Source organism: Bufo bufo, chromosome 4 (genome assembly GCF_905171765.1).
Source record: "Bufo bufo chromosome 4, aBufBuf1.1, whole genome shotgun sequence".
Lineage (NCBI taxonomy): Eukaryota > Metazoa > Chordata > Amphibia > Anura > Bufonidae > Bufo > Bufo bufo.
Window position 1 is genome coordinate 125,478,090 of NC_053392.1, and position 72,089 is coordinate 125,550,178.

The 72,089-nt window shown below is 45.3% G+C and overlaps 1 protein-coding gene across 2 annotated transcripts; it reads left to right on the forward strand.

Annotated features, from left to right (window-relative positions):
• The first annotated feature begins 6,240 nt into the window (after window positions 1-6,240).
• Window positions 6,241-48,005, forward strand: LOC120997651 (calcium-binding protein 39). 2 transcript variants are annotated; one of them, XM_040427842.1, is made up of 10 exons: window positions 6,241-6,586; window positions 17,683-17,760; window positions 26,001-26,152; window positions 37,320-37,484; window positions 37,640-37,758; window positions 37,990-38,158; window positions 39,447-39,506; window positions 39,664-39,729; window positions 40,733-40,876; window positions 47,304-48,005. In XM_040427842.1, the coding sequence occupies exons 3-10, from the start codon at window positions 26,039-26,041 to the stop codon at window positions 47,490-47,492; spliced, it is 1,026 nt and encodes a 341-aa protein (XP_040283776.1). In that variant the 5' UTR covers window positions 6,241-6,586; window positions 17,683-17,760; window positions 26,001-26,038; the 3' UTR covers window positions 47,493-48,005. The 2 variants fall into 2 exon arrangements, with proteins under 2 accessions (XP_040283776.1, XP_040283777.1); XM_040427843.1 differs by lacking the exon at window positions 17,683-17,760.
• Window positions 48,006-72,089: the final 24,084 nt, after the last annotated feature.

Below are 72,089 nucleotides of genomic sequence, written 5' to 3' on the forward strand. Positions count from 1 at the left end.
TACGCCCCTGGACACGCCCCCTTAGCTGCAGCAGAAAAGACACTCCCCTGAGCTGTGATAGGGAGAGCTGAGACACGCCTCCTGAGCTGTGATAGGGAGAGCTGAGACACGCCCCCTTATCTGCAGCAGAAAAGACACTCCCCCTGAGCTGTCAGCTTGATATAAATCTAGCAGAGCAATGAATGTGGAGATCTCTGGAACCATGTGAGGTACAGGACTGGTTCTAGCTTTGTTAGAAAGAGATTGTCAGGTACTATATGATGTCTGATTTTTATTTTTTAGAATAATCATGGGATAACCCCTTTATTTAGCTGTTGGAGCATACGGCACCCTGGCTTTGTGTGTCGATCTTCTAGTTTACTTTTGACTGGGGTACGGATCGGGTGATGTGCGCCGTTGCATCTATTGACTGGCCTTAGCAGTGAAGTGTCCACAAGCGGCAGGTCACTGGTGGCTCAAGTGCCGCTTGGGGACATGTCACCGCTGAGGCCGGTCATTGCCTGCAGCAGAGCGTGTCACCCCCTCTTGTGCTGGACATTTACATGTGGGGACCAAAGTGCAGTGAAGAAAAGAACCAGGAATGAGTGTCTGGGAGCAGGCAAGAATGCTTCCACTGACAGGTCCCACTCAGTATATGTGTGTGGGGGATTATTTAAAATACTTGTAAATTGGATTACCCCTATAAGTCATATGTAAGTTGAACACATTGGGTACTATAACAGGTATAGTAAGTTTCCATGTCACAAGGATAGTGCTATACTAGTCATAGCTATAGTAAGAACTGTAAGCTCACACTCCAAATGTGAAGTGCCCCTCTTCCTGTTCCCAGTGCACTTATTGTTTCAGTTGGGGTGAGGAGATTAGTGCCTACCATACACTGCTGGTGCTGCTTAACCCATAGGGTAACATAGTACGTAAGTACAATTGAAAAGACATGTCAATCATGATCTGGACATTATTTTAATACCTTTGGATCTCCTTATGGGTGACATCAGGCCGCTCCCATACCCATTAGATTGCTGGTGGACCCTGTGGATATAGTGAGACTGATGACATACAGTCAGGTCCATAAATATTGGGACATCGACACAATTCTAACATTTTTGGCTCTATACACCACCACAATGGATTTGAAATGAAAGACTGTCAGCTTTAATTTGAGGGTATTTACATCCAAATCAGTTGAACGGTGTAGGAATTACAACAAGTGCCACCCACTTGTTAAGGGGCCAAAAGTAATGGGACAGAATAATAATCATAAATCAAACTTTCACTTTTTAATACTTGGTTGCAAATCCTTTGCAGTCAATTACAGCCTGAAGTCTGGAACGCGTAGACATCACCAGACGCTGGGTTTCATCCCTGGAGATGCTCTGCCAGGCCTCTACTGCAACTGTCTACAGTTCCTGCTTGTTCTTGGGGCATTTTCCCTTCAGTTTTGTCGTCAGCAAGTGAAATGCATGCTCAATCGGATTCAGGTCAGGTGATTGACTTGCCCATTGCATAACATTCCACTTCTTTCCCTTAAAAAAACTCTTTGGTTGCTTTTGCAGTATGCTTTGGGTCATTGTCCATCTGCACTGTGAAGCGCCGTCCAATGAGTTCTGAAGCATCTGGCTGAATATGAGCAGATAATATTGCCTGAAACACTTCAGAATTCATCCTGCTGCTTTTGTCAGCAGTCACGTCATCAATAAATACAAGAGAACCAGTTCCATTGGCAGCTATACATGCCCACGCCATGATGTCGTTTGGCAAACTCTAATCTGGCCTTCCTGTTTTTGAGGCTCACCAATGGTTTACATCTTGTGGTGAACCCTCTGTATTCACTCTGGTGAAGTCTTCTCTTGATTGTTGACTTTGACACACATACATCTACCTCCTGGAGAGTGTTCTTGTTCTGGCCAACTGTTGTGAAGGGTGTTTTCTTCACCAGGGAAAGAATTCTTCGGTCATCCACCACAGTTGTTTTCCGTGGTCTTTGGGTCTTTTGGTGTTGCTGAGCTTACCGGTGCGTTCCTTCTTTTTAAGAATGTTCCAAACAGTTGTTTTGGCCACGCCTAATGTTTTTGCTGTCTCTCTGATGGGTTTGTTTTGTTTTCTCAGCCTAATGAAGGCTTGCTTCACTGATAGTGACAGCTCTTTGGATCTCATCTTGAGAGTTGACAGCAACAGATTCCAAATGCAAATAGCACACTTGAAATGAACTCTGGACCTTTTATCTGCTAATTGTAATTGGGATAATGAGGGAATAACACACACCTGGACATGGAAAAGCTGAGAAGCCAATTGTCCCATTACTTTTGGTCCCGTAACAAGTGGGAGGCACATATGCAAACTGTTGTAATTCCTACACCGTTCACCTGATTTGGATGTAAATACCCTCAAATTAAAGCTGACAGTCTGCAGTTAAAGCACATCTTGTTCATTTCATTTCAAATCCATTGTGGTGGTGAATAAAGCCAAAATGTTAGAATTGTGTCGATGTCCCAATATTTATGGACCTGACTGTATATGTAATGCTGATGTAGATGTAAAATCTGAAAAATAACCATCTCTGACTGACATAGGCAGACTGGCCATAGACCCTGCAGGCAAATTTCCCGGTGGGCTGATTCTCAGAGGGCCACCCAAGTCCTCCTCTTGACCGCCAGCAAGGTATATAAAGATCTGATGCTCTCAGCATTAATTAAATGGGGTTATCTAAGAGTATAAAGTGTCCCCCCATGTGCCAGGCCCCCCCACATGGAATATACTTACCCCACTCCCCTCACCGCCGCTTGTCCCCGTGCATGAATGAGAACATCCGATGTCGGGGGGGGGGGGGACACAAGCCTCCCTAGTGTCACCTGCGATGCTAGGGAGGTTCGTCCCCGTCTGCCATTGGCTGCTTCCCCCCGACACCGGATGTTTTCATCCATGTACCGGGAGAAGCAGCAGCGGCGGTGCGAGGACCAGGAGCGCCGCAGGGAGCGGGGTAAGTATATTCCATGCGGGGGGCCCGGCACATGGGGGGACACTTTATACTCCTGGATAATGCCTTTAAGGTAGGAGCTTCAGACACTTATGCTCCTGGCCAGCAGCCGCCCTCGTGAATTCTACTGAAGATATAGTTTCATACTGTGGCGCGGACATCAGTATTTTGCTCTGCACTATGGTATTTGGTTCTGCTGAGGCAGTATATTGCTCTGCAGTTTGGTATCTGGTTCTGCTGGGGATTTTTTTTATGCTGCACTGTGGAATTTTGTCCTGCACTATGGTTTTCCTGGCCCCACCTTTTGTCAATTTGGATCCACCCTACAACATGGGGCCACTTTTAGTTTTTTTTTCCAGGGCCACATTAAATTCCCAATCTGCCCCTGCTGACTGATGAAAGTCTGCTCTGTAGTCCGGAACACTAGAGCCTTTATCACACGAGCCACACGGATTGTATCAGGATCAGAGCAGGAGAAAGTGATGGTTTTGCACACAAGTTCAATCAGTTTTGTCAGCGATTCTGTCCAGTGTCCACTGGCTTCACCCCAGAAAGCTGGACCTCACCGGCCAAACCCCCAAACTGATAAACCACGTCCGCCTAAGTGAAGCCATGCCCCCATCGCTAGCCAGGAAAAAAAGGGGGAAGGAGAGGGAAGAACTTTCTGAATGGAAGGTGAGCTGGGGACTCTCCCCCTCAGTCATAGGGAGCCATATCTGCGGGCTCTAGTGGCCAACTGGGGGTGGGAGAAGCCTCAGTCAGTTGCTGCAGCTCACACTCTGACAGCGCAGTGCTGCTGTCTGAGCGTGAGCTACTGAAAGGGTGGACATCCCTGGGTCCGTCCAGACCCTGCGCCGGACGGAGGACAGGGAGCCAGAAAACCGGACTGGCCGGCCTAAAACCGGACGTCTGGCCACCCTAGTGTCCACCCAGATTGTATGCGTTTTTCACACACATGAAGAAAAACTGAAGAATAACTATCTACAGCAGGAATCAGCAACCTCTGGCACTCCAGCTGTTCTCAAACTCCAACTCCCAGAATACTCCTTTCACTTCTATGGGAGTTACAAGAATAGCCGAGTAAGTGTGCATGCTGGGAGTTGTAGTTTCACAGCAGCTGGAGCGCAGAAGGTTGCTGATCTCTGATCTACACTTCCCAGCAGCCATCAGTGATAAACACAATGGGCCAGATTTATCATTAGCTCAAAAACAAACAAGTGGAAGTAATGTATCAAAATATCATTTATTATAAAATATAAAGTATGGGGAAACAACAGGATGGTATACAGTATACGGAAAAAGCAAAGGGCCAATGACACCATGGATAACCTATCAGCCTGTGCAATATAAAACACAGGGTAGCACAACCAGTAAACCAGGGCATTAGCTCTAGGACAACCAAAATAGCATGACACAAAATAGTCGCCGCAATAAAGCTATGTACAAAAAGTACAGGTGACCATACCTGGTTGACCATGAGCTAACCCATACATACCAAAATACATAGGCACCGAGACTGACCAGTATGGTATAGAATCCTCAATCAAAGTCGGTATCTAAATCTCAAGAATGACAACATGCACCTGGATGTAAGGGACCCACTATGGATATATATAGAAGTGCCCTATGGGAATACCAGGCTGTGCTGAACGCAGAACTTAGGGCTCTTTCACACCTGCGTTATTGTCTTCCGGCATAGAGTTCCGTTGTCGGGGCTCTATGCCGGAAGAATCCTGATCAGGATTATCCTAATGCATTCTGAATGGAGAGTAATCCGTTCAGGATGCATCAGGATGTCTTCAGTTCCGGTACGGAACGTTTGTTGGCCGGAGAAAATACCGCAGCATGCTGCGCTTTTTGCTCCGGCCAAAAATCCGGAACACTTGCCGCAAGGCCGGATCCGGAATTAATGCCCATTGGAAGGCATTGATCCGGATCCGGCCTTAAGCTAAACGTCGTTTCGGCGCATTGCCGGAGCCGACATTTAGCTTTTTCAGAGTGGTTACCATGGCTGCCGGGACGCTAAAGTCCTGACAGCCATGGTAAGTGTAGTGGGGAGCGGGGGAGCAGTGTACTTACCGTCCGTGCGGCTCCCCGGGCGCTCCAGAGTGACGTCAGGGCGCCCCAAGCGCATGGATCACGTGATCCATGTGATCACGTCATCCATGCGCATGGGGCGCTCTGACGTCATTCTGGAGCGCCCCGGGAGCCGCACGGACTGTAAGTATACCTCTCCCCCGCTCCCCGCTCCTACTATGGCAACCAGGACTTTAATAGCGTCCTGGGTGCCATAGTAACACTGAAAGCATTTGGAAGACGGTTCCGTCTTCAAATGCTTTCAGTACACTTGCGTTTTTCCGGATCCGGCAGGCACCTCCGGCAACGGAAGTGCATGCCGGATCCCAACAACGCAAGTGTGAAAGAGGCCTTACCTGAAGACATGGTAATGAATGGATGTCAGACCCTGAGCGCGAGACCTCAACCTGTTGTTTCCCCATACTTTCTATTTTATAATAAATGATATTTTGATACATTACTTCCACTTGTTTGTTTTTGTCTATTTTGGATGTTGTGCAAGTGGTAATTGTAGCTGTCTGGTTTGACAGAGTAGCCTTTGTGTAGGTTAATAGTTATCATTAGCTCAAGTCAGAATAATGGAGTGAAAAAGTCGCCAAAAAATGCGCATATGCTAAAACTGTGCACAAATTTGCGACTTTTTTCTGCTCTGCACTATGCTCGCCAGTTTTCTGAAAGTGGGCGTGTTTTCTTATGTAAATGAATCTCTAGACAGATTTACTATTGGAACTATTTAAAAAGTCGCAAAAAAAATCACAAAAAAATGCGCAATTTCACTCCAGTGAGGACCTTGCTTATCTTATGAGACTGTCTCCAAAGCTCGCGATGTAACATCATTACTTCTATTTGTGTTAGCCATTAAAAGGTATCAAACCTGCAATACTCTTTGTTTCTCTTAATGAGAGCAGTAAACTGAACTACGTCCACCTCACACCAGGCCATTTGTCTCCTCTCTATGTGCCACAATACACGTCCTCCTCACTAGTCTCCTGCCCCCAACCACAGTGTATGTGTCACATTCTACAGGACACCACCCACTGAATGTACACTCTCGGCTGTTACCCCCGACGCCAGCACACGGGGGAGCCTCTGAGCTAGCTGCGCACCACACTGACCTTTCTAGCCCTGTTTACCATAGAGTTTACTCTTCGGCTAGCTCTCCAGTTCCCTGGCTGGCGCCGTGTGAGTGACGTTATCTCGTGCGCCGGAAGTGATCCCTCTGGGACCGAGAACACCATAGAGACGGGAGGAGCCGCCCGGAGTGACCCGTGAGAGAGAACAGAGACCCCCGGAGTGACCCTTTACTAGAGACGCCCGGGTGTGACAGGAAAGGAGGGGCACTGCAACAGTGTCGCGGAATTTCCGACACCCCGGAAGTGACTGGAGAGGACAAAAGCCCTGGGAAGGAGCGGAGAAGAAAGGAACCCCGTGTAGTGGACCGTCAGCAGAGAGACAGCAGCCAGAGAGAAGCCCTCGCTGACGGCAGGGAGCCCGGCAGAGGGTGTGTCCCTGCGTCTGGTGCTCGCTAGGTCATCTGTGAGTATCCCGGGTGCTGCTCTGGATGTGGCATTGTCTCCTAGGGCCGGGCAGTCCTGGCTCCACTTGTGCTCTGTGACCCTTTAGGTGGTCAGCCACAAGGCAGTGTGCCCAGGGCCAGCCATGGGATTGATGTGGGATGTCTGGTCTGATGTCCACTGATCAGCATGCTGAAGCTTGTAGTTCCAAACAGTTGGGAAGTCACGGGGTGCGGGCCACTGGTATAATCAGCAGTCATCTGTAATAAGAAGGGAGAGGGGCGCTTCCTGGCGTGCCATTGTCAGATGGTGGTTTGGATATCACTGGTAACAATAGGCACCAACCTGTGGCGATCAGTAGGTAAGGCTACTTTCAGACGCGCGTTTGGTGCGGATCCGCAAACGTATCCGTTCAGATCACTACGAGCACCTTGGTCCACCGGGACCTCTGAGCCCGCTGCTGCTGCACCTCCCATTCCTTCTGAGGAGGTGGGGATAGCTCTGGAGAAAGGTAAACATCTCGCAGGAATCCTTTGTCCTCCTAGGTAATGGGCGCCGCGGGCTCTGTCCACAGTTTACATGTCTCACGGTGTGAGATTGTAGCACATTGCCTCTGTTTATGTGAAGAGATAAAACTGGTTTATTTATGTTCTGCCCGCTATCAGTTTTCTATGGTTGGGTTTCCAGTATAGAGTCAGCAGGGTCTCTGTGACATGTAGTAGTTTTGTATATCTTAGAGATAAGGTATTGATCAAAGGGGCAGAGTTTTTCCCCCCATTTTTTTTTGTTCCTCACGCCGTAGTCTAGTGTCCTGACACCCGATGCTGTTTCACTGGTGTGGAACTAAAAAAAAAAGATGCGCCGTCAGGTAAGACTGGCAAATGTAGGTTCAGAACAGTGGTAGGTTGCTAACTGCTCCCAGTAAGAGCATTGCAGTCAGCCTGAGATAGTTGTATAGATTTTAGGTCTAATGTGCTATATAGTTTGTATAGTGCACCTGCGGTATATATAGTCTGTAGTGCACCTGTGGTGTGTGTGTGTGTGTATATAGTCTGTGTCCTGTACCTGCAGTGTGTGTGTATATAGTTTATGTACTGTACCTGCAGTGTGTGTGTGTATATAGTCTATGTACTGTACCTGCGGCGTGTGTGTATAGTCTATGTACTGTACCTGCGGCGTGTGTGTATATAGTCTATGTACTGTACCTGCGGCGTGTGTGTATATAGTCTATGTACTGTACCTTCGGCGTGTGTGTATATAGTCTATGTACTGTACCTTCGGCGTGTGTGTATATAGTCTATGTACTGCACCTGCGGCGTGTGTGTGTAGCCTGTGTAGTGCACCTGCGGTGTGTGTGTGTAGCCTGTGTAGTGCACCTGCGGCGTGTGTGTGTGTGTAGCCTGTGTAGTGCACCTGTGGCGTGTGTGTGTGTGGCCTGTGTACTGTACCTGCGGCGTGTGTGTGTGTGTGTGGCCTGTGTACTGTACCTGCGGTGTGTGTGGCCTGTGTACTGTACCTGCGGGGGTGTGTGTGTGTGTGTAGCCTGTGTAGTGCACCTGCGGCGTGTGTGTGTGTGTGTACTGTACCTGCGGTGTGTGTGGCCTGTGTACTGTACCTGCGGGGGTGTGTGTGTGTAGCCTGTGTACTGTACCTGTTGTGTTGTAATGTAACATCTCTTATAGTTGTGACTTTACATTGGAGCATATGACAGGCCTCTTCATTACACTATGGTCAGCAGTCTGGATGTAGCACTCCTATTTGGGCGCCTTCACACGCAGCAGATTTTGTGGCAGAAAATCCTGTGACTGAAAATCAATTCCATTCACCTTAGGCCGAATGAGCGGTCCATGGTATCCCGGCCTGGCATCCAGCTGAGAGCAGGACTGCACGACGTCATTGGTTGCTATGACGCCGTGCGCTTCATGCCGCCGCTGCACTACAGTAATACACTCGTATAGCGGCATGAAGCGCACTCCTGCTGTCAGCAGGACTCCAGGCCTGGATACCACGGACTGTGCATTCGGCCTTAGGCTACTTTCTCACTGGCGTTTTGGCTTTCCGTTTGTGAGATCCGTTCAGGGCTCTCACAAGCGGTCCAAAACGGATCAGTTTTGCCCTAATGCATTCTGAATGGAAAAGGATCCGCTCAGAATGCATCCGTTTGGCTCCGTTCCGTCTCCATTCCGCTTTTGAGGCGGACACCAAAACTCTTCCGTTTGACGAAACTGAGCCAAACGGATCCGTCCTGGCACACAATGTAAGTCAATGGGGACGGATCCGTTTTCTATGACACAATCTGGCACAATAGAAAACGTTTCCGTCCTCCATTGACTTTCAATGGTGTTCAAGACGGATCCGTCTAGGCTATGTTATAGATAATACAAACGGATCCGTTCTGCACAGATGCAGACAGTTGTATTATCGGAACGGATGTGCGTGTGCAGATCCATGACGGATCCGCACCAAATGCGAGTGTGAAAGTAGCCTTAAAAGGTTTCTGTCATCATAAAAATCGTTATGTATCTGGCTGATGTTAGCGATGTGCTAATGTCAGCAGAACATAACTGTAGGACTTATATCTCCCTGCCTGCCGCCGTTTGTGCTAAATAATGACTTTTATAATATGCTAATGAGCCTCTCGGTGCCAGGGGGGCGTTGCTGCAGCACCTAGAGGCTCCGTCCTCTCATCATTTGGCACGCCCTTGTAAAAGTGATTGACATCCTCGGTGCCCCGCAAATCCCGCGCCTGCACTGTTCATTTTAGTATTAGGTGCAGACGCAGTGAGTGAATGACGCTCACCTGCTGCCGTCCTTCATTCACTGCGCCTAATACTAACATGGACGACGCAGCCGCAGGATTTGCGGGGCACGGAGGAGACCGAGGATGTCAATGACTTTTACAAGGGCGTGCCAAACGGTGAGAGGACGGAGCCTCTAGGTGCTGCAGCAATGCCCCCCTGGCACCTAGAGGCTCATTAGCATATTATAAAAGTTCTGCTGACATTAGCACATCGCATTTCTGATGACAGAAACCATTTTAATGCAGAAATCCATATGCTTGCTGCCCCATTCAGGTGAATGGAACAGATTTTCTGCCACAAGATCTGCTGTGTGTGAAGGCGCCCTTACACCCTCAGTCTTGAGACTGCGATCTTCTACAATGTATTTCTTTAATGCACTGTGTGATGCAACCCTTCGTATATCAGCGACTCCTTGTTATGTAACGCAGGGCACTTCCTATTTTATATGTTTGCCGTGATTATGCCTTATTAGGCCATTACTGCGCCTCCTGGTATCCGGTATATGTGGATGATTTATAGTCTTAGTGAAATGAGTGCAGCAGTAGGGTTTGTCTTCCGCTCATGGCGCGTTCAATAACTCTAAAAATGTTAGTCAAGAGGAGCCCCTACATCATGCACAGTATGTGCGATACTTTGTTAGATCCACAGGTCGTGCTACATTTTTTCTGGAAGAGTAAAAATACTCCTCTTACCATTTTTGAGGAGTATTTTCAGCCGATGAGGAGTACGAAAGTTACAGTAATTCAAATAGTCAATACGAAGGCCTACATAACATTAGGGGGTTGCTATTTATGCAGGGAAACCATTACTAGTACTCTAGAACTGTCTTCCATGCATAAATAGCAAATTTAGACCATTTTAAATCTAGCTGAGGTCCCTGTTGCGCTGAGGGGGCCGGCACCACTGAGGTCCCTGTTGCGCCGAGGGGGCCGGCACCACTGAGGTCCCTGTTGCGCCGAGGGGGCCGGCACCACTGAGGTCCCTGTTGCGCTGAGGGGGCCGGCACCACTGAGGTCCCTGTTGCGCCGAGGGGGCCGGCACCACTGAGGTCCCTGTTGCGCCGAGGGGGCCGGCACCACTGAGGTCCCTGTTGCGCCGAGGGGGCCGGCACCACTGAGGTCCCTGTTGCGCTGAGGGGGCCGGCACCACTGAGGTCCCTGTTGCGCTGAGGGGGCCGGCACCACTGAGGTCCCTGTTGCGCTGAGGGGGCCGGCACCACTGAGGTCCCTGTTGCGCTGAGGGGGCCGGCACCACTGAGGTCCCTGTTGCGCTGAGGGGGCCGGCACCACTGAGGTCCCTGTTGCGCTGAGGGGGCCGGCACCACTGAGGTCCCTGTTGCGCTGAGGGGGCCGGCACCACTGAGGTCCCTGTTGCGCTGAGGGGGCCGGCACCACTGAGGTCCCTGTTGCGCTGAGGGGGCCGGCACCACTGAGGTCCCTGTTGCGCTGAGGGGGCCGGCACCACTGAGGTCCCTGTTGCGCTGAGGGGGCCGGCACCACTGAGGTCCCTGTTGCGCTGAGGGGGCCGGCACCACTGAGGTCCCTGTTGCGCTGAGGGGGCCGGCACCACTGAGGTCCCTGTTGCGCTGAGGGGGCCGGCACCACTGAGGTCCCTGTTGCGCTGAGGGGGCCGGCACCACTGAGGTCCCTGTTGCGCTGAGGGGGCCGGCACCACTGAGGTCCCTGTTGCGCTGAGGGGGCCGGCACCACTGAGGTCCCTGTTGCGCTGAGGGGGCCGGCACCACTGAGGTCCCTGTTGCGCTGAGGGGGCCGGCACCACTGAGGTCCCTGTTGCGCTGAGGGGGCCGGCACCACTGAGGTCCCTGTTGCGCTGAGGGGGCCGGCACCACTGAGGTCCCTGTTGCAGTGATTTTATGAGGTTTAAAGGGTTTGTCCTAAGATTGATATTTATCACCTGTCGTTAAAGAGGACCCCTCACCTCTCCGGATTTGTCTGTGTTGGAAACTACTTGCACCCCCCATGTAATAACAATCCTGGAGCATCTATTCTTATGACTTTATGTTGCACCATTCCTCTTATCTCTGCTATTAGTTATGAATGACTTGCTGCCAGTTTGCAGCGAAAGTCCAGATGGGGGTGTCGCTGCACAGACTGATATTATTCAATCAGTGATGTTAACTGGTAACCCCCCCCCCCCCCCCCCCGCTGGACCTTTATTGCAGACTACTAGCAATTTGCTCGTAAGTTCTAGTAGGAATAATAGAGGAATGGTACAATATAGAGTCACAAGAATTTATTCCCCAGAATTGTTATTGCATGGGAAATGCAAGTCGTTACTAAAACAGACATGTCCCCTTCAAGTACATGATCGCTGGGGGTCCCACCTTGGTTACCATGTTCTAGTGCTCTCTGGGTCGAGTATGGATAGGTAAATAGTGTTGATCTTGAGACAATCCCTTACATTTTTGCTGCTGTTCCTGTGCCGCTGGTCACTGGGGTTTGCCATCCATCACGTGGCCATTGCTGCCCACCAAAGTTGCGTCCTTTGTAGATGAGCTCTCAGGTGGGTATGTCGTGCCACCGGGGCTGTTTGTAGACTCTGAAGAGACCTGAGGCACTGGCAGAGCAGGACACAGGCACAATGGATGGTGGTGCATGCTGGTGCCAAGGGCACAAGGCGAAAGACCCGGGCACATACCTCAGGTGCCAGGAGCTCACTTGTTGTGGATCTGGATGATGACATCACGCAGTGATAACCACCAGGCTCGCCTGTAGATCTAGGGTGCAGCAAACTTCGGCACTCCAGCTGCTGTGAAACTACAACACCCAGCATGTTCTTGTAACTCCTAAAGAAGTGAAAGGAGGATACTGGGAGTTGTAGTTTCAGCACAGCTGGAGTGCCGGAGGTTGCTGATCCCTGATCTAGAGGCTGTCATTTTGTGTTATGCTTGATCTTGCTATAAAGGGGAGTTCGTCTTCCATGACCCATTGCCCTATCTCATGCCATCAGATAATGCCACAAAATTGCCACCACCGCTGTGGTTATTGGATTATACAGTCTTACAGCGAAGAATTCATGCACTTGGCAGAGGGACTGTATGTCCTCGAGGCTGTAAATGGCCACATGCAGTCCTGGTAGCACCATGTGCCGCCACATTACAGAAGAAATCCTTATAGCACACAATATGTCTAGTTCAGCATCTGATGGAACATGCTGCAATGAATCATCCTTGATGGATTCATAGGAAAGGTGACAGAGGTCCGTTATGGAGGTTGTCTCCTGTTGGCGTGTCTAGCCCTAGACCTTCTATTGAGGCCATCTTCAGTACCGCGCTCGGCTAAGCGCTTCAGACTCATCTTTATAGAGAAAAACAAGGCGCTCAGATCGCCGCTAAATTTCACCGCAAGCCCACTTACCCCGCCAGTGAGGATCGCGCGCCTCCTTCCTCACTTCAGAGTGGTGTGCCATAAGCTCCGGCAGCCCGCTCAAACTGACCAATAACAAAGCTCCTCACTGTAAGGAGCCTTGTTATTGGTTGTTTCAGGCAGCAGCAGCATCGCTGCGCTGCCTGTGCCGTTCACGGCACTCACAGCACTGATGAATGGCAGGGAAAAGTCTAAGGCGTATTGATACGCCTTAGACTTTTTCCAGGGAGTAAAATGGCCTGAACAGGCGTCATTGCGACCTCTGGTTAGATCACGGTTTGTTGTCAGCAAATAGAAACATTCATGGTTCTGTCCAGAGGCAGAAAACGTGTCCTGATCATATCCTGGTGACGCAGCCGCATGGCTCCTTGCAGTAGAGCGCTCTTGAACATGTCAGTTTCAGCGCGGTGGATTGCGCCGTAAGAGCATTTATTTCTAAATGAAAACATTGCTAGAAATAAAAGTCCACAAATTGTCCTCGTGTCTGACGTCTGTGAAGCCGAGGTAACAGATTCTGAGCGGCACTTCACGCGGCAGCTCCCGGCTGGTATATGATTATGCATTTACCTGTGCACATTGTGGATTACACACTGCTTTTCTGAGCGGATCCTTGTGCAGAAGCACCGCAGCGTAATACCGTACCAGCATAGACAAATCTCATGTACACTTCGTTCTGTGCAGAAATTGACCTGCTGTGCGAATTAAAAAATACGCAGCAAGTCAATTATATTTGCGATTTTTGGTGCGGATTTCACCCTTTTCAATGGAAGCGTAAGATCTGCGGCAAAGCACTTAAAATCCGCATGAAAACTACAAGTACCGTGTGCAGTTTTTAATGCAGAAAAAAAATTCAGTGCGGAATGTTTTATTGTGTGCAAGTAATCAACAGTATAGCTCATTTAAAGGGAATGTGCAGGATCCTAAAAAATTTCCTTTAAAGGGCATCTGTCAGCAGATATGACTAGAGATGAGCGAACTTCTGTTTTAAGTTCGGCGTCTAAAGTTCGGCTTCTGGTTAGCGGAGGATCCCGATAAGGATTCCGAATTCCGTTGTGGTCCGTGGTAGCGGAATCAATAATGGCCATTATTGATTCCGCTACCACGGACCACAACGGAATTCGGAATCCATATCGGGATCCTCCGCTAACCGGAAGCCGAACTTTAGACGCCGAACTTAAAACAGAAGTTCGCTCATCTCTAGATATGACCTATGAAACTGGCTGACCTGTTACATGTTAGGCTACTTTCACTCTCGCGTTTAGTGCGGATCCGTCATGGATCTGCACAGACGATCCGTTCAGATAATACAACTGTCTGCATCCGTTCAGAACGGATCCGTTTGTATTATCTATAACATAGCCAAAACTGATCCGTCTTGAACACCATTGAAAGTCAATGGGGGACGGATCCGTTTTCTCTTGCGCCATATTGTGTCAGTGAAAACGGATCCGTCCCATTGACTTGCATTGTGTGCCAGGACGGATCCGTTTGGCTCTGCATCATCAGGCGGACACCAAAACACTGCAAGCAGCCTCCATAGCGGAATGGAGACTGATCGGAGCCAAACTGATGCATTCTCAGCGGACCCTTTTCCATTCAGAATGCATTAGGGCAAAACTGATCACTTTTAGACCGCTTGTGAGAGCCCTGAACGGATCTCACAAACAGAATCCAAAACGCCAGTGTGAAGGTAGCCTAAAATATCTGTGTTGGTCCCATGTTCATATGTGCTCGCATTGCTGGGGAAAATGATATGCAAATGAATCTCTAGGAGCAATGGGGGCGTTGCCATTACTCCTAGAGACTCCGCTTTCTCTGCAACTGCCACGCGTTCTGCACTTCAATCAGAGTGCAGGGGGCGTGGCAGTTGCAGAGAGAGCAGGGTCTCTAGGTGTAACAGCAACGCCCCTGTTGCTCCTGGAGAATCATTTGCACATATTAAAACATCATGTTTCTTAAGCAACGTAATTTAACTACCTGGTTCCTAGGATTTGTTCTTAATCTTTTTATGTGGTAAAGTAGCACCTTGCATCATGTAGCTTCAGGGTTACTGGTCACCCTATTAGCTGTATATTATGGGGTGAGTAGTAGTTGAGTTCATGCTGATGAATCTCTGTGAGGCATGTGAAAGGCATAGATTACTCCTATGTAATGGGCCAAACCTTTCTTTGCGGCATAGTCACCGCTGTCCACTGAATTAACATGCGGAGTTGTATTCATCCTCTGTGTTGGTGTCAGGTACTGGCCCGTTCTGTCTTGCTGACATGAATGCTTTTATTCCTAGTCTCAGTTTTCCTCCTTTAGGCTTTGGGACTGCAGTACATGCGGTGCAGATAACCGGACTTAGAGCTCATTCACACGACTGCATGCTATCCTTTTTTTTTTTCTAATGAATTGGCAAGTCTTTTTTTTTTTCTCAGTGCCAGTAAGGTTCTGTTCACATTTGTGAAAGGAAAAAAAAAAGCCACGCAGCAACTCAGTTTATTTCAGTGCATCATTGTAAGTCACTAGGGTTGGTCTGGTCCGTGGGTGTCCATCACATGTCTGATCTGTCTTGGACTTTCTATGACAGAACAAAAAAAAAAAGGAATTCCTAACGCAGAGGTAAACCCAATCTGTGTGCCCGGGAACGGTGGTGGTTAGTGATAACCCGTTACTCCCGTCGCCAGAATACTTCCTAGATTATATGCATACATATGCCCATAACTCGCCCATTAATTCTCCCACCGCTCCTGCAGTGATGTCATCACATAAATCATTCACATTGGCTGCAGCCAATTGTGCATGGCTGCTGAGGCCATTGATTGACTGCAGGCCATGTGAATGACGTCCTTGACTCTGTATCATTAGAACAGCAGGGACTTTACTAGGTGAGTAATGTTATCGATTTTTATTTGTGTTATACCATTTTGAGATTTTTGGAAACTTTTTTTTAACCTTCCCTTTTTAACTATAGCAAGTTGGTGCATTTTGTGGGGATGGAGGAGTGTTTGTATCATAAACCTTGATGTTCTGCCCTTTGTTCAGTACTTTACATATCTGTTGATTGCCTACTTACATATAGATATGTGTTTTACATTTCTCAAATGTCTCATGTTTAGTGCTGAGCGAACTTCTGTTTTAAGTTCGGCGTCTAAAGTTCGCGGAGGATCCTGATATGGATTCCGAATTCCGTTGTGGTCCGTGGTAGTGGAATCAATAATCGGCCATTATTGATTCCGCTACCACGGACCACAACGGAATTCGGAATCCATATCGGGATTCTCCGCTAACCGGAAGCCGAACTTTAGACGCCGAACTTAAAACAGAAGTTCGCTCAACACTACTCATGTTGTTTGATAAATTTGTCTCTTGTCTAGAAAAGCTCAGTTTTCCTACTCCACCCTCCTCCTGAAGTGAGATTAAAAAAAAAAAAAAGTTACAAAGTCTGTGATAAATCTGGATCCAAACTCATTAACATAACAAGCCACACCCACTTTTTCACCCACATTACAAAACTGGAATGAGTGGTGTAAAAATGCAAAAAGCCAGGATTGTGGAGTGAAGGAATGATCAATCAGGTCCATTGACACAATTTGGCAACAATAGAAAACGGATCCGTCCTCCATTGACTTTTAATGGTGTTCAAGACGGATCCGTCTTGGCTATGTTACAGATAATACAAATGGATCCGTTCTGAACTGATGCAGACGTTTGTATTATCTGAACGGATGTGTGTGTGCAGATCCATGACGGATCCGCACCAAACGCGAGTGTGAAAGTAGCCTTAAAGGGTTTCTGTCATCATAAAAATCGTTATGCAGCTGGCTGATGTTAGCGATGTGCTAATGTCAGCAGAACATAACTGTATGACTTATATCTCCCTGCTGCCGCCGTTCGCGCTAAATAATGACTTTTGTAATATGCTAATGAGCCTCTAGGTGCCAGGGGGGCGTTGCTGCAGCACCTAGAGGCTCCGTCCTCTCACCGTTTGGCACGCCCTTGTAAAGGTAATTGACATCCTCCGTGCCCCGCAAATCCTGCGCCTGCGCCGTCCATTTTAGTATTAGGCGCAGGCGCAGTGAGTGAAGGACACTCTCCTGCTGCCGGCTTCACTCACTGCGCCTAATACTAAAATGGACGGCGCAGGTGCGGGATTTGACATCTTCGGTCTCCTCCGTGTCCCGCAATCACTTTTACAAGGGCGTGCCAAACGGTGAGAGGACGGAGCCTCCAGGTGCTGCAGCAACGCCCCCCTGGCACCTAGAGGCTCATTAACATATTACAAAAGTCATTATTTAGCGCGATCGGCGGCAGGCAGGGAGATATAAGTCATACAGTTATGTTCTGCTACATAACGATTTTTCTGATGGCAGAAACCCTTTAATGTATCTATTCACACATTAGTGATCTTCCACGGAGCATGGGTCAGTGGTTTCTGATACGGACCAAACGCGGCCATTGAAGTTTATGGATCTATGAAAAACCACTAACCCAACACGGATGGCATCTATTGATAGGAGATGCTCCAGAAATGAATTTTCATCCTAGAAGTGTATGTGGGATACGGGTAACACGTGGAGGGCAAGAACAGACACACGGAACAAACAGATCTTTCACAGATGACACATGGATGAATTTTCCCCGGACGTCAGACGGAGACAGAAATGTGAACCAGGCCTAAAGCTGTCCATAACTGAAACGAGCTTTGTGTGGGGAACTACCCGATGGGTGATTTCACACACAGCATTTTTCAGAAAAACACTGCAGTTTTTGGGGCAGTTTCTCATGCAGAATTTTGAGCCAAAGCAGGGAGTGGATCCAGGTGGACATGTTGGTCCTGTTTTATGACCATTATCTGTTTTGTCCTTGTAGATACAAAAATGTGCCTGTATAGGAACATAGGATTAAAAACGTATTTTTCTTGTATTTTTTTTTGTTTTGCTCTGCAGGTTGGCTGCTCATTTGACTTTGAGTTCTGCAGAGGCCGGCTGTTCCCCCAATTACTGGGACATTAAGTATAACCACAGGTAACCCCCAGAGCATGCGTTACTTGCTATCTACCCTTTAAGTAATAAAAGGATGTAGCTTAGGCCACATTCACATCAGCAGGCTGAACTACAGATCACTGCCAGATCCCTATTAACTATAATGGGATCTGGCGGCGATCCGTCCGCCTTCCAGCATAAATCCCGGGTTTCAGCCGGACAAAAACCATTACATGCCACGGTCTTTGGTCTGGCCGACATATGGTCCGGATCCTCTTGCTGCAGATGTGAACGCAGCCTTAGGGTACTTTCACACTAGCGTTGTTTGAATCTGGCAAGCAATTCCGTCGCCGGAACTGCCTGCCGGATCCGGAAAAACGTGTGAAGACGGATTACATTTGAATCCTGATCAGGATTCTGATCACAATGAAAAAATGCATTGGAAAAAACGGATCCGCCATTTATGGATTTTTTTGCACATTTTTCGGGTTTAACATGCAAAAGCCGGAGACGGCTTGACGGAACACACGTCACCTGATCCGGCATTAATGTAAGTCAATGGGAAAAATTTCGGATCCGGCGTTTAGGCAAAGTGTTCCGGATTTTTGGCCGGAGCTAAAAGTACAACATGCTACGGTTTTCTGAAAAGCCCGATCAGTAAAAAAAATGACTAAAGTGAAGACATCCTGATGCATCCTGAACGGATTGCTCTCCATTCAGAATGCATTAGGATAAAACTGATCAGTTCTTTTCCGGTATAGAGCCCCTAGGACGGAACTCAGCGCCGGAAAAGAAAAACGTTAGTGTAAAAGTACCCTTAGAGGGAAAGTGTCACCTATATTCCCAACCCCCAGTAAAGAGAACCGAAAACCTTTGTAAAAAAATAAACAAAAAAAAAACAAACGCAAAGGAGCAGAAGTGCTGCTCAGAATGCTCTGTCTCCTCAGCTTTTTGAGTGTTTTGAGGTCAGATCTATAGGAAGTAAACGGTATCCATAGTCCTCATGCTTGAATGGCAGAGTGCAGTCTTTTCAACAAATGTTTAGTTTAAATTCTATTTGTGATGAAGGTTATGGGGCGGCCATCTTGCCTTACCTGCTGTTCAAAGCATTTAGAGATGTGTTTTACAGCAGACACAATCAACAGGCGATCAGAGGACCCGTCCCCACAAAATGCAATACAATCTGAACACAGCAGAAAAAGCTGAGCAGATTGATTTAATTAGAATGTTTTTATTTTTTTTATTCTGTTTTTAAAATAAAATTCTAAATCCTGCAGTTTGCACACTGGCCAGTAAGTTTAAGAATAGGCCACAACTTCCTGTTCTTTACTGGTCACTTCTCAGTCATCTCATTATCATCACAGCCAGGATTACGGTGACCGATAAGGCCTTAATATATCTAGCACAGTATTCTCCATAGTCACAGCTTACTCTACTCTCACCTGCCCGCACAACGACCTCTGCACATGTCACAGAACACGCCTAAAAAACTCTTCCATAGAATTAAAGAGGACCTGTCTCCACAAAATGCAATTTAATCTGAATGCACCATGTTATAGAGCAGGAGGAGCTGAGCAGATATAAAAAAAATATATATACACTGCTCAAAAAAATAAAGGGAACACTTAAACAACACAATGTAACTCCAAGTCAATCACACTTCTGTGAAATCAAACTGTCCACTTAGGAAGTAACACTGAGTGACAATCAATTTCACATGCTGTTATGGAAATGGGATAGACAACAGGTGGAAATTATAGGCAATTAGCAAGACACCCCCAATAAAGGAGTGGTTCTGCAGGTGGTGACCACAGACCATTTCTCAGTTCCTATGCTTCCTGGCTGATGTTTTGGTCACTTTTGAATGCTGGCGGTGCTTTCACTCTAGTGGTAGCATGAGACGGAGTCTACAACCCACACAAGTGGCTCAGGTAGTGTAGCTTATCCAGGCTGGCACATCAATGCGAGCTGTGGCAAGAAGGTTTGCTGTGTCTGTCAGCGTAGTGTCCAGAGCATGGAGGCGCTACCAGGAGACAGGCCAGTACATCAGGAGACGTGGAGGAGGCCGTAGGAGGGCAACAACCCAGCAGCATGACCGCTACCTCCGCCTTTGTGCAAGGAGGAACAAGAGGAGCACTGCCAGAGCCCTGCAAAATGACCTCCAGCAGGCCACAAATGTGCATGTGTCTGCTCAAATGGTCAGAAACAGACTCCATGAGGGCCCGACATCCACAGGTGGGGGTTGTGCGTACAGCCCAACACCGTGCAGGACGTTTGGCATTTGCCAGAGAACACCAATATTGGCAAATTCGCCACTGGTGCCCTGTGCTCTTCACAGATGAAAGCAGGTTCACACTGAGCACATGTGACAGACGTGACAGAGTCTTGAGACGCCGTGGAGAACGTTCTGCTGCCTGCAACATCCTCCAGCATGACCGGTTTGGCATTGGGTCAGTAATGGTGTGGGGTGGCATTTCTTTGGAGGGCCGCACAGCCCTCCATGTGCTCGCCAGAGGTAGCCTGACTGCCATTAGGTACCGAGATGAGATCCTCAGACCCCTTGTGACACCATATGCTGGTGCGGTTGGCCCTGGGTTCCTCCTAATGCAAGACAATGCTAGACCTCATGTGGCTGGAGTGTGTCAGCATTTCCTGCAAGACGAAGGCATTGATGCTATGGACTGGCCTGCCCGTTCCCCAGACCTGAATCCAATTGAGCACATCTGGGACATCATGTCTCGCTCTATCCACCAACGTCACGTTGCACCACAGACTGTCCAGGAGTTGGCAGATGCTTTAGTCCAGGTCTGGGAGGAGATCCCTCAGGAGACCGTCCGCCACCTCATCAGGAGCATGCACAGGCGTTGTAGGGAGGTCATATAGGCACGTGGAGGCCACACACACTACTGAGCCTCATTTTGACTTGTTTTAAGGACATTACATCAAAGTTGGATCAGCCTGTAGTGTGTTTTTCCACTTTAATTTTGAGTGTGACTCCAAATCCAGACCTCCATGGGTTGAAAAATTTGATTTCCATTTTTTAATTTTTGTGCGATTTTGTTGTCAGCACATTCAACTATGTAAAGAACAAAGTATTTCAGAAGAATATTTAATTAATTCAGATCTAGGATGTTATTTTTGTGTTCCCTTTATTTTTTTGAGCAGTGTATTTTTTTTTTATATCTTTGTCTTTTTCTCCTCCCATGAATACCTATTGGTACAGGAGGGAGATGTTATTACTGATTGATAGCATTGTGTGTATGTGTGCATAAGACATACAGTAGCTGTCAGTCACTGATAACCCCCTCCTCCCTGTACCGATAGGTATTCACAGGGCTGCAAAAAAAGGCACTTTACAATGTACGGCGCTGTGCTCGGAAAGCTGGCAGGAGCCAGAGCTCTGTTGAGCGCGGCAGCTCCCTGAAACAACTGATCGGCGGGGAAGATAGGATTTGGACCATGTGATAGGTGATCATTTTGAATTTCTGGATAACGCCTATAAATCATGGCAGAGTTTGTCATTTTAAAGTTGAATTTACACATCCCAATGTTCTGGCCGATTATCCGGAACAAACGTTTCTACGAACACTTATTCCTGATATTCTTTCCATTTAAAGGGCAGATCACCCCATGAACGAGTGTTGCGGCTACCTCAGTCTAAACGGCGATCTTCTGCCCAGGAACAGTGTAAGGGGGCAAGCGATAGGAGCAGCCATTGCCTGTCCTCATGCTGTGGAAGTGATCACTGCATGTAAATACAGCCGATTGTCAGGAAGGAACACTTTCTTCCCGACAATCTGCTGGTCCTTGCAGCATCTAAATGCACGATTTCTGAAGGCATTGCCATTGAAGACGAGAACCTTCACAGACCAACCCTGAACAATTCCTCCTGAAATCCCAAATTTATGGCCAGCTTTACTCACTTATTAATGCAATTGAAAATGTCGCCAGTAAGCCTGAACATAAGGAATTTGTGATATACTTCATAGTGTTTGAGATTTGTTTAGCCTAAGACAAGTAGATTTGAATACAATGGTGGCTTTCAGAAGTCGCAGTAACTCCTGTACAAGCGTCATAGACGCCTGTACAGGCAGTTTTACTCCCTGAAAAACGTCTGATGCGTATGAATCCGCACAATGATTTCACTGCCATTCATGAGCGTACTAAGCGCTGTGAACGGCACAGACAGCACAGCAATCCAATCACAAAGCTCCTCACAGTACAGAGCTTTGTAATTGGAGAGGAGGCTGCTGATTTGTCAGTATCCACAGGCTGCCGTCCCATTGGTCATTGTATACAGAGGAGCATGTGACCATGTCCATGCTGCAGCGGGTGTAAGCATAATGCAGGGATCGGAACATGGACATGAGGGAAGCGGTGCGGAGGACCGGGTAAGTATAAGGCTTCTGTTTACTGAGGCAGGCTGGAAATCATTATTTCAGGAGAACTCCTTTTAAAGGTATTCCAGCTGTTACAAGTGATTATCTGTCCACAGGATAGGGGATAATTATTAGATCGTGGTGGTTCCACCCAATGGGACCCCTACATGTCACTAGAACAGGGACGCCGTTCCTCATGTGGCTCCCCAAAATGAATGGAGCCGCTGATCAGGCATGCACACTGCTGCTCTATTCATCTAAATGGGACCGCCGGAGGTAGGCGAGTACAGCGCTTGGATATTTTCAGCAGTCCCATAGAGATTAATAGAGTGGCAGTGCGCATGCCGGACCCGCCGCTTAAGGCTACTATTGCACTCGCGTTTTTCAATTCCGCTATTGAGATCCGTCATAGGACTAGAATTAACTCTTGTCATTACCTGATGACCAGCATCACCGATTTTCACGTGGCCTGCTACTAGTGGCTGCATGAGATATGTGGAGACCCGTCTCCGATCATTGTGCATATTGCAGGCACATGATGCAGCAAGAAGTGAAAGAAAACTGTAAATGAGGTTGGGACCCCTTTAAAATTTCTTTTTAGGTGTAAAGGAAGATCACAGGGCTGCCCAATGCCGAGCATTGAGTTCCATCTACAGACATAGTAGGAAAACTATGCCGTTGTCTCCTGGCATTCGCACCAGTGATGGCATATTTTTAGAGTCTGGCAGCCTCTGGCCTGTATGACAAGAGTCATCCTCTGATTTAATCCCATGTGCAGAACCCAAACTATTCCAGATGAGATCAGAAGTTTATGTTGCATAACCATGAGCAATCTGCATTTCTGCAGACACCAGTTCTGTCAGTTATGAATAATATTACTCCCTATAAGACCTTATTCACACGTCAGTGATTCACAAACAGCACACATACCCATTCATTTTAGTGTGTATATTCACACATCTGTGCGTTAGCTTTATTTTGTCCGTGTTTACGGATCCATCACCACCATGAAAAACACGGACCGAAGACAGACACCATCCTTGCTTAGCCCGTGTTTCACAGACCATTTATAGGAGATGCTCTGAAAATTAAAGGGGTTGTCTCACTTCAGCAAATAGCATTTATCATGTAGAGAAAGTTAATACAAGGCACTTACTAATGTATTGTGATTGTCCATGTTGCCGCCTTTGCTGGCTGGATTCATTTTCCCATCACAGGTTAAAGGGGTTCTGCACTTTCATTTAACTGATGATCTATCCTCTGGATAGATCATCAGCTTCTGATCGGCGGGGGTCCGACACCCGGGACCCCCAGCCGATCAGCTGTTTGAGAAGGCAGCGGTGCTCCCTCAGCGCCGCGGCCTTCTCACTGTTTACCGCCGGGCCGCCGGCCCACTGACGTCACGACTAGTATCAACTAGCGTGGGCGCGGCTAAGCTCTGTTCACTTGAATGGAGCTTAGCCCCGCTCACGCTAGTCGTGACGTCACTGGGCCGGCGGTAAACAGTGAGAAGGCTGCGGCGCTGCTGGAGCACCGCTGCCTTCTCAAACAGCTGATCGGCGGGGGTCCCGGGTGTCGGACCCCCGCCGATCAGAAGCTGATGATCTATCCAGAGGATAGATCATCAGTTAAATGAAAGTGCAGAACCCCTTTAAGAAGTCGTGTGTCTGAGTGTGGGGAACCTAAAGGTTTTCTAACCCAGATCAAGTCTGTTGTTTCCTTACGAGTTGAAAGGTCGTATTTGTACTTCCAGAAAAAAAAACTTTTTATTGAGAGTTGTCAGGACTGGGTGACTTTGTTTAAACACTTGTGAATGATATGGTTTGTAGTCGTCCTGTTACGATCAGGCGTGGAAAGGGGTAAGTGCTCAATGGACGAGCAGTGTTTACCTGCAGACAGGTAGAACAGCATTCGGGTCAGGGTACTGAGAAACAAGTGATTTCCCCGTATCATTTACAATTGAGATACTACAAGAACAAATTACTTTTTCAGATGTACTTTAAAGGGATGATGATTTACCCCCCCCCCCCATTTCTGCACAACCCCTTTAAGCTGTGACGTTTGCCAATCCTTTGGAATCGCAACTTCCTGAAGACCTGGTATCAGCCTGTAAACTGATTTAATATCAAGAAAAATAACTGAAATAAAGTGGCCTAAATGGGAGGAAATGCTCAAAAACTCCAAACACTGTGGCGTGCTTATAACCGGGGGAGCAATTCCTCCACCTGTGATCCATTGCTAACGGCAAACCCCAGCAAAAATGCATACACTGGAGGATGTCGGCAGCGGACCACATGCACCACAATGGTATCCTACACAAGATGGGATAATGTGTGGATGCAAATATAAGAATACATAAATCACTGCGAGAGGTGCACCACAATGATATGCAACTGGTGGTGCACAAGGGCTCCGAATACATTGGCTGAAGTCTGAGGGATCAGCCAGTGCTGTCAGTTGCATATCATTGTGGTGCACTGAAGTATAGTCTGTTTGCTGCGATACACAAGTGGTTGCTGGACATACCAGATCTTGCTGAATGATTTGTGAACAGATTAGCATGTTTGATAGTACAGGGTGGTCCAAAGGTATGGAGACACCTGAATAAGTGAAAAATGGTGGTTTGGAACGTCCTCCTGTGAGTGGCATGTTGGTAAAGGGGAGGGGGCAAATCTGTGAGGGGCAGTGTCCAACACAGCAGCCATTTTGAAAGTCGCCATCTTGGAGTCAAGTCGATATTTTCAAATGGGAAGGAGTGCATTGACACTTTTGGACCACCCCGTATAGAGGCTTGTGCTGTGGGCACTGGTTTAAATAAGCATTCTCTCTATCAACATCTATGTCTGATTATCTCTCTCACACACTCTCTTAAAGGTGTACTCATTCTTTCTTTTTGATATTGATATCCTATCCACCAGATCGGTGGGGGTCCTACACCTGACAGCTCGACCAGTCAGCTGTGAACGGAGCCTCTGTCTGACCACTGTGACTGCTGGAAAGCAACCGCAGGTCAGGCAAGATGGCTACCCCATTATCATGAAAATCCGGTCAGAAAATAAAAACAGATTAGAAAAAAGGATATATGTTGCTATCTGTTTTTTTTTCTGGTAGAAACATTTTTTTTGGAGACATATTTACTTTAAGTAAATGGCTGTCCTCCATCTTGGACCCCCCACCTTAGTTGAACATAGGAGTCCGTTATTCTTTGGAACTAATTGTTCACAATAGCATGCTTCAATGGATACCGTTTTTTTTTTTGCATTTGACACTTGCCACCATGATGAAAGGGTTACTCATGGGTGCAGTTTGTTTGCTGCAGTAGGATGGCCCAACAAAGTATGATTCGGCTTATTAAACTTTGCATATTTGTCATAGGTTATAGGGGTTGTCTGCTTTTTACTATTGATGACCTATCCTCGGGATAGGTCATCAATAGCCGATCGGTGGGAGGCCGACACCCGCACCCCGGCTGATCAGCTGTTTGAAGAGAAAGCAGCACCGCCTTCTCTGCTCTGTGTACCTGATCGCCACAGCAATTTCAGTGGTGAGCAGGTGTAACTACAAGTATGGCGTCCCCATTCACTTCTGTGGGGCGGCTCTGTCTGTTCAAGTGCGTAGGATAGAGCTGTCCCACAGAAATTGCTGTGGCGAGCAGGTACACAGAGCAGAGAAGGCGGATCATCTATAGTAAAAAGCGGACAACCCCTTTTAACAGGATGTTTAGATATCTAAAGGTCCCTTTACTGAGCTCATATCCATTATGGGGGCTTTAGAAGCCCATCGGAGAGGGGAATCTTAATTGCTCCTAAGAATTTCAGAACTTAACCCAGATACCATAACTACAGAGCATGTTCTTTTGCAGAGCGGCCGCTGATTTGTGTATCTTTGCATTTTTACTTGCAGGAGGTACGGGGCTGTAAAGCAGTGTTACCCTAGCAAACATGCCATTTCCCTTTGGGAAGTCCCACAAGTCTCCTGCAGACATAGTGAAGAACCTGAAGGAAAGCATAGCAGTACTGGAGAAGCAAGACATCTCGGACAAGAAAGCAGAAAAGGTACAATCAAGCTCATGTTGTAGAGAGATGGGAGTGTGTCCTGGAATCAGTGAGTCTATGGATTATAATGTGAAGCTTATGCTGGACTTCCGCTTTTTTATTTATATTTATCTAGGAGTTTTTTTTTCTCTCTGTTGTGCTGTCATATTTTAACATTGTTTGATTTGCCTCGGCGTATCAGATTGTTAAAATAAAATCTAAATGTCCCCTAGTATAAGCCAGGGTGTCTACTTTACTTTAAATGAATGTTAATGATTGATGCCATACAGCGGCCTGTGTCACCCATGGGATCTCATTGTACAAAGCATATTCATTGAATGCATACACTTGCTCAATACTGGAGGAGCACCATTCCATCCAGTTTATTGGCATTCTACTGGTATATGGAGGCTAAAAGAGACACCCTATGGACATTTTAATGTGTACGCCAGGAGCTTTCATAGCATATATGCTAAGGGTACATCACAAATGGCATGTGACCATAGCTGTAAGTGTGAATATAAAACCTTCTGTGTAGGTTATCAGTGCTCAGTGTGCAGCTGTCCTACCTGAGCAGGATATGATAGAGAATCCTCAGAGTTCTGTGATACATAGGTTTATATGATTTGGATCAGGGTGTCTGAGTAAGAAGCAGAGTAAATGCCAATAGGACTCCTAAGAGAAAGGGAGAGTCCTTATTGACAGCTCTCCCTGTATCGCTGTGTACAAAGAAGGCTGTCAAACATCCTATGTGGGTAATCAGGACTCTCGCTGTCTCTCCTAGGAGTCCTGTCAGCATTTATTCAGATTTTTCACTCAGAAATACTGATCCAGGTTATAAATACTTTCCACTGTGTGTGGATTAACACCAAGACTTCAAAGTTGCGTGCTGTTTTGTGCAATTGCCTCAAGTGTGAATAAACACAGAGGTTTTGAGTTAAGAACTTGTATTTTGCCTCTGTACTGCGCCCGCTTACCCTATCTACCAGAACGATACCCCACAATATATGTTGTGTGTGTATGTGTGTGTATTCACCCATTTGGCAATGCGACGTTCGACTCAGTGCTAGAGCCTTCCTGAGCCGAAACGTCGTATTACCTAATGGGTGAATACATTTATTTTCCATTTTACTTCATGGAGTGCTGCCTGTTTTTCCTATTTTTATATACTGGGTTTGCTTATTCCCATTGGGCTAGTTGCACCCACTTGTTTTTCTATTAGACGATGCTGCCACTCTTTTTTTTCTTTATATATATATATATATATATATATATATATCTCTCTCGTGGAGCTCTCCTGTCATATCCTGCTCTCAGGTAGGGCGATAGAAGTTTCACTTTAACAGATCATAAATCCACCTGTAGATACTTCTGCAGATACTCAAAAAAAAAAAATATCTGAATATGTAACATGCAGATTCACGCTGCTATATTGAAATTGAAAATCTGTGGTGAAAGTCAGCAAGTTCGGGTTATCGAAGAATCCTGTTATGGTCCGTGTTAGCTGAATCCATAACTGGATTCTTCAATAACCCGAAGTTTGGACGCCAAACTTAAAACACTTGGCTTAACACTAGCAGTTAATTTAAAAAACAAAAAAGGCTACAGGGGAATTTTTGCACTGAAAACTCAGCGCGTGCATACGTACCATCCACAGGCATGGTGCCATAATCCGCAGGATTTCTTTTGCATTATTATACTGCAGATTCATCATAGATTTCGCCGTGCAGACATGGGATAATCCACCCCGTGTTTCCGTGCACTTACTGTGCAGGTTGATACTGTCACAGTAACCTACCTGCCAATTTTCAGTTCAGGTAGAATGTAACTGATGTAAATGGCGGTATTGAACAGGCTCGTTCATACCACACTGTCTGTAATCCTGTGATGCTGGTATCTGTGGTACGATAAGCTAGCACACCATCTTCGATGACATGGTCACTGGTTTCCGATTAATAATGACACCCTCCAATAGGTGCAAATAGTAAAGTGTACTAAGCACACACAAATAATGTAATACACTGCAACATTATTTTTACATTCTCGTGGCATTAAAGGGAAACCACTCGTTGGATTCATTCTACAAATGCCTACCTTCAGAACCTGCTGTAATTATTACCTGGAATTTACAGCGTCAATAATTATAAGATAGAGCAGAGAGAACTTGGCCTGATCTCATCCTGGGCACAACATATTGTTTCAGGATCTTAAAAGGGGGGGTCTGAGATAATACACAAATCTCAGCTATGCTGCCGTATGGTGTAAAATAAGAAATGATGATATGCTTGGTTTGCTGGTCTGGTCTTCCCGCCCCCGGCTTTTGTGTGCAAACGGCAGCTGTGACATGCAGGTATATGGCAAGTGACTGTTCAGCAGCTGAGGACAGTGACTGGCTGCAGCGGTCACATGCCATATACCTGCAGGACACCTGCCGCTGCATGTTTACCTGCTATATACCTGCATGACACCTCTTGTAAAGAAGCAGCTGTAGGAAGACCCGACGGGAATGGCGCTGGAGAGAGAGGTAGGTATAACAATATAAATGCCTGCATGAGATTGTCTATCTGACATATCACTGGGTTACTCTGTCAGTGTGTCATCAGTGGGGGAAGAGAAGGAAAGAAGGTTGCACTAGTTGGAGGTCTACAACCCTTTTGGGTTTCTTTTCCAAATCCAGTTTATGGATTATAGCTGCAACCTGCCCAGTAAAAACTGAAGGGCTGCATATTTTCCGCCATGGAATCTGCTGCAGATGTGAGCATGGCCTTGTTGGGGTACGGGCGCACTGGGTGGATTTAGCAGATTTTCCGCTGCAGATGTCCAACGGATTTCACCCTCTCCGTTGCAAAGGGTGAAATCTGCTGTTGAAATCCACTGCATAAATTAACACGCTGCAGATTTAAAATCCGCAGTTCAGGACGATTTACGCTGTGGATTTCTTTTGCAGTGTGTAGATGAGATTTCTTAAAATCCACTTTGCAGTTACTATTAAGTGTTTGCTGAACTTAGGTGTGGACATTATCCTTGTGAGGCTACTTTCACACTTCCGTTGTTGTTTTCCGGTATGGAGATCCAGCAGAGGATCTCAATACCGGGAAGAAAAAGGTTTCCGTTTAGTCCTCATGCATTCTGAATGAAAGGAGATTCGTTCAGGATGTCTTCCGTTCCGGCAGCATTCCGTTTTGTAACCGGACACAAAACTGCTGCAAGCTGCTTTTGTGTCCGGTCATAAAAATGGAAAAAAACGGATCTGGCACTGAAAACAATAAAAATCAATGGTGACAGATCTGTTTTTTTGGGAGCCTAAAAAAAACGATCCGTCACCCATTGATTTTTTCAATGTATTTAGTGGTGGATCCGTTTTTTCCGTTTTGATTTCACACAACCGATCTGTCACCCATTGACTTTCAATGTATTTAGTGATGGATCAGTTTTTGATTTCACACAACCGCATCCTAACGGAACAGACGCAGCCTGATGTGCAAAATCAAAATGGATCTGTTTAATTCCAGTATAGAGATTTTCTGCCGGATCCCAATACCAAGTGTGAAAGTAGCCTTATGTACAGCAATGTGGTGTAATCTCCTTGGTGTTTAGTGGGGTGAAACATAAAGTTAGAAATCTGTCGCTGGTGGCCTATTTTGGCAGCAGGAGAACCCACCCTATTCAGTTGCATGCTACTTCTCTGTCGAGATACCATGTGCTAAAGCTTTCTGCTGGACATGGGGGCTGAGATCCATTGTGGAATGCTAGGAGGTCAGGGTCTTCTGCCGCAGTGCTAACATCAGGAAGGGAGGAGTGTATTATTTCAGCAGAAATTCTCTCTAACTGTCCTAAGAATCCCAAAGGACTGACAAGAAAAGATTTTTATTGCATTGTTGATGGCTTCTAATGCCCAGCGCCGCCTCATCCTCCTAATCATTGTTCTGTCGTTGCAGACCAGGTAGGAGGTTTTCTGACTTTTTATACTGATGGCCTCTCCTTGGGATAGGTCATCAGTATCTGATCGGTGGGGGTCCGGTGAGTGCTGCTGCCTCCTCATCGCTTACGAAGCACAGCTTGATTGCGTCGGGGCCACGTGACCGATGAACGTGATATCACTGGCCTAGGGTAAGCTGTGAGCACCACAACCTTCTCAAATTGCTGATTGGCGGGATTTCTGGGTGTTGGACCCCCTCTGATCAGATATAGATGAAGAGGGTAGGTCATCAGTATTAAAAATGTCAGAAAACGCCTTTAAATCCCACTCTCTTGGCTAATCTCCGTCCCTGTTTTAACCTCCATCCAAAATTTGATCACCCAGCAATTGATTAACCTCTTTGTTCTCAGAAGGATTTCTACAAGATGATTTTGTTTCAGGATCCTGCAGAAAATGCTGCAGACGGTCAATGTGGAGGCATCCATATCACTGGTTTACGTCTGTCCTTCACTCCCTAGTCTCCCTGTGAGATTGAAATCTTTGTTACCTGGTAAAGCGTCTCGGAGGAAAGTCAAGATGATGCACACTGCTAGATAGTTTTATAGGGCAGCACCTTTTTTAATTGTGAAGCATTTACTTTATCAGCTCTGGCTACCGTAAGAAGCATTCATTATCATTTTATATGGTCACATATGCAGCTAGTTATAGGATGTGAGGACATGTCACCAGAAGGAGAATATCAAGCAAGCATTCAGTCATGTGTATTGGAGATAATTCCATCTTTGCTCTATATGTGTTTGTAGGACATCTACAGATCCCCAGGTTACTGGAATCGCTGACCTTACAGCTCTGCTTTTTTTGGACCTTCCAGCCCAGTTGGGTGTGAGATCTCAGGAAGTGATTCACTTCAAATTCCAGAAGTCATTAATAATTACCAAGATAACTTACACCTACTTAGTTTAAACCAGTTTTGTCACAATGTGTTTTCAGTAGGCGACTGACTTGTCCACTCTGCACAATGTCCCATTGTAACTGGAGACGCCTCATGATAACTTTGTAATGTGTCACCCCCCCCCCCCCAGAATACTCTGCATCTTGCTGTCCTACTTACGCTATATGCCGAAAGGACGTGAACACTTGAGAATGAGCTTGTTGGAAATCCCATTCCAAAACCATGCTAGTTAACATGATGTTGGGCCTCCCTTTTGTAGCTCTGTCCCCTTTCGTCTGGGAAGGTTTTCACATAATGGTTTGGAGTGTGTCTGTGAGAATTTGTGTCCAACCAGCCAAAAGAGCATTTGTGAGGTCAAGCAGTGGTGTTGGACATGAAGGTCTGGTTCACAATTGGCATTTCAGTTCTTCATGAAGGTGATCCATGGGGTTGTTAATGTCAGGGCTTTGTGCAGCCACTCAAGTTTCTCCACTACAAACTTATGGACCTCACTTTGTGTACAGGGGCACAGTCGTGCTGCAATGGTAAAGGGCTTCCCCCAAAATGTGGCCACAATGTTGTAAGTGATATTTGTGTCAATTGTCTTTGTATGCCCTAGTATTAACATTACCTTCACTGGAAATAAGAGGCCAAGCTCTGGCGAATAGCCTAAGTAGTTGTTGTGTCCCTCGCACACCCCAAAGCGGTGAGCAATATTTCACCAAATTTTTGTTTCCACAGGTGACTCAACTGGATTTATGCTCTATGTGCAATCTGCCGTCATCTTATTATACATTTTTTTTTCTTTTGCAGTGTTGATCTTCATTGCAGACCAAGTAGTGGGTAAAGGTTTCTGCTAGTGCAATCTCCCTCCCAGGTGGGAGTAGTTAAAGGCAGTGTACACCTTTTGGGGAAATTTTCTTTTTTTATGATTGCGTTTTACACATTTGAGGCTAGAAATATTTTTTGCAATTGGTCTTTATTAAAAATATTAAGTCGTTCGGTCACAAAGGGTTAACTTTTTCTAGCTGTGTGCATCCTACTTTCACTTTGTGCCAATAACCCTCATCTCTAAAATACTAAAGGTGCATTTAGACGCACCAATTATCGGGAACGAGCATTTGCAAGAACAATCTGCCTTGTTCATCGGGTGATCCTGTCGCTCATGCATGCACCACCGATCATGGCTTCTGGGCCGCAGATTGTGTGGTCTAAACTGCAAACTGCTGCTCAGAAGCCATGATCCTGTATGAGGACATACATACTGTGAAGGAGATCTCTGCATGTCAATGCAGCGGTCTCCTTCACTGAACCAGCAGCCGACTGTCGGGAAGGACGCCCCATGTAAACCTAGCTTTAGAGGTCATAAACACTCATTTAAGTCACATTCTTATCAGTAAGATAAGGATTGAGATTTAATGAGTGTATGTCTGTAGTGCTGTCCAACCGCAGCGCAGAGCGTCACAGCCAGAGATGATTTTTCTCCCTGGCTGTGATGCGCTACGATTGGACAGCGCTATAGCCAGGAGAAACCAATACTAGTAATTAGCATACCAGGCGTGAGAATTAACGGGGTCCACAGCGGCCGAACGGAGCGGCGCCCAGGAAAAATAGTAAGCTCTATTAGATCCCTGTTTGATGCCCTACCTAAAGTGCCACTTATTTTATAATGTCTGGACCCATGAAAGGTCCTCTTTAAAGAAGTTGACTCACTTCAGCAAACAGCATTTATCAAGTTAATACAAGGCAATTTTTAATGTATTGTGATTGTCCATACTGCCTCATTTGCTGGGTTCATTCATTTTTCCATCACATTATACACTGCACATATCCAGGGGTTATAATCACCCTGCAATCATGCAGTGGTGGTCGTGCTTGCACAATATAGGAAAAAGCGCTAGCCACCAGAAAGGTTGGTGCCTTTACGTATCGTGTGCAAGCACGGCCACGGCTGCTGGACTGGATATGAGCAGTGTATAATGTGATGGAAAAAAATGAATCCAGCCAGCAAAGGAGGCAGTATGAATAGTAATACATTAGTAAGTGCCTTGTATTAACTTTCTCTACATGATAAATGCCATTTGCTGAAGTGACACAACCCCTTTAAGCTTTAACTACTCCTTTTTTTTTTTTTACACCTGAGGAGATTGCTTTAGCAGAAACTTTCACCCACTACTTGGTCTGCAATGAAGATCAACACTACAAAATAAAATAAAAGAAAAAAAAGAGGACGGCAGAAATCCAGTTGTCACCTGTGGAAGCAAAAATTAGGTGAAATATTGCTCACCAATTTGGGGACCGTGAGGGACACAAACTACTTACACTCTTTGTCAAAGCTTTAGGCTGAGTTCACACGGGCGTTGCGGGAACATGCGCAATTTTTCCGTGCGAGTGCAAAACATTGTAATGCGTTTTGCACTCGCGTTAGAAAACTTGCGCATGTTTGGTACCTGAACTTCTTCACAGAAGTTCGGGCTTGGGATCGGTGTTCTGTAGATTGTATTATTTCCCCTTATAACATGGTTATAAGGGAAAATAATAGCATTCTGAATACAGAATGCATAGTACAATAGCGCTGGAGGGGTTAAAAATAATAATAATTTAACTCACCTTAATCCACTTGCTCGCGCAGCCCGACATCTCTTCATCTTAGCTGTGTGCAGGAAAAGGACCTGTGGTGACGTCACTCCGGTCATCACATGGTCCATCACATGATCTTTTACCATGGTGACGGACCATGTGATGACCGGAGTGACGTCACCACAGGTCCTTTTCCTGCACACAGCTAAGATGAAGACAGAAGAGATGCTGGCTGCGCGAGCAAGTGGATTAAGGTGAGTTAAATTTTTTATTTTTAACCCCTCCAGAGCTATTGTTTTATGCATTCTGTATTCGGAGTGCTATTATTTTCCCTTTATAACCATGTTATAAGGGAAAATAATGATGATTGGGTCTCCATCCCGATCGTCTCCTAGCAACCGTGCGTGAAAATCGCACCGTATCCGCACTTGCTTGCGATTTTCATGCAGCCCCATTCACTTCTATGGGGCCTGCGTTGCGTGAAAAACGCACAATATAGAGCATGCTGCGATTTTCACGCAACGCATAAGTGATGCGTGAAAATCACCGCTCATGTGCACAGCCCCATAGAAATGAATGGGTCCGGATTCAGTGCGGGTGCAATGCGTTCACCTCCAGCATCGCACCCGCGCGGAATACTCGCCCGTGTGAACTCAGCCTTAGTCTCCATGTCTAGCATAGCATCCGGAAGGCAAACTGATATACTGATGATTTTCAGAAAAAAACATGCAGTCTAGGCGCTACCCAGTCATCATTATGAACACAATAGGAAATAATTTAAGGTGCAAAGATTCAATACCAATAACAGCGCCTTTTGAGGTAAACACCTCAAGGTTTAGGAGAAATCGCTGTCTTCTTCTATCCAAAGAGCGGTTTTCCGTGAGACGCAACAAAGCTTGGGCACCTTATACAATCTGCTATTGTGTTCATCCTGATGATTGGGTAGCGCTAAGGGTCCATTCACACGTCCGCAATTCTGTTCCGCATTTTGTGGAATGGAATTGCGGACCTATTCATTTCTATGGGGCCGCACGATGTGCGGCCCAATCTGGAATTGTGGATCCGCACTTCCGGGTCCGCAATTCTGTTCCCTTAAAAAATAGAACCTGTTCTATTCTTGTCCACAATTGCGGACAAGATTAGGCATTTTCTATTAAGTGCCGGGGATGTGCGCTCCGCAAAATGCGAGGCGCACATTGCCGGTGTCCGTGTTTTGCGGATCCGCAGAACACACACGGACGTGTGGATGGACTCTTAGACTGCTTTTTTTCAGAAGATTTGATTGCTTTAATATAATTTCTCTCCCTCAGTCATTCACCATCTAAAGAGATGATGGCCTTTAGTTGGCTTGTTCAGATGTGTGTGACAAGCATGTGCTTTCTTTCTGTGTTTTCTTCTTCTTTTTCTTTCCTAGCTATAGTGTTAATTTCAGATGCTTTATGACATTTTACTCTCCCGGCTGTAGCTGTGCATTTTATACTTTGCTTTCTTGTGCTGTTTGATTTTTCAGCTGGCATTACCTCACACATTCAGCTCCCCCACCCTCCAAACCAATTCTCTTACCCGTCTCTCGTCTGGCTCAAACCTCTCACATTCCACGTATGCTACCGATGACTTGCACATTGGCAGCAGGAATAAGGATCCAAAGAAAGTGGCATGGCCCAAAGCCAAAAGGAACTCCTTTGGGAAGCAGAAGATGGACAGAACTGCAGTTTTATCGGTTAATATATGGGAATTGTCACTAGGTTTTCTTTGTAGGATCTTCTGGTGGAGGACATCCTCACTGATGGAGTTACTAACCTCTCAACGGGACAATCAACTAATGTCACGTTTAGGTGTCAGAATACATTGTGTAGTAGTCTGTCAGGGCATATGTCTATCTGTTTGCATGTGGGGGACCCCACATCTTTAGCTGTGAAACCCTCACTGTAATGAAGCCTAAAACACAGAAATGGTGCAGCATGGATCACAGATGCCATTATTAGGCAACATCTGGAACATTGTATGTTAGATTGAGCAAAATTAGCATTCATGGCCCATTGTCCGCAACCTTCAGAATAAAGAGTTTTTGCAAAAGTGAAACCGTCCCAAGTTCCCATGAAAAACTCCTGTATCCTCTTATCTAGTTCAGTCAATAGAACAATAGAGCTGTCATACTGTTGTTCCAATTTTACCCCTACTAGTATAATGAGGATTACCCTCTAGATGCCCCCCTCACAGCAGTAGAGTTTTATCTCTGTGCTGAGTGCTACAGAAGGACAATATCTTGCATTCAGTGTCATGGTTCTGCTGAAATAAAAAACAAAAGCAGTAAAATGCATTTTTTTTTGTGGTGTCCGCATCTTTTGCAGCCCCTTTGAAATGAATGGATCCGCACCCGTTTTGCTAAATCCGACTGAATGGGCCTTTAGTGTGGCAGGGTGAAATCTGCTGCAAAATCCGCATGTAAAAGTGCCTTTACTCTGTGTACGAATGATGCAGCAGGAGCGCAATCCCTTCTCGGGATGACGTTCTCTTAGGCCACGTTCACATCTCCGTTAGCGATTATCTGGCAGCCTGATCCAGCATAAATGCTGGCTTTCACACAGGCAGATTAAGGGGAATGAGCATTTATACAAACGGTCATGCCCCGTCATTTACCTGATTATCCGTCCGTGTAAAAGGACCTTAATTAGCACAGTAATGGGCTCCATTTCAGCGTCTTCTTCAGCTGCAGTTCAGTATGATTGGTTCTACCCTAACGTCCCATTCAGGATGGCAAGGGCTCTGATATCCACTTATTAATACTTGGCTGGCCATGTACATGTAAAATTCCATCTGCCACCATTTCTGTGTTTGTAGTCTACGTCACATTGCGTCTTTTGGAATACTAACCCGTTTGTTTCTTCTGATTATATTGATCCTATTGTTAAAGGGATTCTGTCACCTCTTTTTACCCTATAGAGATGCAGATATGCACGGCTAGGTCGCCGCTAGCATGTCCGCAATATACCTGTCCCATATCTCTGTGTGGTTTTATTGAGTGTAAAAAATGATTTATATATATATATATGTAAATCAGCCTGGTAAGGAGCCCAAGGGGCTGCACTAACCGTTCTGGAGCCCAGCCACGTCCCCTGTGAAGGAGCCCAGCACCGCCTGTATCCACGAATCTCCTCCTTGCTTACGAAGTCAGATCGTCCGTAATCTCGTGATGCACAGTGCCGGCATAGTGTTCCTTCGCTGTGCTGGCATCAGCCTCAGGGAAGGAACTGCGCATGCGCGAGCTCGCGCACCGTGAGATTACGACGATCTGACTTCGTGAGCAAGGAGGAGATTCGTGGATACAGGCGGTGCTGGGCTCCTTCACAGGGGACGTGGCTGGGCTCCAGAACGGTTAGTACAGCTCCTTACCAGGCTGATTTACATATAATATATAAATCATTTTTTACACTCCATAAAAACACTCAGATATGGGACAGGTATATTGCGGACATGCTAGCGGCGACCTAGCCGTGCATATCTGCATCTCTATAGGGTAAAAAGAGGTGACAGAATCCCTTTACGTTCTTTTTATAACCTAACCCACAGGATCTCCGCGATCAAGAACATGTCCTGTTTGTATAGTAGTATGTCTGCATGGTTTGTCTCCAGAAGGACAGGTGAAGCCTGTGGTGCTGGGTCCAGCTATGTCCAAACGGACGAATGTATATCTGTGGCCTAACGCTCCATAAAAGTGGTACAGTTCAGTAAAGGTAGCACCCTTTTCTTTTCCCCAGGCAACTGAAGAAGTGTCTAAAAACCTGGTGGCAATGAAGGAGATCCTTTATGGGACGAATGAGAAGGAACCTCAGACTGAAGCCGTGGCACAGCTCGCTCAGGAACTGTACAACAGCGGCCTCCTTGGAACTTTAGTGGCTGATCTCCAGCTCATTGACTTTGAGGTACCAGTGACATTTTGATGGTAGACAGCTAGCCGTAAACGTGTGTTGTATTTGCACCATGTGCCTGCCTGGCACGGGGGGCGTGCTGTTAGACCGTGGCACACTTTTCAGCTACAGATTGCACTTGAACAAAGCTTACAGTGTATTCTTTCCAGGGCAAGAAGGATGTGGCTCAGATCTTCAATAATATATTACGAAGGCAGATTGGAACACGGACCCCAACAGTGGAATATATATGCACCCAGCAGAATATTCTCTTCATGCTGTTGAAAGGGTAATGGCCTATGTAGTTACGTAATCGGCATTCAGATGAGTAATGTGTGTCTCTGAGCTAGGTGTGAACAGGGCATTGTTGGGGTCAAATAAAAAATTGACCGTATGAAGTGGAACTGGATGAAATAGACAAGGGAACTGGTTTAATTGTGAAAGCATGGGATGGAAGGCTTTGCGATACTTCAGGGCTCGGTCATGTGTCTTCATGGTTTCCTCCTTCTCCCATTGATAGGTACGAGTCTCCAGAGATTGCTTTGAATTGCGGAATCATGCTGCGGGAGTGTATCAGACATGAACCACTTGCCAAGATTATTTTGTGGTCTGAGCAGTTTTACGACTTCTTCCGATATGTAGAAATGTCAACCTTTGATATCGCTTCTGATGCCTTTGCTACGTTTAAGGTATGATTTCTTCATTTGTATTTAATGGGGTCTTCCACTTTGGATAAATCCCTACTGGTTAGAATGTGTCACCCGTAAAAAAAAAAAAAAAAAAATTCTGTCCATTTAAAACTAGATATTGAAACATATTCATTTTTTCAGTTTTTATTCTACGAGTACATGTTGCCCGAGCTGCTGTTAACAGCATTTGGAGACATGCTTTATGGCAGCCGCATGGACCTACTGAATTCTGCGTCCACCACCAATTGTGGATGCTAGATCCTGTGTTATTTGTATATAGGTGAAAGCTTTCATAGCAATCCTGCCTGTGATGATCTCCTGACATGTCTGTTTTAGTAAATTTTTGTATTCTTCATGAAAAAATAATTATGGAGCATCTTTTCTTATAACACGGCAGTGTACTGCTCCAATGTTATTCCTCCCAGACATGTACAAATAAATCCAAAAGCGGAATGGTTGTGTCCCTGCATACTCCAGAGTTGTATGTATGTGTGTGTGTGTGTGTGTGTATATATATATATATTAATTATAAAAAAATGGCAGCACCGACTATAAACAAGGAGAGATGGATGGGTGCTAAGTCCTAGGGTGTTGACTAGTAACCCAGAAAAATATTGAAGAAAATTGGACAGCACTCCAAAGGCTATAAAAGTGTAAAAAGTTTATTTACCCATGTGGAACATGGCTTTATGGATGAGCCGAAACGTCGCTGCTGATATGTTCCACGTGGGTAAATAAACTTTTTACACTTTTATAGCCTTTGGAGTGCTGTCCATTTTTATATATCTATATATCTATATCTATATATCTATATATCTATATATATATATCTATATCTATATCTCTATATATATATATATATATATATATATATATATATATATATATAAATAAAAATATAATGGGCACTGGAAAAACACAATATGGGTGCTAAGTCCAGGGAGGTAGCAGCTTACCCCGTATGAAAAACGGACAGCATTCAAAGTAAAAAATAGTGGTGTTTATTCACCCATGTGGATGGCAACATTTCATCTCATACAAGAGCCTTTTTTTTTATATATATATTAAAGTAGCATTAGATAAAAAATTGTGTTTGTGTTTCTTTTATTGTTTTTTGTTGCCATATTCTGACACCCATAACTTTTTTATTTTTCCGTCGGTGGCACTGTGCAAGGGCTTGTGTTTTTTGCAGGGTGACATTTCAGATATTCAGTGCTGTACATGCTTTTAATGACACTGTTCTTTTCCAGGTCAGTTACTTATTCACTTCACTGTTTTTCTTTGTCAGGACCTATTGACTAGGCATAAACTCCTGAGTGCCGAGTTTTTGGAACAGCATTATGATCGGGTAAGATGCAAACGAGATAATTACTGCACTTTACCCTATTTTTAACCCTATTAGATGTTTTTCTCCTTTGCACATTATTCTTTGCACACATGCACCCCATTCTTGGCTGCACTTGATGCTAACATTTGTATCTATGTACGGTATTTTTTTGTTTCAGTTCTTCAGTGAATATGAGAAATTGTTGCACTCAGAAAACTATGTGACGAAGAGACAGTCCTTGAAGGTATGCTTGTAACCTGCATTCACTAAAGACAAAGTTCTGTCAGCGTAATTTGCTGCCCTATGTAAGGGAAGTATAAAACGCGGCTGCTCCCGTCCATATTTATCTAATGTTTGTGGTCATAATTTAATGCTTTGGACTATGCAAACTAAATAGCTTCACCCATAAAATATTTTAAAAAAAATGTAACTGGCAAAAGACAATTTCTGGTGGAACCAAAGAGGGGAAAAAAAAGGAAGACAAATTATAATGATTGGGCTTTGTACAGTACTGAAGCTCCCTAGCTGATGGATTCTGTACTGTGCCTTTGTCAAAAATCGTACAGGTGCTTCTGTACTGTTTTGCGCCTGCACCAAACACTGAAGTGAAGGCACATGGCGAGACTTCTGGGCCAGGTGTGATTATGTCTTCTGTCTTCACTGCCTAGCCCTGTCAGTCAAAGTGGTGGGGACCGTGGCCTGAAGGAGATTCGGGCACAACAGCAATGCCCTTGCTGCAGCCAGGGACTAAATTGCATATTGCTGTGCTGTTTCTTCTGCAGTGCGGCCATGAATTGAGATGGGGCCAACACCATTAGATTCAGCTTAGAAGGGCACATCTCCCATATCAGCTGGTTTTATTGAGAGGTATTTAGTGACAGATTCCCCATAAGCCCAAACAGGCCCGGCCATTAAGGTGTTAAATAATAATAATTATTATTATTGAAACATAATTATTTGCAACAAGGTCACTGTGGGCCTAATAATTTATTATTTTTATTTATATCTGCATTTTAGCTGAATTTAGTATTTGTGTTTGAATGAGGGCTAGCTAGTGTTAGCAAGGGACTTGAGAATACGTATAGATAGAGACACACATAAAATATATATATATTTTATTTATTTATATTATAGGCGGCTGCTATCTTGTTTCTGTCAAAATGTATGAACTGGATTTTTGCATAATTAGTTAAATTAATCTTTTCCACCGTTATGTCCATTCATCCTATTCTTTTATTTCCATGAAGCTACTTGGTGAACTTCTTTTGGATCGACACAATTTCACCATCATGACAAAGTATATCAGTAAACCTGAAAACCTCAAGCTGATGATGAATCTGCTACGTGACAAGAGCCGCAACATCCAGTTTGAAGCTTTCCATGTGTTTAAGGTGCTACACTAGTGACAATAGTTTTTTTTTTTTTGTGTGTGCTAAAAGATTGAGATGGCAAGAAGTAGAGGTGATATCGTTAGCTTAACCCCTTAGTGACCACACATATGTGTTTGTACAGCGTTCAGTAAGGGGCCTTAGGCTGGGCTGCCGATTTTTTTACGTGTAGCGGGGACCCGGCTCTCCCATGAGAGCCTCCCTGCTCTAACAGCCCATACCGGCAATAGTGCCGATCCTGGCTCTTTAACACTATACATGCCATGGGCAATGGCGCCCGCCGCATGTAAAGTGCTGACGGAGGGAGCGGACTCCGTCTGTCTCCCATCGGCACCCCGCAAATGCGGTCGCGGGGTGCCGATGTGTGTGAAGGCTGCCTGGGGTCTGATGTAGGCCCCAGACTAGCCTTCAGTAATTTCCAGCAGGCTGCGCCTGTTTGGCGCAGCCTTCTGGTCAATGTTAGAATAGCATTGCCATTAAAATGCAATGCACTATAGGGATAGTGCATTGCATTTTAAAAGCAATCAAAAAGCTGCCCTTTGTGGGACTATTAAGTGGTAAAAAAAAACTCATTTATCCAGTCAAAAAATCCCATAAGAAAATACGCTTTTCAATGAAAAATAAAATATAAAAAAAAAAAAAAAATCGTAACCATATGTTTGGTATTGCCGTGTCCGTAACGACCTGGACTACATAAATATTATGCAAATTATCCCCTATGGTGAAAGCCGTAAAAAATTAATTTAAAAAAGACAATTACCAATTTATTCTTATTTGCCACTGAAAAAACAGAATAACAAGCGATCAAAAAGAGCCATTTACAGTACTCCAAAATAATGCCAATGAAAAATACGAGTCGTCCCGCAAAAATCAAGCCTTCTCACAACTCCATAGAAAGAAAAATAAAAAAAGTTATGGGTCTTGGGAAACGGCAATGTAAAAACATTTTTTTCTTAAAAAAAAAAAAAGGGGGGGGGGTTTATTGCAAAAAGTAGTAAAATTAAGAAAAACTATATATATATATATATTTGGTATCACTGTAATCACTGACCCAGAGAATAAAGATGATATGTTATTTATACCAAAAAATGAACGGCACAAAATTTATAACTTAAAAACACAGTGGAAGTATTGCTGTTTTTCTCCCTCCCAGAAAGTTAATTTAAAGTTAGAGTTAATAAAAGCTAATCAGAAAGTTATGTGTACCCCAAAATGTTTCCATTTAAAACTACAAAAACTACTACTTGTCCCGCAAAAAAGAAGCCCTCATAAAGCTATATAGACGGAGAAATAAAAAAGTTATAGCTCTTGGAACGCGGCGATAAAAAAAGGAAGAAAAACGCTTGGTCAGTAAGGCCCAAAACAGGCTGGTCACTAAGGGGTTAATATTGTGTAGGGGAGGTGGTGAACTTGGAGGTATATCGTTTTCTGTGATTTGTTTTGGTGACGTTATGTGAAAACTAGAGGTGGGACGAATCCAATTTTTTTCGAATCCGAATCTGAAAAGGTTCTCGAATATATCGGATCTTTCGAATCTCGAATCCTACGAATCCTACGAATCCTGTACATAATTGTGTGAACGCACGGTGTAAGAAACAAAGTCAGACCACGTCAGTTTGTCTGAACCTCCACCTCCCAGTCACGTTCGCACCCTATATGACCGCGATGACCCCTGCTCCTATCACTACAGAACATACAGGGTAATACAGCGCCACATACCTCTTGCATCCAGTGACGTCTCCTTTGATGTAGATGTTCTCTTTCCTCATCTTCTCCTTTCAAGACCAGACACCATTTTTCAGCCATTTTTCGTCTCTGCAGTTTGACAAAAAAAAAAAAACTTAGTTTACTACTTTTCTATCATCCTCCCATCTTCTAGACAAATCATCCTAACACCCCCAATACTGTTCCGCTGTGCTTCCCAATACTATACTGCAGAAACAGATAATACCCCTGATAATACTAGTACCACACAGAGCCCCCCCATATAAAATACCCCTTTTTTGTGGCCTCAGTAGATGCCTCCATAGTGCCCCCCAATAATGTGCCAATAAGAAGTGGCCCCACAGTGCCACCCAATAATGTGCCAGTAAGTGTCCCCATAGATGCCCCCCTAATCATGTGCCAGTATCAAGTGCGGAGTGCCTCCCCCCCCCCCCCCCCCATGTGCCGGTATCATAGTGCCATCTCCCCCATAATGTGCCAGTATCATAGTGCCATCTCCCCCATAATGTGCCAGTATCATAGTGCCATCTCCCCCATAATGTGCCAGTATCATAGTGCCACCTCCCCCCATAATGTGCCAGTATCATAGTGCCATCTCCCCCCATAATGTGCCAGTATCATAGTGTCTCCCCCCCCCAATGTGCCTGTAGTATCATAGTGCCTCTCACCTCTCCCCCTGGCATCTCAGATCCCCCTTCCTATAACAGTGCTATCCACAGACCCCCCCCACCCCATAACAGTGCCATCCACAGACCCCCTACCCCCACCCCATAACAGTGCCATCCACAGACCCCCCCACCCCATAACAGTGCCATCCACAGACCCCCCCACCCCATAACAGTGCCATCCACAGACCCCCTACCCCCACCCCATAACAGTGCCATCCACAGACCTCCCATTGCCGCTCCAGTACAGTTATAAAATGTGTAATTTAATTAATAATGATTCATGCTGCCCCCTCTGTAGTATAACATTCAATATATTCTACTCACAGGGCTACTGTTATATCGTAATGCAGGCCGGCCGGGCAGACGAGCGGCAGCGTGACTGACTGACGTCACGTGCCTGCGCCGCCTACTTTATGAATGAATCAGGCGGCGCAGGCAGGTGACGTCAGTCAGTCACTCTGCCGCTCGTCTGGCCGGCCGGCCTGCATTACGATATCAGTAGCCCTGTAAGTAGGATATATTGAATGTTATACTACAGAGGGGGCAGCATGAATCATTATTAATAGAATTACACATTTTATAACTGTACTGGAGCGGAGAGGCCGGAGCACAGTGAACGCACCGGCCCCCAGCCCCTCCTCCCAGTCCCTCCCACCGGGACTCGTCAGATTTGTATCAGGTAAATTACGTCGGGATTCGAGTCCACGAATCCCACGAATCCAGCAAGATTCGTGGATTCGACGAATCCCCCGTCCCATCTCTAGTGAAAACCTATTTTAAATGGAAGGACTCATAGAGAAAGCCTGCGAGTCCCACTTTTCCCTGCCTCGCATGATAACTGACAGCTCTTCATGCACAAAAACGATTACCTAGCTGTACCTATATACGGACAGCATAGTAAAATGGCAAAAAGTCACAAATTTGGGCGCAAAACAGCACTTGTGACGAACACTGGCATACCCTTATGATAAGGGCCCTCCATAATTTGAAGAGGACCTGTCCCCTCTTGGGAAAAAGTAAAACATGCAGTTTGCTTAAATATCCTCGATGGCTTGCTGTTCTTTTTATGTCACAGGGCCCCCCTGTTTTCGAGATATGTCTCCCTGGGTTTATTAGCGCCCTATAAGTAATGGCTGTGGTTTGTCATGGACATGTACATTGACCTCATTACTGTGCCGCTTTCCAGTAAGCACAGACAGCATTACAGCTGCATCTTCCCAGCCATAGATGGTGTGGTCTCACCCTCTTCTGGTTCGCTCTTCTCCCACCGGTGAGTCCCACTGATCTGTATACCAGTGTAGCCCCAACTGGAGTTTGCAGAGTGCTGGTTTCACAAGATATGCTTATGAGGCATTTAATGAAAGTGTAGTAATAGGAAAATGAGCGAGCACTCATACACTTGGCAACCAGATTGACATGTGCAGAAAATATTTATTAAATCCCCATAAAATACAAGTAATAAAATTTATAAGAACAATGTAGCAATAATATACAACATTACAATCACATATATTGTGGTAGATATGATCGATACTATATTCGATAAAAATATATTCAATAGAAAATTAAATGTTGAAATATTCTATACCACTCAATAGTGTCGATAATTTCAATAATATATATCACACCAAAAAACTTCAAGTATATGCTGTTATTTGGGAAGAGGGGGTATTATCTTCTAGCGCTCTATCCCAATTTGGGAAACTGAATGTCACTGAAAATGTTGTAGGTGTATTCACTGGGAGCGCAATATGTTCATCATAAAGTGTCCACAGGAATCCTGATAATGTGAAAAGTCTCTTATAGCATATCCTTTTAAGCTCGATATGAGCTTTGGATTGAAGAAAACTTTAAATCGATGTTTGGCTTACCGTCTAGCGTCTGCTTTCTCCCTATTGCTTCAATGGAGCTTTAAATATTTGCCGGCTTATTCAGTCGCTCCATACAGCAAGCTGGTTTAAATTTCGCGGGAGTTCCAAAGATCGCAGGAGTTACCACTCTGTTCCGCAATTTCCTTCGGTGCAGCTTTCGACGATAAGAATAGTTAATCCTTTACTGTAGAGATTTTCTTCTGTATGGCCATACAGTATTATCGGAGGCTTTTCAATGCAGGTACATCACTTGTTTCACCATACGCCTTTCGGGTAGATTCACTCTCCCTTCCTCAGTGGTCCATTTAATGAAAGTGCTTGTATTACAGGTAGGGTTGTCCCGATACCGATACTAGTATCGGTATCGGGACCGATTCCGAGTTTTCTCGGCGGTACTCAGCCGCCGATACCCCGCCCCGATACATAAATAGAATACTATGGGCGTAACTATGGGCGGGGCCCGGTGCAGTCACTGTACTCTTACACCGGGCCCCGCCGCTCACCAAAGTATTTATAAACGTGAATCCTTATCCTGTTATTAAGTTGAACTAACGCTGCCCTCTCCCATGTTCCCCTGTATCCCCCTGTATCCCCACAGCACTTACTTAAGCTTCCATAGCAGGCAGAGCGGACGGCACCAGTAACGTCACTCACTGACGTCGCGCGTCTGCTCCGCCCACTTTATGAATGAAGCAGGCGGAGCAGACGCGCGACGTCAGTGAGTGACGTTACTGGTGCCGTCCGCTCTGCCTGCTATGGAAGCTTAAGTAAGTGCTATGGGGATACAGGGGGATACAGGGGAACATGGGAGAGGGCAGCGTTAGTTCAACTTAATAACAGGATAAGGATTCACGTTTATAAATACTTCGGTGAGCGGCGGGGCCCGGTGTATTGGGGGACACTGTTATGAGGGGGATCTGTGGATGACATATAGCAGTGTCATCCACAGATCCTCCCCATAACAGTTCCATCCACAGATCCCCTATAACAGCACCATCAACAGATCCCCCACCAAATAACAATGCCATCCTCAGATCCCCCCACCCCATAACAATGCCATCCACAGATATCCCACCCCATAGCAGTACCATCCACAGATCCCCATAACAGTGCCATCCACAGATCCCCCATAACAGTGCCATCCACAGATCCCCCATAACAGTGCCATCCACAGATCCCCATAACAGTGCCATCCACAGATCCCCATAACAGTGCCATCCACAGATCCCCATAACAGTGCCATCCACAGATCCCCCATAACAGTGCCATCCACAGATCCCCCATAACAGCACCATCCACAGATCCCCCATAACAGTGCCATCCACAGATCCCCCATAACAGTGCCATCCACAGATCCCCATAACAGCGCCATCCACAGATCCCCCATAACAGCACCATCCACAGATCCCCATAACAGCGCCATCCACAGATCCCCCATAACAGTGCCATCCACAGATCCCCCATAACAGTGCCATCCACAGATCCCCCATAACAGTGCCATCCACAGATCCCCCATAACAGTGCCATCCACAGATCCCCCATAACAGTGCCATCCACAGATCCCCCATAACAGTGCCATCCACAGATCCCCCATAACAGTGCCATCCACAGATCCCCCATAACAGTGCCATCCACAGATCCCCCATAACAGTGCCATCCACAGATCCCCCATAACAGTGCCATCCACAGATCCCCCATAACAGTGCCATCCACAGATCCCCATAACAGTGCCATCCACAGATCCCCCATAACAGTGCCATCCACAGATCCCCCATAACAGTGCCATCCACAGATCCCCCATAACAGTGCCATCCACAGATCCCCCATAACAGTGCCATCCACAGGTCCCCCATAACAGTGCCATCCACAGATCCCCCACATGACAGTGCGTCATCCACAGATCCACAGATCCCCCAAAACGGTCACATGACATTTAAAAAAAGTATCGGTATTCGGTATCGGTGACTACTTGAAAAAAAGTATCGGTACTTGTACTCGGTCCTAAAAAAGTGGTATCGGGACAACCCTAATTACAGGTGACAGGTCTGCTTTAAGAGCGGAGCTCCTCCTGCCATCAATCGCTGAGCGTAGGGAAGGGGGATATAATGATGCTACCCTGACATTGATGTAAAATAACTTTTATTTTTTTTCTTCTTGAACTTCTAGGTATTTGTAGCCAACCCGAACAAGACACAGCCTGTCCTGGATATCCTCCTCAAGAACCAGAGCAAGCTAATTGAATTCCTCAGCAAGTTTCAGAATGACCGCACTGAGGACGAGCAGTTTAACGATGAGAAAACCTACCTAGTGAAACAAATTCGGGACCTGAAAAGACCTGCACAGCAAGAGGCCTGAAGTGGACGGTGGGGGGGAGGGAGGAGCCCAAACCCAGCGCTTGCTGCGAGAGTATTCAGTATCCCGTGGACTTTGAGAGCAACATCCTCACTTCTACCCCAGAGTCACCCTATTCCATTGCATTTGAAGTTTTAGTCCGAGTGTAACCCCTTCTCTGATGGAAGAACCCAGACGCTGCCCTATTCTGCTGCAGCTCAGGGGTTGAAAGATGAATGCATAACTACTTTGTTCTTTCTTTTTTTTTTTTTTCCCCTTACACCTATACTGAGCAAGATGGACTTCCTCTCCCTTCTATCCTTTATGTTGCATCAACACGGGATTGAGACTCGCTGGTTATCACAGTATCAGGGTGCAAAAGTGAAATGAAACGAAAAAAAAAAAAAAAAAAAAGAGGTCTTAGAGTCTCGAGCGAGTGTGTAGTACCTAGTCTGGGTTTTGGATAAGATGGCATACATGTAGTTAATCATTTTCTTTTTTTTTATTGCAACGCATTGCATGCTTGCAGCAAAAAAACCTGAGCGGGAAAAAAAAACATCAACACAAAATCTGGTTTCCATCAGCATATTTGCACATAAACTTGTTAGAAGAGAAATTGAGCACACAATCCGATCTGTGCATAGCTGGTACCTTAGTTTTGGAAATAACAATATGCCTTGATTTCAAACTGAAATATCCAATAAAATGCAACAGCGCAGTGCTTTTATTCGTAATGCCGCGGAGCGGGGTGGCCCACTCTGCGGAGGGTGAATAGGAACGGCGGTTTGGGTCTGCAGTAAATGCATACATATTTTGTGTGGATTGGGAGCGCTTATTACAGATGGGATTATGTAAAGACGAGTGTACATTCATTATATATGCCTTTCAATTGCTTTTTTTTTTTTTTCCCCCCCTGGCTTTCTTTAGCAGTGTCATTCTTGTTTTACTAGGTGTAGGGGGTAGAGAGGGATACGCAGCATCTTATGTCTTATCTGGCAAACTACTTCTTCATTTCATCATTCGTAAAGCCAGCAAAAGCAATAATGTTACATGTCTCTATCACATCCTCTTGCCAAATAACGCCTCTTCCACGTGTCTTGGATAACTATAAGGGAGTCATCAGCTCTTGGCTGTTTGAGGAGCTGCACTGATTGTGATCTATAGTGGGGGGCATGCACGGACAGGCTTGGTTAGCTACCGCTTCGCTTTTGAACATAACATGCTGCTTTAGTCCTCCGCTCTCCTCACCACTGAGGAGGTTGACATTTACCTATCTATCTCCCTGACCTTTTATAGTACAGGGGGGGATAGGCCTTGTGTGATTTATTGCTTTTACCCTGAAACCCCCCCATTCAGCAGAGCTTCCACCCCTCATCCCACATCACAGATGGGAAGAGCGTATTGCTGAATCTTTCGGTTAACATGCCTGCTTGTGTGGATGGAGTCGGAAGACATGCTGGTCCCTCTGTACCGGTGTGAAGTATGGCAGGTTGGGAATCGTTGCATCTACATTGCTAGCTATGAATGGAGTTGCTTGGGTGGTGGAATGAGCAGGGTACACCAGGGTAATCGTATCCTTCAAGCTTGCATTGTAGACTATTATTGCCAGACACAAGAGAAGAAGAACATATCAGTCTTGCAAATGCTTTAAACTGAGTTTCTGAAGAAAGACCTGAGCAGACAGCCAGAGTTTTTTTTAATCTTATTTATTCCACACAGGGTTTTCTGCCTGGTGCATGCAGCAGGGACAGTGCATGCCATTTTTATTTCATGTAGGGAACCACTACCACTGCGGTTCTATTAACGCCTCCCCCAAGTCTCCCCTAGGACAATGCTGAAACCAAAGCCTCGGGTGAAGGGGTAAACACTCGCTTCATGCAGATTTGCTTTGGGTTACTTTGGATTCTCTGTGTACATACGTTTTTGGCCTCTTATTCGTAAAGAAAAAAAAATAATAATAAACTGTACAGCAAAGGAGTGTACTCATGTTTCTTGTGATCGTCAGGTAACTTCCCTATACATCCCAGAGCTCGTTCAGTGTAAGACATGTTGGACTACTTTCACATCTGCGTTTTTGCGGGATCCGTCATGGATCAGCAAAAACGCTTCCGTCATGATAATACAACCGTCTGCATGAGTTATGAACGGATACGGTTGTATTATCTCTAAAATAGCCATGACGGATCCGACTCTAATACCATTGTAAGGCAATGGGGGACGGATCAGTTTTCTTATGTGTCAGAGAAAACGGATCCGTCTCCATTGACTTACATTATGAGTCATAACAGACCCTTCTTGCTCCGCATCCCAGGACGCACGCAAAAACGCTACTTTTGTGTACGCCATGGGAACGCAATAAAACAGAACAGAATGCTTTCTGGTGACTCCGTTCCCTTCAGTTCAGTTTTGTCCCCATTGACAATGAACGGGGACAAAACTCGAGGCGTTTTCCTCCGCTATTGAGATCCTATGACAGATCTTAATAGTGGAAAGGGAAAGCGCAAGTGTGAACGTAGCCTTACTTGAATGAATGTTACAGAGTTTAATTTTACATACAGGTAAGCTTATGGAAGATGATTTAAAGGGATCCTGTCACCATGAAAATGCATTGCAGCCTGTTATAGAGCAGTAGGTGCTGCACAGATTGATATATAATTTTTGAGGAGAAGATTCAGTATAATTTGCAGTTTATTCATTTTAATTTCTGGACTTTGAAGTCCAGGAGGCGGTCCTATCAGTGATTGACAGCCTGCCCTTTATGACTGTACATACAGAGAGCTGTCAATCACTGATAGGACCGCCTCCTGGATTTCAAAGCCCAGAATGAGCAGGAATTAAAATGAATAAACTGCACATTATTTATACTGAATATTGTCCTGCAAAATTATATACCAATCTGCTCAGCTCCTCCTGCTCTATAACATGTTACCGTCGGCTCATACACCATGTTCAACATTACCGGTTCCCTTTAACTCCAAGGGCAGGAGCTCCTGCATTGTATGAGAGTCAGCCTCTCTTTAATGGGATTCTGTCACCAGATTTAACCCTACTAAGCTAGCTGACATTAGCGATGTGCTAATGTCAGCGAAACCTAACTAGCCTATTCCTACTTTTATCTATGCCCCTGTTACGCCAGAAATCTAACTTATAATATGCAAGTCCTGATTGACAGGGCCAGGCAGCGCTCGCATCTGTCTGCCAGCCCTGTGCTCTGGTGAAATCTCGTGCAGGCGCGGTGAGGAAGCTGGCAGCCTACGAACGTCTGTCCCTCACCTGCGCTGAATGCTGAACGGCGCGAGATATCACCAGAGCACAGAGCTGGCAGACAGATGCGAGCGCTGCCTGGCCCTGTCAATCAGGACTTGGAGGGAGGCGACAAAGGTGGGAGAACGGAGCCTCTAGAAGCAGGAACAACGCCCCCCCCCCCCCCCCCCCCCCGCTCCTAGAGGCTAATTAGCATATTATAAAAGTTTGATTTCTGGAGTAACGGGGGCATAGATAAAAGTAGGAACAGGCTAGTTAGGTTTCGCTGATATTAGCACATCGCTAATGTCAGCTAGCTTAATAGGGCTATGTGACAGAAACCCTTTAATCCAGCGCTCTACTTGGTTTAGAACTGTGAATCGTAACATACATTTTCTAAAACAAAAGATATATTGGGCTACATTCACACGACAGTGAAAACAACAGATGCACGTTTTTCACGTAACGCAGGCCCCATAGAAATGAATAGGGTTGCGTGAAAATTGCAAGCAAGTGCGGATGCAGTGCGATTTTCACGCACGGTTGCTAGGAGACGATCGGGATGGAGACCCGATCATTATTATTTTCCCTTATAACATGGTTATAAGGGAAAATAATAGCATTCTGAATACAGAATGCATAGTAAAACAGCACTGGAGGGGTTAAAAAATAAATTAAAAAATGTTTAACTCACCTTAGTCCACTTGATCGCGGTTATCACATGATCCATCACATGATATTTTACCATGGTGATGGATCATGTGATGACCCGAGTGACGTCACCACAGGTCATTTTCCTGTAATGAATGCTCACCACAGGTCCTGTTCAGCAAAGGAGACAGAAGGAGATGCCGCCCTCCGCGATCAAGTGGATTAAGGCGAGTTAAATTATTATATATATTTTTTTAACCCCTCCAGCTCTATTTTACTATGCATTCTTTATTCCGAATGCTATTATTTTCCCTTATAACATAATCTACAGAACACCGATCCCAAGCCCGAACTTCTGTGAAGAAGAATGTTTTGCACTCGCGCGGAAAAATCGCGGGTGTTCCTGTAACGCACCTGCACATTTTCCCGCAACGCCTGTCTGAAAGAGGCCTAAATGTGTGAATTCAGGCTTTTTTATTCTTTTTTTTATTATGATTGTGTTAAATAACATGCTCAGCCCTGCTATTTAAATGCTTCAGATTCGTTATGTGTACATAATCTACAGTTTTACTACACAGCTACACATTTTTTACCGTGTGAAGTAAGTTACATCAATGTATACTTAAAGGGGTTATCCAGGAAAAGATAATGATATCCTCAGTATAGGTCATCATTATCACATTGGCGGGGGTCTGAGTCCTGGCAACTCTGCCGAGCAGCTGTTTCAGGCAGCCACGATACTCACCAGAGACCTACTGAGTGCTGCAGTCTCCCGGCAGCTTACCAAGCGCAGCGCTGTACATTGTATAGTGGCAGTGCTTGGTATTGCAGCTCAACCCTATTGACTTGAATGGGGCTGAGCTGAAACTAGCCCATGTGACTGATGTACAGTGATCATTGGCCTCTTCTAACAGCTGATCCTGAGGATAGGTCATCAATATATTTCCCAGATAACCCCTTCTAGAGCATCTTTACTTAGAGACACTTTCCACAGAAAGGGTTTTTTAACTCAATATTGATAGAAAGCAATATATTTTTTTCAAAGTTTTGGCAGTTTTTTCTTTTTCATTCCAGTAGTGTTATACCATTGAAAATGAAACACTAAATATTGTCCTTCTGCAGCAGTCAGCACAAGACTTCTTAGGCTACTTTCACACTAGCGTTGTTTTAATCCGGCGTTCAATTCCGACACCGGAACTGCCCGCCGGATCCGGAAAAACGTGTGAAAACGGATTACATTTGAATCCTGATCAGGATTTTGATCACAATGAAAAAATGCATTGGAAAAAACGGATCCGCCATTTATGGACTTTAACTTTTTTTTCACATTTTTCGGGTTTAACATGCAAAAGCCTGATCCGTTTTGACTGAACACACAGTGCCAGATCCGGCGTTAATGCAAGTCAATGGGAAAAAGGCCTGATCCGGCGTTCAGTCAAAGTGTTCAGGCTTTTTGGCCGGAGGTAAAAATACTGCATGCTACGTTTTTCTGAAAAGCCTGATCAGTCAAAAAGACTGAACTGAAGACATCCTGATGCATCCTGAAGGACTGACTCTCCATTCAGAATGCATGGGGATAAAACTGATCAGTTCTTTTCCGGATTTGAGCCCCTAGGACGGAACTCAACGCCGGAGAAGAAAAACGCTAGTGTGAAAGTACCCTTACATAGAAAGGTAATCCGTTGTCAGTTTATTGCTACTGTGTGGGAATGGATGGTATTTGCAGGGTAATCTTCATGATAATTGTAGGTGTAGAAGTTAGATAACACTATGACAGCTCTATTGTTCTCTTGATAGGACTAGTAGACACAGTAGAGCATTGTCCTCATCAGTGTGATGCTGTAATTCAGTCTCTGCAGAGGGGCAGTCCCTGGTTACAGGGAATTGTCTGAGAGTTAAAGGAAACGTGTCTTTTTGAAAAAAAAATTCTGCCAGTTAAAGGGGTTATCCAAGACCTATAATGCCCCCTCTCCCCATACGCCTGGACCCTCACACAAATCGCACTAGCCTCGCTTCCCAGCACCTGCATTGTTTCTGATGCCAGTACGGCCGCCACTTTATCTCGCCGTCACAGGATGAAAACATCCGGCGACTTAGCCAATAGCAGGCCGCGACGGGAACGGGCCTCCCTAGCATCGCAGGTGACACTAGGGAGACTTATTCCCGGCCTGCTATTGGCTGACCAACCTTAAACATCACCTTCATGTCCTATCTAAGATATAAGTGGAGGGAATTTTGAAACAGTGCACACATCCTTTTTATTTTAGTAATGTTTTTTTTTTTTTTTTTTTAACTTGTGGTGCTTTTTTTTGTGACCATAGTGTTTTTTCTAAATTACAGCATGCTCTTGCTATGGCATTTATTTCAGGCATTGTCCCATTGACTTCTCTGTAGGCAGAAAGGAAAACGTTTGAAAAAAAGCCATATGTCAAATGTGTGCCCCAAAAAATACCAGACCAAGTTTGTGTACACCTAAAATTTTGCATAAAGTGACCACTCACAAAAAATGCAGGTGACATCCGTGTCGCATCCGCTTTTTCTGGACCCATTGTAACAATGCCTATTCTTGTCTGCAAAACTTTGGATATGGACAGCACATGGTGTGATGTCTGCATTTTTTGAGGCCCCATTGAAATGAATGGGTCCGCATCCGATCCGCAAAACATGCGGAGCAAAAATACGATTGTGTGAATGGGGCCTTATACTGACAGCCTTATTTCAGTGCAATTCTGTAGCAATAAGGTCATGCAGAGACTCCTAAGAAATGAGCAGTGTCCATAAGGGCTCATTCACACTGCCGTACCCGTATTGTGGTCCGCAATATACTGGCACCAGCCATGTGCGCACCGTATCATGGATGCGGACCCATTCACTTGAATGGGTTTGCAATCTGAGAGATACGGTGCGGAACAGAGGCACGGAGAGGAAGCACTACAGAGTGCATTGTGGTTTGCTCCATGGGCAAGGCCGGCACACGTTCGTGTGCATGATCCCTAACAGGGGAATCGTGCTCTCACACGGAGCGTTATTTCCGCACAGGACAAGTTTATTACCACTTCTGCCTTCTCCTGTGCTGGGAGGACAGCGCTGCAGAAAACGGCCGAACCACTTCCCCTATTAGCCGCAGTGGGAGGAGACCCTGATCATCTCTCCCTATGTGTAATGCCCCCACAGGGGGCTGTTTTCTCGTAACGGGCTCCTGTGGATGCCCCAGTTACAGTGGAAATGGTGCAAGGAAAAAAAATATAGTGTCCTCCAGAGGTCTTTTAATGACCTCTCGAGGGACATATTATATGGCAAAAAGAAATTAAAATAGTAAAGTAAAAAAAAAAAAAGTTAAAATTAAAAATGCAGTCGCTAACGGAAATTGTCACTATAGTCGCCCCATTCACTCAAACCTATGCATGTTATATATAAACACGGTGGTCACAAAATAGGGAACCCTTTGCAATAATTAACTTTTGTGTTAGTTTTAATATTAAAGAAATAAAAAGCTATAATTAAAAATAATACTTTATAATGAAAATGAATGGTTTTGCCACATTAAACCTAAAAAAATGGAAAAAACTAATCTCTAAAAAACATGCTAATAAGTCCTAAGTGTTAAGTAAAAAAACATCACAAAAATAATTTTGGTAGTCAAACAAGTTAGGGTCGCTAAACTGCCATGTGCACAAAATCACGAAAAATTGCCTGGACATTCAGGGTTAAAGGGGTTGTCTCATCTTAGACAATAGGGGCATATCGCTAGCCAGCACTTGGCTATTTTCAGCGGCCCCATAGAAATGAATGAATGGAGGGCGGCTGCGCATGTTCGGGCTCCGTTCTCGATGTAGGCGCGGGTCCCAGAGCTGGGACCTGCACGTATAAGACAATGGGGGGCATATCCTAGCGATATGCCACCATTGTCTGAGATGAGACAGCCCCTTTAAGGGCTCATGCACACAAATGTTTGTTGTTCTGTTTCGGACCCATTAGCTGCAAAAGATGCAGACAGCTACCTGTATGTCCGTTCCGCGGCCACACAAAAAATGGAACATGTCCTATTCTTGTCCATTTTACGGACAAGGATAGGACAGTTCTATTGAGGGCAGGAGTTTCCGTTCAGCAAAATGTGGAAAGCAAAAACGGCTACGGCTGTGTGCAGCCTAAAGAATATTTCCGGAGCATGTGGATGAGGATTTTCTGCAGCTGAATTGTGTTCAGAAAAGTAGCCCAAAGTATAGACTTTGAAGATGTAAAAAAAAAAAAAATCCACACGCTGCAAAAATATTCTGCATCCATATGCGCGTATAACCTGATATGTGATGTGGACTTAAATTATGCAACATGTCTGTTCATGTTGTGGATTTGATTTCGTCCTTTGCAGTGGAAAGTGTGAAATTTGCACAAAAATCCACAAGATTTGATGTGCATTGGGCTGCTGGGGATTTTGGCCAGATAGATTTTCAGCCCCACTACAGTTGGCCTTACTATTACTATAAGTATTTGAGATACCATTTCTAAGTCCAGGAAAAACAGGACAGACTGTGGCTCTTCTGGCCCAAACTCACAGTATCATGTAGAGTACCGTAGACCTATGGACAGCGTCAGGCAGCATCTTAATTACTATGATGCTGAAAGTTTGGGTCAGATGAGGGGCAGTCGGCCCGGAAGATGTGGCCGACACAGGGACTTTTTTTTTTCTCTCCAGATGGCTGTCTGGCACCAACCTAAGGGCTCGTTCACACAAACGTATTGTGCGTTCCGTATACGGGACGTTTTCTGCGTTCCGCATACGGTCTGTATACTGAACTATTCATTTCAATGGGTCTGCAAAAGATGTTCTGTCCTATTCCTAATAGACATTTCTATAATGGGCCTCCTGTTCTGTTTCTGCAAATTGCGGAAGGCACACAGGCGGCATCCGTTTTTTGCGGACCGCAAAAAACAGCACGGTCGTGTGAACAAGCCCTAACCCTGGCAAGCTAGGCAAGGCACTACTGTTCCTGTAGTAATTGTACTGATCACTAGATGGCAGCAGACATCAGAACTATCAGACTTCAAAAAATGACACACTGAAAATGACAAGTGTACATGTCCCCAGTGTTGTGGTGATGCCTACAGTCAGGGTTGGGATTGACCCCCAGAGGATTTTAGCAGTGGAATATCTTTCCTCCGAGAGTTTACTATTATTTCTATTATATCACAAATAACCCATTTTTTATTTATTAACATGGCCCGTGTATACAATGATAACAGTAAGGCCTCTTTCACATGTCAATAAATAGCACATGCATCCATTGATTTTAATGTATTTAGTCCCACATCAATGTTTTTCCACTGGAGGATCCTCTGGTGGACCAGTCTGATTCTAGATATGAGATAGGTAGATAGAGTGCACTGTATGCCCACTTTATTACAGATGCCCATCTAGTAATAGCTGATCTTGGGCTCTCTTTATATTGCCTTTACATGATCCAATGGGTGGGAAGTTTTAGGTCTTGGAGGCAATTAGAGGGGTTTTCCACGGTTTAACAGACAGCTGCATATGCAAATGAGTATATGACATCACAATGACGGCCCTTGTATAAGAAACCCTGACACCATTGCGGCTACTCATTCCTTTGCAGGAAGGCGACTTGTGTGGGCAGATGCTACAGCAGGTATGTATGGAGGTTCTCTAACTTCTTCTATGCTAGCAGGACACAGTAGGGAGAATCATTATTGGGGATAGCTTAGGGTGACCATATGTCCTCTTTTCCCCAGACATGGTGCACTGAATGGCCACTTTTTTGCAGATGCCCATCTAGTAGTTAAAAGCTGATCTTGTGCTCTCTTCATATTGCATCCACATGATCCAATGGGTGGGAAGTATTTTCCACAATTTAAAAGACAAGATTGACAGCTGCATATGCAAATTAGCACATGACATCACAGCATTCCATGACATCACAATGATGGCCCTTGCCTAAGAAGACCAAAGACTATTGGGGCTGCTCGTTATTAATTTATTTTTTTGCAGCAGGTCAACCTGCATTGCCAGGTATGTACGGAGGTTCTTTAGCTTCTTCTTTGCTCATAGATAGGTAGATGTTAGATAGATCGAATGCATTCAGAAAGTCTTCAGATACTTTCAGTTTTTTCACATTTTAGGTTGTGGCTTTGTGCCAAAATAATAATAATAAAAAAATCAAGTTCTTCCCCATTATTCTGCCTGCAATACCCCATAAGGTGAAAACAGAATGCTGTAAATTTTTGCAATTTTTTTTAACCCCTTAAGGACACATGACGTACCGGTACGGCATGTTTCCCGAGTCCTTAAGGACACATGACGTACCGGTACGTCATGGCTTTAAATAGCGATGCCGGCGCCGCGGGGGTTAATCGGAACGGGATGCCGGCTGAAATCATTCAGCCGGCATCCTGTAACAATGCAGGGGGGGGTCATTTGACCCCCCCGCATCGACGATCGCAGAAAACCGCAGGTCAATTCAGACCTGCGGTTTTCTGCGTTTCCGGTCCATTCGGGTGTCCTGTGACCCGATGAACCGGAAAAAGACTGCGATCGGTGGCGTAATTATACACCACCTATCGCAGTCCGAGGATTTGGAGAGGCGGTGCTGGCCCTGGTGCTGAATGCCGCTGTCCAGGGTGCTGATTGGTGCAGGGGAGAGAGGCGCGAGATTCAAACTTCCTGCGCTCCTCTCTCCCCTCCTCTTCCTGTCCAGCACCCTGACCGTGCAGCATCGTCCAGCACCAGCTCCTGTGTCCCCCTAATCGCCATCCATCACCCTCCTGCACCCATCGCCACCCAGGTAGGTTAGGGTCAGTGAGGGAGAGGCACCGTTAGGCAGGGAAAGAAGGGAAAAGTTAGAAAAAAAAAAAGCACATTTATTCTAAACTTTTTTGTTTCAGCTTTCAGACCCCAGACCCCCCCCTGCCACTTGCCCCCCCGCATCCCCCCCACCACCAGCCCCCCCAATCCACCCACCCACCCCCCCCACCCCCCCCCCACCCCCCCCCCCCCCACCAGACCCTTCCCCCACCACCACTTTTTTTTTTTTTCTGCGTGCGCTGACTGTCCGGCACTCTTAGCGTCCGGCCACTGTTAGCGCATCGCCCGCCCCACCACCCCACCGACCGCTGATCAGCGTTGAACCGCTGATCAGCAAGTTTGAACTTTTTTTTTTTTTTTTTTTTCTAACATTTGCCCATTTTTTTTGCCTGGACTTTTTAGTACGTGAACGCCCGTGCCCCCACACACACGCACATAGAATAAAGGTTTACACGCACGCACATACACACGCACACACACACACCCATGGCCCGCCAGATGTTCTCGGTGGAGGAGGCATACGCCCAGATTGCCTCCGACTCCGAGAGCCCCAGTGAGGATGAGGATGACCCCACGTTCCTTTTGTCATCCGCATCCTCCTCATCATCATCGGATGACGATGAGCCACCAAGGCAGCGGAGACGCCGCCAGGCGGAGCCAGGGGCCCCACATGCTAGGGATCCTGTGGCCCACCCTAGTACGAGCCGCCCTGGGGTTCGTACTGGTTTCCCGGCCCACCAAATAAGCCCACCGGAGCCCCCTGCCGATGAACTTAGCTGGTGTCCCCCAGTGGACTTTGAGCCCGAGATTCCGGATTTTGCTGGCAATCCAGGAATCCAGATTCCCACAGTGGGGTTTACTGAAATGGACTTTTTTAGTTTTTTTTTCAGTAACCCACTGGTGAATCTGATGGTGGAGCAGACGAATCTGTACGCCCAACAGTTCGTCGCTCAAAACCCGGGCTCATTTTTGGCTAGACCCGGTGGCTGGACGCCGGTCAGTGCAGCCGAGATGAGGACATTTTGGGGCCTCGTGCTGCATATGGGTCTAGTGCAAAAACCCAGTGTCAGGCAATACTGGAGTGGGGACATACTCTACCAGACCCCACTGTACAGTACGGCCATGACACGCTCCCGGTTTGAGGCCATCCGGAAATGTCTGCATTATTCCGATAATGCAGCATGTCCCCCCCGAAGTGATCCTGCCTATGACCGGCTGTACAAGATACGGCCGGTCATCAATCACTTTGGGGCCAAATTCATGGAGGCCTACGTACCTGGAAGGGAGGTTGCGGTTGATGAGTCTCTCGTTGCGTTCAAGGGGAGACTCAGTTTCCGCCAATACATTCCCACAAAGCGGGCGAGGTATGGCGTGAAGCTATACAAAATTTGTGAGAGTACCTCAGGGTACACTTACAAATTTCGTGTGTACGAGGGGCGAGATTCCCGGATTCAACCACCAGAATGTCCCCCCACTCTGGGTGTTACCGGGAAACTCGTGTGGGACCTTATGTACCCACTGCTGGATAAGGGTTACCACTTGTACGTGGACAACTTTTATACCAGCATTCCCTTGTTCAGGTCCCTTGCCGCCAGATCCACGTTCGCTTGTGGGACCGTGCGGAAAAATCAACGCGGCCTCCCTGCCCACCCCCTCCAGGTACCCATCCCCAGGGGTGAGACCCGTGCCCTTACCAGTGGAAGCCTGTTGCTGGTCAGGTATAAGGACAAGAGGGATGTCCTTATGCTGTCCACAATCCACGGTAACAGCACCACCCCCGTCTCTGTGCGAGGTACCGCGGCAACGGTCCTCAAGCCCGATTGTATCGTCGCCTACAATCGGTATATGGGAGGAGTTGATCTCTCTGATCAAGTCCTCAAGCCATATAATGCCATGCGCAAAACCCGGGCATGGTACAAAAAAGTTGCGGTCTACTTGGTACAGGTTGCCATGTACAACTCTGTTGTACTATCCCGAAGCGCTGGCAGCACAGGGACATTCCTCCAGTTCTATGAGGCAGTCCTCAAAGACCTGATCTTTTCGGACCGGGAAAGAGCAGGCCGGAGTACCTCGGGAACTGGAGGCGCCCGGATCGTCCCTGGCCAACACTTTCCAGGTGTGGTCCCCCATACTGGAAAGAAGGGACGAACCCAAAAAAGATGCAGAGTGTGTCACAAGAGGGGGATACGGAAGGACACCACCACTCAGTGTGACACGTGCCCCGATCATCCGGGCCTCTGCATTATCGATTGCTTCAGGGAGTATCACACTTCCATGGAGTACTAAATTTTTATAATCCCCAACAGTCCACTAGAGAACATAAAAAACTATGTCTCTCAGACTTTGGAGACACAGAAACAATTTTTCTTTCCCCAAAAAATATTAGTTTTAGTGCAGGCATCCTCAAACTGCGGCCCTCCAGATGTTGTAAAACTATAACTCCCAGCATGCCCAGACAACCTACAGCCATCAGCAGGGCATGGTGGGAATTGTAGTTTTACAACATCTGGAGGGCCGCAGTTTTAGAATGCCTGCTTAGTGTCTCCAAAGTCTGAGAGCCATACATATTGGGCATCGTCGCGTGCCTAAAAGTCGTCGCTATAAAAATTACTTTTGACCAAACGCCTCGGATGAACGGTGTTAAAAATATTAAATAAAAACGGTGCCAAAACACCTATTTTTGGGCAAAATTTCAATTTGAATCCATTTTGCCGGTAATAAAGCAAGGGTTAACAGCCAAACAAAACTAAATATTTATTGCCCCGATTCTGTAGTTTGCAGAAACACCCCATATGTGGTCGTAAATGGCTATATAGCCGCACGGCAGGGCATAGAACGAAGGGAACTCCATATGGTTTCTGGAAGGCAGATTTTGATGGACAGTTTTTTTTTTGACACTATGTCCCATTAGAAGCCCCCCCTGATGTAGCCTAGACTAGAAACTCCAAAAAAGTGACCCCATCTAAGAAACTACACCCCTCAAGGTATTCAAAAGTTACTTTACAAACTATGTTAACCCTTTAGGTGTTCCACAAAACTAAATAGCGAATGTAGAAACAATTTTAGAATTTAATTTTTTGTTACATTGCCTCAAAAAGAGTAATATAGAGCAACCAAAAATCAAATTTACCCCTAAAATAGTCCCAAAACAACAACCACCTTATCCCGTAGTTTCCTAGATGGGGTCACTTTTATGGAGTTTCTACTCTAGGGGTGCATCAGGGGGCTTGAAAGGGTACATGGTGTAAATAAACCAGTCCAGCAAAATCTGCCTTCCAAAAACCATATGGCGTTCCCCTTCTTCTATGTCCTGCCGTTTAGCCAAATAGTAGTTTACGACCACATATGGGGTGTTTCTGCAAACTACAGAATCAGGGCAACCCATTTTGAGTGTTGTTTGGCAGTTAACCCTTGTTTTACTCCTGGAAAAAATTGATTATATTGGAAAATTTTCCAAAAAATAGAAATTTCAAAATTGTTTCTCCATCTGCCATTAACTCTTGTGGAACACCTAAAGGGTTAACAAAGTTTGTAAACCCAGTTTTGAATACCTTGAGGGGTGTACTTTCTTAGATGGAGTCACTTTTTTGAAATTTCTATTCTAGGGGTGCAACAGGGGGCTTCAAATGGGACATGGTATAAACAAAACCAGTCCTGCCAAATCTGCCTTCCAAAACCCATATGGTGTTCCCCTCCTTCTATGTGCTACCGTTCGGCCAAACAGTAGTTTACGACCACATATGGGGTGTTTTTGCAAACCACAGAATCAGGGCAACCCATTTTGAGTGTTGTTTGGCAGTTAACCCTTGTTTTACTCCTGGAAAAAATTGATTATATTGGAAAATTTTCCAAAAAATAGAAATTTCAAAATTGTTTCTCCATCTGCCATTAACTCTTGTGGAACACCTAAAGGGTTAACAAAGTTTGTAAACCCAGTTTTGAATACCTTGAGGGGTGTACTTTCTTAGATGGAGTCACTTTTTTGAAATTTCTATTCTAGGGGTGCAACAGGAGGCTTCAAATGGGACATGGTATAAACAAAACCAGTCCTGCCAAATCTGCCTTCCAAAACCCATATGGTGTTCCCCTCCTTCTATGTGCTACCGTTCGGCCAAACAGTAGTTTACGACCACATATGGGGTGTTTTTGCAAACTACAGAATCAGGGCAACCCATTTTGAGTGTTGTTTGGCAGTTAACCCTTGTTTTACTCCTGGAAAAAATTGATTATATTAGAAAATTTTCCAAAAAATAGAAATTTCAAAATTGTTTCTCCATCTGCCATTAACTCTTGTGGAACACCTAAAGGGTTAACAAAGTTTGTAAACCCAGTTTTGAATACCTTGAGGGGTGTACTTTCTTAGATGGAGTCACTTTTTTGAAATTTCTATTCTAGGGGTGCAACAGGGGGCTTCAAATGGGACATGGTATAAACAAAACCAGTCCTGCCAAATCTGCCTTCCAAAACCCATATGGTGTTCCCCTCCTTCTATGTGCTACCGTTCGGCCAAACAGTAGTTTACGACCACATATGGGGTGTTTTTGCAAACTACAGAATCAGGGCAACCCATTTTGAGTGTTGTTTGGCAGTTAACCCTTGTTTTACTCCTGGAAAAAATTGATTATATTGGAAAATTTTCCAAAAAATAGAAATTTCTAAATTGTTTCTCCATCTGCCATTAACTCTTGTGGAACACCTAAAGGGTTAACAAAGTTTGTAAACCCAGTTTTGAATACCTTGAGGGGTGTACTTTCTTAGATGGAGTCACTTTTTTGAAATTTCTATTCTAGGGGTGCAACAGGGGGCTTCAAATGGGACATGGTATAAACAAAACCAGTCCTGCCAAATCTGCCTTCCAAAACCCATATGGTGTTCCCCTCCTTCTATGTGCTACCGTTCGGCCAAACAGTAGTTTACGACCACATATGGGGTGTTTTTGCAAACTACAGAATCAGGGCAACCCATTTTGAGTGTTGTTTGGCAGTTAACCCTTGTTTTACTCCTGGAAAAAATTGATTATATTGGAAAATTTTCCAAAAAAAAGAAATTTCAAAATTGTTTCTCCATCTGCCATTAACTCTTGTGGAAGACCTAAAGGGTTAATAAAGTTTGAAAAAACTGTTTTGAATACCTTGAGGGGTGTAGTTTCTAGAATGGGGTCATTTTTGGGAGGTTTCTATTATCTAAGCCTCACAAAGTGACTTCAAACCTGAACTGGTCCATATAAAGTGGGATTTTGAAGATTTCTGAAAATTTCAAAATTTGCTTCTAAACTTCTAAGCCTTGTAACATCCCCAAAAAATAAAATATCATTCCCAAAATGCTACAAACATGAAGTAGACATATGGGGAATGTAAAGTCATCACAATTTTTGGGGGTATTACTTTGTATTACAGAAGTAGAGAAACTGAAAGTTTGAAATTTGCTAATTTTTCAAAATTTTTGGTAAAAATTGTATTTTTTTATGCAAAAAAATTTACTTTTTTGACCCAATTTTAGCAGTGACATGAAGTACAATATGTGATGAAAAAACAATCTCAGAACGGCCTGGGTAAGTCAAAGCGTTTAAAAGTTATGAGCACTTAAAGTGACACTGGTCAGATTTGCAAAAAATGGCCTGGTCCTTAAGGTGAAATAGGGCTGTGTCCTTAAGGGGTTAAAAATGAAAAACTAAAATCTTGCTTTGACATAATTATTCAGACCTTTTACTTAGGACTTAGTTGATGCACCTTTGGAAGTGATTACACAAGCCAGTCTTCTTGGGTATGATGCTACAAGGTTTGCACGTCTGGATTTGGGGATTTTCTACCATTCTTCTCTGCAGATCTTCTCAAGCTCTGTCAAGTTGGATGAGGACCATCAGTGGACAGCCATTTTCAGGTCTCCAGAGATTTTCGATTGGATTCAAGTCAGGACTCTGGCTGGCCCACTCAAGAACATTCACAGAGTTGTCCCTAAGCCATTCCTGTGTTGTGTTGCTGTGTGCTTAGGGTAATCGTCTTGTTGAAAGATGAACCTTCAGCCCAGCCTGAGATCCAGAGCACTCTGGATAAGGCTTTCATTAAAGCAGTTATCCAGGAAAAGATATTGATGACCTATCCCCAGGATAAGTAAAAAATACAATTAAAAGCAGCTTGTCCTTAAATGTGATGGGTCAATCTCTCAAGTCCAAACAAATTGAAAATAAAACTGCCCAACTCCACAAAAGTGTATATAAAATGAAAAACAGCATATCATAAACCACCATGTTGCGAAAGGCCCGACTCGAGTTTGACAATGCAGCTTCTTCCCGGGCATCAGAAGTGAAACTCTAGTCAGGCCGTTTGCTACATGGTGGTTTATGATATGCTGTTCAGATGTCCTAGTTGCAGCTCAGCCCCTTTCAAGTCAATGGGTTTGCACAGCTGCTATACATGTATAGCACTGGGCTTGGTAAGCTGCAGGGAGGCCACAGCGCACACCAGAACTCTGGTGAGCACCGCGACTTACTGAAACAGCTGATCAGTGGGGATGCTGGGACTCAGACCCCCACTGATGTGATAATGATTACCTATTCTGGGGATAGGTCATCATCCTCTTTTCCAGGATAACCCCTTTAAAAATATCTCTGTACTTTGCTCCATTCAGCTCCCCCCCCCCCCCCCCCCCCCAATGCATTCTGTATTTTGCAGAACGACGAAACAGCTGGCCCCTGATAGAACAGTACTATCCTTGTCCGTTATGCAGACAATAATAGGACATGTTCTATTTGCTTGTGGAACGAACATACGGAAATGGAATACACACGGAATAACTTCCGTTTTTTTTTTTGCGGACCCATTGAAATAAATGGTTCCGCAGACGTTCTGCAAAAAAAATTGAACGGACACGGAAAGAAAATACGCTTGTGTGCATGAGCCCTAACACAGATTAAGTGAACCAAACTACCCCATGCCTAAAAGATTGTGTAATGCAAGAAATAAAAAAAAGATGTTAATAAAAAAAGTGTAAACATGTATTATTGAGATTTCACATTTTACACACATATTTGATACATTTTAAAGTGCCCTGCACACTGCATGGACCACACATTTGATGGGACACTAGGATCAAACTGTTGTGATCACATAACAACGTATAGCTGAATATTCCTCATCTTTCTGTCTGTCAGAAAACCCATTTAATAGCCTAAGGCCTCTTTCACACGAACGATGCAGATTGTGTCAGTCGTGTTGAGCGGACTTGTGTTTTCAAGTTCGGCGTACAAGGTTCGGGTTATCTAAGAATTCCGTTATGGATGCCGCTACCACGGACCATAACTTATGATCCGTGGTAGCAGAATCCATAACGGAATTCTTAGATAACCCGAAACCTTGTACGCAGAATTTGAAACCACAAGTTCGCTCAACACTAGTCAGGATGCATTCAGTGAAACTGGCACCATTACACAAGCAAGTTCAGTCAGTTTTGTCTGTGATTGTGTTCAGTGTTTTCCCCGCAGGTACAATTAGTTTTGATACAATTTTCAAACACGTGAAAAAAAAACACGGAAGATTTACAAGCAACATCTGCTAGCAACCATCAGTAAAAAATTTATTGCAATGTGTTTTTCACTGAAGCCCCATTCACTTCCATGGGGCCAAGGCTGCATGAATAAAAAAAAGAAGCAGAATATAGAACGTGCGATTCTCACACAACGCAGAAATGATGTGTAAAAAACAACAATTATGTACACAGACCCAATGAAATGAATGGGTCAAGATTCAGTGTGGGTGCTATGCGTTCACTTCACACATTGCACTTGCGTGGAAAACTCGCTCTTGTGAAAGAAGCCTAAGGGTACACCATGACCATAAAAGTTTTAGAAAACCACTTTTAGGCCACATGCACACGACCCTGACGTGTTTTTCGGTCCGCAAATTGCAGATCCGCAAGATACTGATGCCGGCTGTGTGCGTTCCACAATTTGTGGAACGGAACGGGATGCCCATTATAAAAATGCCTATTCTTGTCCGCAAAAAGGATATTTTTTTGCAGGGCTACAGAACGGAGCAATGGATGCGGACAACACACGCAGTGCTGTACGCATCTTTTGCAGCCCCATTGAAGTGAAAAAATGTGACTGCGGTGCGGTCCAAAACAACAGTTGTGTGAATGAGGCCTCAATAAAGAATAATTTGACAAATACTGGTCAGACGTAAACCAAACGGACACTCAGACCTACATGGAAGTCTATGTATCAGTTAGTTACTGCAGTAGCATGAATAAAGTCAAAGTAAGGCCTCATGCACACGACCGTTCAATTTCGTTGCTGTCCGCAAAAAACGGAAGCCGCCCGTGTGCCTTCCGCAATTTGCAGAATGGAACGGGCGGCCCATTGTAGAAATGCCTATTCTTGTCTGCAAAACGGACAGGAATAGGACATGTTATTTTTTTTTTGCGGGGCCACGGAACGTAGCAACGGATGCGGACAGCACACGGAGTGCTGTCCGTATCTTTTGCGGCCCCATTGAAATGAATGGGTCCGCACCCGAGCTGCAAAAACTGCGGCTCGGATGCGGACCAGAACTACGGTTGTGTGCATGAGGCCTAAGACAAATGGATAGCAAAAGTTTACATCCCTTTGCCCATCATGCCCATTTTGCTTTAGATGGAACTGTTTGGCCCCAACATACTCAAAAAACAAAGGGCCAGATTTATCATAGCCCGGTGGTGCGGTGGTGTACTTCTTGTCATAAATTAGGCGCAGCATCTGGCAGTCAATGTGCCAGTAGATGTGTTCTTCTATGCCAGAAAACTGGTGTAGAAGATGATAGATGTGGCCCCACTTCACCCTCGCCAGCCCCCTTTTCACCCCCTTTTGGTGAGGCTGGCGGAGAGATGGCACTTGCACAACATTTTTCACACATGTGCCATGGAAAAGGTTGCAACACTCTCTTTTTGCAAATTTTTCACCTCAGATAACTGGCGTATTTTAAAGAGGACCTTTCATCAGTTTAGCCCTAGTCTAATTATGGTCTTACCTTATAGCAGTGTTTCCCAACCAGTGTGCCTCCAGCTGTTGCAAAACTACACCTCCCAGCATGCTTGCACAGCCAAAGGCTGTCCGGGCATGCTGGGAGTTGTAGTTTTGCAACAGCTGGAGGCACACTGGTTGGGAAACACTGCCTTATAGGGCAGCCCCCACTGATGCCATGGCACTTTTTTTTTTTTTTTTTAACCAAAGACCCCCCCTCCCCGTTCGTGTGCTGTTAGCCCCGTTGATTTCGGTGCCTTATATTATAATGAGCCGACTCGGTTATACTAGGCGGAGACTCGCAGTTTCGCTGGGGGCGGTTCTCTTCTCCCTGGCTGTGAGCGCATCCAATTAGAGCGCACCGCTCTTAGCCAGGGAGACTATAATTAGACTAGGGCTAAACTGATGAAAGGTGCTCTTTAATGATAAATTCCCCCCAAGGTGTTTATGCTGTATCTATCTGTAATTATATATATATAATATATATATATATATATATATATATATATATATATATACACTGCTCAAAAAAATAAAGGGAACACAAAAATAACACATCCTAGATCTGAGTTAATTAAATATTCTTCTGAAATACTTTGTTCTTTACATAGTTGAATGTGCTGACAACAAAATCACACAAAAATTAAAAATGGAAATCAGATTTTTCAACCCATGGAGGTCTGAATTTGGAGTCACACTCAAAATTAAAGTGGAAAAACACACTACAGGCTGATCCAACTTTGATGTAATGTCCTTAAAACAAGTCAAAATGAGGCTCAGTAGTGTGTGTGGCCTCCACGTGCCTGTATGACCTCCCTACAACGCCTGTGCATGCTCTTGATGAGGTGGCGGACGGTCTCCTGAGGGATCTCCTCCCAGACCTCGACTAAAGCATCTGCCAACTCCTGGACAGTCTGTGGTGCAGCATGACGTTGGTGGACAGAGCGAGACATGATGTCCCAGATGTGCTCAATTGGATTCAGGTCTGGGGAACGGGCGGGCCAGTCCATAGCATCAATGCCTTCGTCTTGCAGGAACTGCTGACACACTCCAGCCACATGAGGTCCAGCATTGTCTTGCATTAGGAGGAACCCAGGGCCAACCGCACCAGCATATGGTCTCACAAGGGGTCTGAGGATCCCATCTCGGTACCTATTGGCAGTCAGGCTACCTCTGGCGAGCACATGGAGGGCTGTGCGGCCCTCCAAAGAAATGCCACCCCACACCATTACTGACCCAATGCCAAACCGGTCATGCTGGAGGATATTGCAGGCAGCAGAAAGTTCTCCACGGCGTCTCCAGACTCTGTCACATCTGTCACATGTGCTCAGTGTGAACCTGCTTTCATCTGTGAAGAGCACGGGGCGCCAGTGGCGAATTTGCCAATCTTGGTGTTCTCTGGCAAATGCCAAACGTCCTGCACGGTGTTGGGCTGTAAGCCCAACCCCCACCTGTGGACGTCGGGCCCTCATATCACCCTCATGGAGTCTGTTTCTGACCGTTTGAGCAGACACATGCACATTTGTGGCCTGCTGGAAGTCATTTTGCAGGGCTCTGGCAGTGCTCCTCCTGTTCCTCCTTGCACAAAGGCGGAGGTAGCAGTCCTGCTGCTGGGATGTTGCCCTCCTACGGCCTCCTCCACGTCTCCTGATGTACTGGCCTTCCTCCTGGTAGTGCCTCCATGCTCTGGACACTACGCTGACAGACACAGCAAACCTTCTTGCCACAGCTCGCATTGATGTGCCATCCTGGATAAGCTGCACTACCTGAGCCACTTGTGTGGGTTGTAGACTCCGTCTCATGCTACCACTAGAGTGAAAGCACCGCCAGCATTCAAAAGTGACCAAAACATCAGCCAGGAAGCATAGGAACTGAGAAGTGGTCTGTGGTCACCACCTGCAGAACCACTCCTTTATTGGGGGTGTCTTGCTAATTGCCTATAATTTCCACCTGTTGTCTATCCCATTTGCACAACAGCATGTGAAATTGATTGTCACTCAGTGTTGCTTCCTAAGTGGACAGTCTGATTTCACAGAAGTGTGATTGACTTGGAGTTACATTGTGTTGTTTAAGTGTTCCCTTTATTTTTTTGAGCAGTGTATATATATACATATATACACACACATATATTCATTTGCAGATTATGTATGGTCCCAAATAAGAGGAAGCATTGTTAGAAGAGCTTCCTGAATCCACATTTCACAGCCTTATTCCTCACACTGTAAACCAGTGGATTTAGTATGGGAGTTCCAAATGTGAAAGCAACAACAAATATTCTGTCTTTATCCATTTCATAAGCTGACGAGGGCCGCAAATACAAAAAGCCAAGGCAAGCGTATTCAACAACCACAACATTTAGATGTGAAGAACAGGTGGAAAAGGCTTTCGACTGCCCTTGTTTGGTCTTGATCTTCAATATAGCTCTGATGATATATACATAGGAAGCAATGACAAACATAAAGTTAAATGTGAATAAGAAAAGACCCGTAAAAAATGTCAAGAATTCCACAGTTCGATGGATTGGCACTTTGGGACATGTTATCCACAACACTTGACCAGTATCACAAAAAAAGTGATTGATTTCATGTATACCACAAAATGGAACTTGGAAGACACAATATACCATACTAAATGCCATGGCTGAGGATACTACCCAAGGAGTTGTAGATAGTATAATGCAAGTTTTTTTGGTCATGATAGACTTGTAACGCAGTGGATTAGTAATGGCCACAAAACGATCATATGCCATGTTTGTGATCATCACTATTTGAGCTACCCCAAAAACAATGACAAAAAACATTTGAGTAGCGCAACCAAGAAATGAAATACTGTGTCTGCCGCTTAACAAGTTGTAGAGAGTCTGAGGAACCAGAGTTGAGGTGTTACAGATGTCCATGCAGGCCAAATTGAAGAGGAAGATATACATGGGCGTGTGGAGGTGCGAGTCTGTTTTTATGACCAACATCAAAGTAAAGTTCCACATGAGAATAAGCAAGTACAGTAACAAGAACAATGTGAAGAGCAAGGCTGGGAACTTAGTGGAATTGGAAAATGCCTGGAAGATAAATTCTGTTGGTGATGTTTGGTTCTGTTTGTCCATCTTATTCCACCTGGAAAGGTGCAGAACACAAAAGATTGCCTTTTGGTATGTTTCCCATTCTACAGTGTGGAAGACACTGATAATCAGATGATTCATCTAAAATGTTGTTAAGACATCAACCAGACAACAAATGCTGTGGTTGAGCACGGGAGAGATGTCCCCCTGCCCTGGTCTTTCTGATAGGCTTTTTCAGGCCTAGTGCCTGTAGCCTATCAGAGGCCGGTGCAGGCTGCGACATGACGTGATTATCATCACGCCACCTAAGCTGGGCAGCATACAGTGCAGGGCACAGGCCGGAAGAGGCCTGCACCACATCTCTGGTAGCCGCATGGAGGTAAGTATTTAAGTTTAGTTTTTTCTTTGACACCATGCTATTGGGCCACTATAGAGGAGGGGCGGAGAAGAGCACTATGGGGGCATCTACTTGGGGCACTAAATAGCGGTCTGCAATGCACGGACACCAGCTGTGTGGCCACCATTTGTGGATGCGGACCCATTCAAGTGACTTTGTCCTAGACATATTTGGTTGTGTGACCATTAACACCTTCCCGACATCCACCGTAAATGTATGTCGCATGTCGGGTCTTTAAAGATGGTGCCCGTCCGCCATAGCAACCAGGTGCCTCCTGTTTCATACAGCAGGCACCCACGACCAATGTTCACGATCTGTGGTACTGCTTACTGTGGACATTTAACCATTTAGATGCTGTGGCTAATTGTCACCACGGCATCAGAGAGTGTTAAAAACTGGAAGCGCACGCTTCCTATTCAGGCGGAGATCAGGGAAAGAACCCTGTTCTAATAATGAGCCGGATCCTGTACCAGGCTTCCAGGCTCATTATTAGTATATCCCAATTCAGGATACTAGGCGGCAGCACTGAACTTTGATATAGGAATTTCTATACAGAATAATGGTGCAATTTCCATTATTCTGCATAAGTTGCAATCTGATCATTGCAAGTTGTGGTCCAATTGAGGATCTAATAAAAAGTAAAAAAAAGTTTAAAAAAAATAATTTTCACTCAAAATAAATATAAAAATAAACCAAAAAATAACATCATTGGCATCGCTGATTGTGAAAATGCCCATACTTTTAAAATATTAAAAGTTAGCCCATATGGTGATAAATGGTGTAACAGAAAACAAAATTGACAATTAGCCGTTTCATCACTTTATCTCTCAAGAAAATTGAATAAATGATCAAAAAGTCATACACATCCCAAAATGGTATCATCCTGCAAAAAATTTGCCCCCACACAATTAGACAAAACCATAAAAAAGTTATGGGGGTCAGAATATACTGAATAAAAGAAAAAATATTTTTTTCCAAAGTTTTTAATTTTTTTATCAGTATTAAAGCAGAAGAAAATCTATACATTTGTGGTATCTCTGAATTCATACTGCATTCGGATAATGAAGAGCCCAAGTCAGTTTTACCACATAGGGAACGCTGTAAAAAAAATAAAAAAAATAAAAAAGAGTCAAACTGTGGTGCAATTTCCAATTCCACCCCATTTGGAATTTTGTTCAAGCTTCCCACTAAAGTACAAATTGTCCTACAAAAAACAAGCCCTCATATGGCTATGTGAACAGAAAAATAATAAGTTATGGCTCTGGGAAGACAGGGAGTGAAAAACGAAAACGCAAAAACAGAAAATCACCATGTCATGAAAGGGTTAGAGAACGTGACCAGTCATGTCACAAACCTCCTTCTAATAAATCCTTTTTAGCTTCTACCCTAGCGGAGCAATGAAGGAGGCGGCACCAGGTTCGTGCTCCTCACAGAACGTCCTGACGCTAGCGTCCTGATGTTTT

What these genes read in the sequence shown, in the direction of transcription:
- LOC120997651 (XM_040427842.1), top strand. Translation starts at nt 26,039, where the DNA reads ATGCCATTTCCCTTTGGGAAGTCCCACAAGTCTCCTGCAGACATAGTG. An exon ending in CTCTTCATGCTGTTGAAAGG is followed by an intron (nt 37,759 to 37,989) that starts GTAATGGCCTAT and finishes TCCCATTGATAG; the next exon opens with GTACGAGTCTCCAGAGATTG. An exon ending in AAGCTTTCCATGTGTTTAAG is followed by an intron (nt 40,877 to 47,303) that starts GTGCTACACTAG and finishes TTGAACTTCTAG; the next exon opens with GTATTTGTAGCCAACCCGAA.